Raw genomic sequence first — 72,089 nt, 5'->3', positions numbered from 1 at the left:
TCACTTGGACCTTCATGACACAAGCACATGGTTAGGGACAGCTTGATTTAGCCGCTTAGGCCAGAATTTTATTCCTTTGGGCCCTCTATCCATTAATGCTCAAAGCCTTGGATCCTTTTTACCCTTGCTTTTTAGTTTAAAGGGTTACTAGCTTTTTTCTCTTGCTTTTTGGTTTAAAGAGCTATTGGCTTTTTCTGCTTGCTTTTTCTTTTTCTTTTTTTTCTTTATTTTTTTTTTGCCCCCTTTTTTCGCAAGCTTTATATTTTTCACTGCTTTTTCTTGCTTCAAGAATCAATTTTATGATTTTTTAGATTATCAATAACATTTCTCTTTTTTCATTATTCTTTCAAGAGCCAACAATTTTAACATTCATAAACTTCACTATAAAAAATATGCACTGTTCAAGCATTCATTCAGAAAACAAAAAGTATTGCACCACATCAAAATAATTAAACTAATTTCAAGATAGAATTCGAAATTCATGTACTTCTTGTTCTTTTGCAATTAGAAACATTTTTCATTTAAAAAAGGTGAAGGATTCATGGGACATTCATAGCTTCAAGGCATAGACACTAGACACTAATGATCATGTAATAAAGACACAAACATAGACAAAATATAAAGCATATGAACCGAAAAACAGAAAAATAAGAGCAAGGAAATTAAAGAATGGGTCCACCTTAGTGATGGCGGCTAGTTCTTCCTCTTGAAGATCCTATGGAGTGCTTGAGCTCCTCAATTTCTCTTCCTTGCCTTTGTTGCTCTTCCCTCATGGCTCTTTGGTCTTCTCTAATTTCATGGAGGATAATGGAGTGCTCTTGGTGCTCCATCCTTAGTTGCTCCATGTTGGAACTCAAATGTCCCAAAGAGGTGTTTGATGACATGTCATCATATACCCATTTTTCAAGCTAATTTCACTTGTTTTGTTAGTTTTTATACACTTTCTTGCATCCTAAGTAAGTGATTTGGAATGAAAATGCATAAGTTCTTTAAATCAAGCAACCACCATGAAATTAATGTTAATCCATGAGGTTTAAGCTAATTTTAATTGAATTTTAATTGATTTATAAGCCTCTTGAATTTAGTGATACTTTGAGTGGTTGTTTTGGTTTATTGTAGGTGAAGAAAAGAAAAAAAAAAGAAAAAAAAACGTGGCCTAAAGAAAGCGTGACCCAAGGAGAAGGAAGCGTGGTTAAAGGGATGAGAAGTGTGCCGCATGGAAGGGAGGAAGCAAACATTGCCCTCCACAAGGGCACACTGCCCTCTAGGAGGGCAACATAAGGAAACAAGCTTGAGAAGCAATTCTGCCCTGCCCTCCTCAAGGGCAATGTCGGGCTCACAAGGACAGAATCATGATGAAGCAAAGTGAGGATGAAGCAAATTTTGGCTAAGTTAAAATCTGGGCGCTCACAGCATGACCATGCCTACTTCAAAGGGTTATAACTTGAGCTACAGACGTCCGATTGATGTGCTTTCAGTTGCATTGGAAAGCTGACATTCAGAGCTTTCCAACGATATATAGAAATCCATATTTGGCGTCCAATTGAGGCAGGAACGAAAGGCATCTTTAAGGGCCAAAAATAAGCAAAAATAAACCAAGGAAATTATAGTAGCGTGTTTGCCTCCTCCATGATTCGAACACGGGACAAGCATTTTGGAAACATTGCCCTGCCCTTGGCACGGGCAGGGCAGCATTTGGATGGCACACAAATGTGGCGCACCAAGAAGCATCGCGCGCACCAAGCTTCGTCCCTGGCAGCACCAACCGCGCGCACCAACATAAATCTGGCGCATCATACTTTTCTGCCCTGCCCTTGGCGCGGGCAGGGCAGCGTTTCACGCATCAGGCTGCACCATGGCCGCACCAAGCTCGCACATTGCCGCACCAAATCCACGCACCATGCATCAATTTTCTGCCCTGCCCTCCACAAGGGCAGGGCAACCTCCTGGAAGCAATTTTCCTTCATGGGCTGAAATTGAATTAAAAACCCAATTTAATTCATTTCTTCACCAAATCAAAAGCCCATCCAAATCCCAAAATCCAAGAATAGAAAGTGTATAAATAGGAGCTAGTTTTATGTAATTGGGGGGCTGGAAACTTTATTTTTGAATTTTCCTTTCTACTTGCATTGTAATTTTGAACTTTGGAATTTCTTAGAGAATTAGGAAGGAGAATTGATCTCTCTTCTTCCTGGTTCCTTCTTGAACACTCTTTACTTTTCTTGCTTTGGATCTTGGGTGAAGAATTGAAGAACTTCTGTTTCAATCTCACCTTGAGATCTCTTCTTTAATTTTCTGCATAATTGAATTTTACTTTCGGTTCATTTCTTCTTCTGTGTTTTCTGCAATTTGCTTTCCTTTACTTCTTCTGCAATTGTTCTTGTTGGATCAAGGAAGGATTTGAGATCTAGACTTGTTATCTAGTCTCCTCCAATCCTGAGATCTTCAATCACTTTTAATTTGCTGCAACTTAAGCACTGCTTTTCTGTTTAGAATTCTTCAAGCAATTTCCATTTTTTGTTTAGATCTGTTGCATGATTTTGCACCTTTTACTTCTCTGTTTGATTGCTATTTACACTTTCCTGTTGAATTTTAATTTCCAGCACCCAACCCCCTTTACTTTTCATGCAATTTACATTTCTTGCAATTTAAGTTTCAGTTATTTTACTTTCTTGTTATTTAAGTTACTTGCAATTTTACTTTCTGCAACTTTAAATTCCCTGTCATTTACAATTCTGTTGGCTACGATTTCACTCAATTTCACTTCAATGTTAGCTTGACTAAACTAATCACCCACTAAAGTTGCTTGATCCATCAATCCCTGTGGGATCGACCTCACTCTTGTGAGTTATTACTACTTGATGCGACCCGGTACACTTGCCGGTTGGATTTGTGTGTTGGAAATTCATTTTTCCACAAAAACACCATCAAGTTTTTGGCGCCGTTGCCGGGGATTGATTAGATCAACAATGATTAAGTGGGTGAGAAGTCTAGATTAGGCATTTTTTTTATTTTTGTTCTCTGCTTTAAAGTGTAACCAAGGTGTTTGAGTTATTGCCTCACTAAGAAATTCTTTCTCTGTGACATGAATTTCAAATTTCATTGATGTTTACAAAATACAAATGGAGTTCAACTCATCTTATGGTCAAACAAAATTTTATGGGATATCATCCACCATCACCAATATCTAATGATGGCTGGGAATATCACCAAGAGAATACACATTCTGAGCACTCCAACTCATGGAGATTTGCTTCAGAAACACAAGATGAGCAAGAGAACCATATGGGATATTTCCTTCTACCACAAAATAATGCAAGTCATGATTCTAATGGTGGCTGGGAAGGGAATTCTAATGCTCCATATGATATTCATCCAAAGATATCATCACTTGACCATGCTTCAACAGAAAGCCTCTTTCAAAACTCACCACCCACACAAACTTCCATGAACCAAAGCCTCTCAATGCTTGAGACCATGTTTGAAAAATATGAGAGGGAGGCACAGATATCATGGAACGAGCAAGAAAATTCATTCAAAAACATGGAAATAATGTTAGCTCAAGTGGTGAGTGCAACAAGGAAAGAGGAAGGGCCAGATGAGGAAGCCTCTGTGTCAAGTAAAATTTCAATGAAAAAAGAGGTGGTGGAAATATTTGAACCTGAAACTCTACTTGAGATGACAAGAGAACCTGAACACTCACAGCCTTCACAAACTTCCCTGGACCAAAATACCTCAACACTTGAATCCATGATTGAAAGGTATGAAGAGGAGATGAAGAAAGCTTGGGAAGATCAACAAACCTCCTCCATGAAAGAGCTACTAAAGCAAATGTTGAGTGTAAAAGAGGAAGGGGAAGAACAAGTTAGTGAGGAGGATAATCAAGAACGTCCAAACTCAAGGGAAACAGAGAGGCACATGAAGGACAAGCTCATTGAACCACCAATTCAAAAGGCTCTGGATGAAGATCAAACTCCAAAAATCACACAGCAACCAATTCATGAATCCAAAGAAGTGAAGGCAACTAACAAGAGCACCAATCATGTCCCTGATCCAGCAAGCAAGATCAATCAAGCCATTTGCAAAAGGAAGCTTGCTGAGGAAAGGCCAAGACAAGGGACAGTAGCTGAATCTTCTCCCCCCTTGAAGTCATTCCTCTTAACCAATTGGAAGAAGAGGAAGAAAGTGAAGAACAATATGTCAAGCTAATGACACTAAAAGAGCGCTTGTTGGGAGGCAACCCAACCTTAGGTAACATTTCTTCTCTGCTTTGTTTTCTTTCTGTGGTTTGTTCAAATTTAATAATTTGGCATATGGTTACATTCTAAGTTTGGTGTTGCCTAGCAACAAACTGTTTTCCATCTTCATGGATGATTGCATCAATTTTACATGGAAGTGTCACACTAAGATTCTAAGTTTGGTGTGCCACTTAATTTTCTATGCAATAAATCCAGCAACATCACTTGTCTGCATAATCATATTGCCTTTTACAGTGTTATTTTCTTCTTAGTTGGATAATTTTTGTTTTCTCTTTGTTTCATTTATTTACTTATTTTTAATGTTTTCTTTCATTAACTGTTTTTGTGAATACATCACCCAAACATCCTTACTCATGACAGATTCTTCACTTGGTGATTGTATTTAACAAATAACAGTTTCACTTGCTTAGTTTTAATTCAAATAAATTGACATATGATTGCATTCTAAGTTTGGTGTTGCTATGCAACAAAATTTGGTTCAAATATTTACAAGATACTTACATCAATTCTAAGAGAAAGTGTCACACTAAGTTTTGTGTGCCATTTATATTTTTATGCAATGTATCATGCACACCAACTTATATTTGCAATCACTATGTCTCTGTCTCTTGTGCCTTGATTTTTATCTTAAATCTTGCTTGCTCAAAACACATGTACTGCTAACATTTCATTGTGTAAGACATTCATGATCCATCTTAGCCCCATAGCCATTGTTCTAATTGTTGCTTGAGGATGAGCAAGCATTCTGAGTTGGTATGGGAAGGAGAAGAATGGGAGGAAAATGACAACAATAGAGAAGATGGACTACAAGGTTGTAAAGTTCCTTTTCCTCTCATTTATTTCTAGCACTTTAAATTGCATGATTGTCTTTATATTCTCTGTATACATGTGTGGTATGACTAAGCATAGCTTGAATTTGATTTGAAATATGTTGTTGTGACATTATGACTACCAACTTGAGTTTTGTGAATTCAAAAGCAAAAAGCATCATGATCATAAACAAACAAGGAATTAAAGAAGAATTTAGCATGTGCATACAAGTATTGGAAAGCTAGTGTGATTGATTGTTGCTCAATTGCATTGGATTTTATTTAATTGAAGTTTTTCATCTAGTACATTTTGTGAAATCTTTTGAAATCATGAAAACCTTGAAGAAGCAAATACAATTAAAGCAAGAAAAGAAAAAGGGAAAGAATGAGAAAGCTAAAGGCTCTGAGTACCAATGGCAATTTATTTGCTAAGTGCTTGTGGTGTTTATGTATCAAGCCAAATGCTTGAAAACAAAACACTTAGAAGTCAAGGCTAGGCTCAAGTGCAAAAGCACTCCCTCAAAGCTCAAGGTTCTGAGCATCAATGATTAGAGAGTCAAAGAAAAGAAAAAAATGTGCTTAATGAAGTCCTCTAATTAAATGCTTGTGGTGCTTATGTATCAAGTGGTAATACTTGAAAACAAAGCATTTAGAAGTCGTAGCTTTGTTATTAACTCATGGGGCAAAGCACCCAAAAGGAGAAAAAAAAATCAAAAATCAAAAGCTTGTTTCAAGGAAGAATTATAAGAAAAAGATTTCATAAAATAAGCTAGATAGAAGCATCAATCATTTACATCTCTTTTGTAATTGTAGCATGCATAGAAAACTAGCTTGCCATGAACATTGAGTTGCTATTCTTCTTACCTTGGATTGTCAATCTTTATTGCATGATTCTTTTCTTGCTTGGGGACAAGCAAGATTTAAGTTTGGTGTTGTGATGACATGTCATCATATACCCATTTTTCAAGCTAATTTCACTTGTTTTGTTAGTTTTTATACACTTTCTTGCATCCTAAGTAAGTGATTTGGAATGAAAATGCATAAGTTCTTTAAATCAAGCAACCACCATGAAATTAATGTTAATCCATGAGGTTTAAGCTAATTTTAATTGAATTTTAATTGATTTATAAGCCTCTTGAATTTAGTGATACTTTGAGTGGTTGTTTTGGTTTATTGTAGGTGAAGAAAAGAAAAAAAAAAGAAAAAAAAACGTGGCCTAAAGAAAGCGTGACCCAAGGAGAAGGAAGCGTGGTTAAAGGGATGAGAAGTGTGCCGCATGGAAGGGAGGAAGCAAACATTGCCCTCCACAAGGGCACACTGCCCTCTAGGAGGGCAACATAAGGAAACAAGCTTGAGAAGCAATTCTGCCCTGCCCTCCTCAAGGGCAATGTCGGGCTCACAAGGGCAGAATCATGATGAAGCAAAGTGAGGATGAAGCAAATTTTGGCTAAGTTAAAATCTGGGCACTCACAGCATGACCATGCCTACTTCAAAGGGCTATAACTTGAGCTACAGACGTCCGATTGATGTGCTTCCAGTTGCATTGGAAAGCTGACATTCAGAGCTTTCCAACGATATATAGAAATCCATATTTGGCGTCCAATTGAGGCAGGAACGAAAGGCATCTTTAAGGGCCAAAAATAAGCAAAAATAAACCAAGGAAATTATAGTAGCGTGTTTGCCTCCTCCATGATTCGAACACGGGACAAGCATTTTGGAAACATTGCCCTGCCCTTGGCGCGGGCAGGGCAGCATTTGGATGGCACACAAATGTGGCGCACCAAGAAGCATCGCGCGCACCAAGCTTCGTCCCTGGCAGCACCAACCGCGCGCACCAACATAAATCTGGCGCATCATACTTTTCTGCCCTGCCCTTGGCGCGGGCAGGGCAGCGTTTCACGCATCAGGCTGCACCATGGCCGCACCAAGCTCGCACATTGCCGCACCAAATCCACGCACCATGCATCAATTTTCTGCCCTGCCCTCCACAAGGGCAGGGCAGCCTCCTGGAAGCAATTTTCCTTCATGGGCTGAAATTGAATTAAAAACCCAATTTAATTCATTTCTTCACCAAATCAAAAGCCCATCCAAATCCCAAAATCCAAGAATAGAAAGTGTATAAATAGGAGCTAGTTTTATGTAATTGGGGGGCTGGAAACTTTATTTTTGAATTTTCCTTTCTACTTGCATTGTAATTTTGAACTTTGGAATTTCTTAGAGAATTAGGAAGGAGAATTGATCTCTCTTCTTCCTGGTTCCTTCTTGAACACTCTTTACTTTTCTTGCTTTGGATCTTGGGTGAAGAATTGAAGAACTTCTGTTTCAATCTCACCTTGAGATCTCTTCTTTAATTTTCTGCATAATTGAATTTTACTTTCGGTTCATTTCTTCTTCTGTGTTTTCTGCAATTTGCTTTCCTTTACTTCTTCTGCAATTGTTCTTGTTGGATCAAGGAAGGATTTGAGATCTAGACTTGTTATCTAGTCTCCTCCAATCCTGAGATCTTCAATCACTTTTAATTTGCTGCAACTTAAGCACTGCTTTTCTGTTTAGAATTCTTCAAGCAATTTCCATTTTCTGTTTAGATCTGTTGCATGATTTTGCACCTTTTACTTCTCTGTTTGATTGCTATTTACACTTTCCTGTTGAATTTTAATTTCCAGCACCCAACCCCCTTTACTTTTCATGCAATTTACATTTCTTGCAATTTAAGTTTCAGTTATTTTACTTTCTTGTTATTTAAGTTACTTGCAATTTTACTTTCTGCAACTTTAAATTCCCTGTCATTTACAATTCTGTTGGCTACGATTTCACTCAATTTCACTTCAATGTTAGCTTGACTAAACTAATCACCCACTAAAGTTGCTTGATCCATCAATCCCTGTGGGATCGACCTCACTCTTGTGAGTTATTACTACTTGATGCGACCCGGTACACTTGCCGGTTGGATTTGTGTGTTGGAAATTCATTTTTCCACAAAAACACCATCAGTGTTGAGTTGCATCCCTTGAGGTATCTCAGGGATTTCTTGATGAAGGACTTCCTCATGCACTTGTTGAGGTCCATGAGTGGGCTCTCTTGTTTGCTCCATCCTCTTTTTAGTGATGGGCTTGTCCTCTTCAATAAGGATGTGTTCCTCTATGACAATTCCTGATAAATTGCATAGGTGACAGATGAGATGAGGAAAGGCTAACTGATGAGCGGATAATTTATACGCTTTTTGGCATTATTTTTAGGTAGTTTTTAGTATGATCTAGTTACTTTTAGGGATGTTTTCAATAGTTTTTATGCTAAATTCACATTTCTAGACTTTACTATGAGTTTGTGTGTTTTTCTGTGATTTCAAATATTTTCTTAATTAGACGACGTAAACGGGCGCTCAATGCCAGTTCCATGCTGCATTCTGGAGTCAAACGCCAGAAACACGTCACGAACCAGAGTTGAACGCCCAAAACACGTTACAACTTGGCGTTCAACTCCAAGAGAAGTCTCAGCTCGTGGATAGATCAAGCTCAGCCCAAGCACACACCGAGTGGGCCCCGGAAGTGGATTTATGCATCAATTACTTACTTTTGTAAACCCTAGTAGCTAGTCCAGTATAAATAGGATAGTTTACTATTGTATTAGACATCTTTGGTCTCTGTTTTATTTTATTATCCATCCTAGGAGACTATTGATCACGTTTTAGGGGCTGTCCATTCGGCCATACCTGAACCTTCATCACTTATGTATTTTCAACGGTGGAGTTTTTACACACCATAGATTAAGGGTGTGGAGCTCTGCTGTACCTCAAGTTTCAATGCAATTACTACTATTTTCTATTTAATTCCGCTTGTTCTTATTCTAAGATGTTTGTTGCACTTCAACATGACGAATGTGATGATCCGTGACACTCATCATCATTCTCACCTATGAACGCGTGACTGACAACCACTTCCGTTCTACTTTAGGCCGGGCGCATATCTCTTGGATTCCTTAATCAGAATCTTCGTGGTATAAGCTATAATTGATGGCGGCATTCATGGGAATCCGGAAAGTCTAACCTTTTCTGTGGTATTCCGAGTAGGATTCCGGGATTGAATGACTGTGACGAGCTTCAAACTTGCGATTGTTGGGCGTGATGACAAACGCAAAAGAATCAAGGGATTCTATTCCAACATGATCGAGAACAGACAGATGGTTAGCCATGCTGTGACAGAGCATTTGGACCATTTTCACTGAGAGGATAGGATGTAGCCATTAACAATGGTGATGCCCTACATACAGCTTGCCATGGAAAGGAGTAAGAAGGATTGAAGGAATGCAGTAGGAAAGGGCACGGAGTACGGTAGAATTCCCCGGTACGGTCATTCGGGAAGTCCCTCCGAGGACGACTCCCAAACAATTCTTGGAGTAAGCTTTTGAAGTTGACTTGTTTGTTGGCTTTAGAGCTAATGAATGCGGAGTTACAGTGAGTAGCAAGCAAGCGAACGGAGCGCGATAAGCTAGTCAGCAGGAATAGCAGCCTTTCTGCTGCTAGGTCTAGTCGGCAATTCAGCAGCTAGGCTGAGGGACTCATCCGCTTTTGAAACTAGATTTTTCGCAAAAATTCCCCGCTTAGGGAAATCCACTAAAGAAAGCTAGTAATCAGACTTCGTTCCTGTCTTTCCGCGGGGAAATCCTTATAAGATAAGAAAATAAAATCCTTTACCTTTCTGGATCTATCGAATAGGTTGGGTATATTACCCGATAAAGCAGCTTTGTGTGATGCAGCGGAGCCATGGCAATTAGGATTTCAAGACGCAGCAAGCCCTATGATGCAAGGAATAATCGATTTACATCACGATATCTTTTTCTTCGTCATTCTGATTTTGGTTTTCGTATCACGGATCTTGGTTCGCGCTTTATGGCATTTCCACTATTCTTTCGCGTTAAGCGAACATCAGAAAAACAAACGTCCATCCTGCCTTGTAATGACTTTGAGCTGACTTAGCTACAGGCCGCTTCGCTGGGACTTTTTACTCGTGAGACCAAGATAATCAACCTAAGAAAGATTAACAAATAATTCTCCCTAAGTCTTTGAGATTCAGAAAGGGACAAGCATCTCCATACACTTATCTGAAATTCCCACCATTGAATTACATGAGTAACTCTATCCTATTTTATTTATTTTCGTTTACTATAATTTCTTAATACAGTTGAATCCGCCTGACTGGGATTTACAAGATGACCATAGCTTGCTTCATACCAACAATCTCAGTGGGATCGACCCTTACTCACGTAAGGTATTACTTGGACGACCCGGTACACTTGCTGGTTAGTTGTGCGGAGTTGTGACTAAGTGTGATTCACGTTTGAGAGCGCTACTAAGTTCATTGGCGCCATTGTTGATGATCACAATTTCGTCCACCAAGTTTTTGGCGCCGTTTCCGGGGATTGTTCGAGTATGGACAACTGACGGTTCATCTTGTTGCTCAGATTAGGTAATTTTCTTTTTTTTCTTTTCAAAAATTTGTCTTTATTTTCGTTTTTCTAAAGAATATTTTCGAAAAAAAATAATAAAAATACAAAAAAATCATAAAATCATAAGAACCAAAAAATATTTTGTGATTCTTGTTTGAGTCTTGTGTCAATTTTTAAGTTGGGTGTCAATTGCATGTTTTAAAAAAAATCTCTTGCATTTTTTGAAAATTCATGCATTCATTGTGCTCTTCATGATCTCCAAGTTGTTCTTGGTAAGTCTTCTTGTTTGATCTTGATGTTTTCTTGTTTTGTGTCTTTTATTGTTTTTCATATGCATTTTTGCATTCATAGTGTCCATGCATTAAAGATTTCTAAGTTTGGTGTCTTGCATGTTTTCTTTGCATCAAAAATTTTTTTAAAAAATATGTTCTTGATGTTCATCATGATCTTCAAAGTGTTCTTGGTGTTCATCTTGACATTCATAGTGTTCTTGGATGCATCATGTGTTTTGATTCATAATTTTCATGTTGTGAGTCATTTTTATGTTTTTCTCTCTCATAATTAAAAATTCAAAAATAAAAAATATCTTTTCCTTAATTTTCTCATAATTTTTGAAAATTTGAGTTGACTTAGTCAAAAAATTTTAAAATTAGTTGTTTCTTACAAGTCAAGTCAAATTTTCAATTTTAAAAATCCTATCTTTTCAAAACTTTTTCAAAAATCAAATCTTTTTCATTTTTATCTTATGATTTTCGAAAATTTGAAAATATTTTTCAAAAATCTTTTTCTTAATTTTATCTTTATTTTCGAAAATTATGCTAACAATTAATGTGATTGATTCAAAAATTTGAAGTTTGTTACTTTCTTGTTAAGAAAGGTTCAATCTTTAAATTCTAGAATCATATCTTTTAGTTTCTTGTGAGTCAAGTAATTAAATTTAAAAATCAAATCTATCTTATCTTATCTTTTATATCATATCTTTTTCAAAAGTTTATCTTTTTCAAAAATTTGATTTTAAAATATCTTTTCTAACTTCTTATCTTATTATCTTTTCAAATTTGATTTTCAAATCTTTTTCAACTAACTATTTGACTTTTTGTTTGTTTCTTATCTTTTTCAAAACCACCTAACAACTTTTCTCTCTCTAATTTTCGAAAATATCTCATCCTTTTTTCAAAATTCTTTTTAAATTAACTAATTGTTTTAAATTTTAATTTTAATTCTATCTCATCTTTAATTTTCGAAAATCATTAACTCCTTTTCAAAATTAATTTTCGGATTCTCTCTCTCATCTTCTTCTACTTATTTATTCATTTACTAACACTTCTCTTCACCTTTCTTCATCTCCAATCACTGCCTCTATCCTTACCCTTGTGTTTGGATTCTCCTTTCTTTATTCTTTTCTTCTTCTACTAATAATAAGGATCCTCTTTACTGTGACATAGAGGATTCCTCTTCTTTTCTTGTTCTCTTCTCCTTCATATGGGCAGGAACAAGGAAAAAAGCACTCTTGTTGAAGCTGATCCTGAACCTGAAAGGACTCTGAAGAGGAAACTAAGAGAAGCTAAATTACAACAATCCAGAGGCAACCTTTCTGAAATTTTCGAACAAGAGAAGGAGATGGAAGCTGAACCCAACAACAATAATGCAAGGAGGATGCTTGGCGATTTTACTAAACCCACGTCCAAGTTTGATGGATTTGTTTTACAGTATTTATTTATTTTAATTGTCATTTAAATTAATTGCCATATTTATTCCTCATTCTCAAAACCCCAATTTTATCTTTCTCATAGCCAATAATAAGAACATACCTCCCTGCAATTCCTTGAGAAGACGACCCGAGGTTTGAATACTCGGTTATCAATTTCAAAGGGGTTTGTTACTTGTGACAACCAAAACGTTTGTACGAAGGGATTTCTGTCGGTTTAGAGACTATATCTACAATGCGACTGTTCTTATGAACTTCTTTACTGGCAAAAATCCCGACGTCAAAATGGCGCCGTTGCCGGGGAATTGCAAACGTGTGCCTTATTATTGGTTATTGTAAATATAAAAAAAAATTTCTCTTGCTTGTTTATTTATTTTTGTTTTTAATTTTTATTAATTACTATGAATTCTCACCCCTATGGTTTCAAGTTTGATTCCAATATTGTTGTTAGGAATGGAAACTTTAATGAGAACAGGCATCAAGGTTGGAAGAATCAAAGATGGGAGGAGCCACAAGGATTTACTCAACCCTCATGGCAACAACCACCTCCAATGGACTACCAACAACCATCCTGTGATGCATATCAAGGCAATGGGTATGGTGAGCACTCTTTTGATTATCAACAACCACCACCATACGCCTATGAACACCCTCCTCAACATAACTTTGGACCACCAAACTCACAAGCCCCTTGCCATCATTCATCTTCATATGACCCTAACCCTCAACCACCATACCAACCACCTTATGAGCCATATGAACCATATATAGAACCACCCCAATTCCAACCCAATTACTCACAAAAACCACCACCTCCATATTTACCATCTCCATATCCATCAATCCAAGAGCACTATGATTGTATTTATGAAAGCCGAGTGCGTCAAGAGACAAAGGATCGTCTCAAGGAAACAGTGGATCGATGTCAGGCAACCATGCATCAATTGGGGCAAGCAATAATGAGTCAATTAGCTTCCCGGTGCTCAAATATACAAGGATCAGCCACAGCTCCATGTGCACAGTCTAGTGAAGAGCATAGCATGAAGGAGATACTAGAAACCCCAGTGAACAAGACAGAGAATGAATTCGTACTAGAACAAGTAGAAGAAGCTGTCATTGTTCAAGAAGAAGAAGAAGTGGTTGAAGACTTAGGAGATGCAGAACCTTCTTGGGAAAGTCCAGTCATAGAACCTCCTTCCAAGACGTTTGAAATTGATGGCTGAGGAGGGTGTACAACCTCCAAGGCATATCACAGTTAAAGACTTGGAAGAGGTTGATCAAGAGATGGAGATTCAAGAAGAAGAAGCACAACCTCCCATGCCCTTGGTGAGCAATGAAGAAAAGATTGAATTGGAAGAAAGCTACCAAGAGAAAGAGGTTGAAATCGAAGAAGCTTGCAAAGAGGTGGTAATTATCAGAGAAGAGCACAAGGGAGTGGAGCTTGTAATTTCATTAAAAACACCTCCCCCTAAGTTGCCATCATCCTTCACAACATTCAAGTGGGTAAAATTCATATCCCTTAGCTTTCTAATTCCACTTGAATATGGGCTACTGGAGACGGATGGTCAACTTAGAGCTCTTTGTGGCATTAAGAGTGAGAGGAAGATGGTCAGTGGTAAGAATTGTCCTGCAAGGTTCATTATGGTTGGAAGCTCAAGGTTTAAATGCAAAGGTTGGTGCAAAGCTCAACTGAATGGGTCTAGGAAGTTGTTTGGCCACTTTAGTGAGAATTCAGATTGCCCGCCACTCGGTTGGAACACTAATAATCAACAAGAAGATGGGTGTAAAGGCAAGATTTGGGATCCTGGAATCTGCTCTGACATTTGTCACCCCGGGAGCCTAAGAATCTGTTTGAAGCTTCTTAAGGGCTTTACATGCCTAGTTTGGGATCCCGGAGGACATTGGAATCACAAACATTGGTGGAGATTCCTGGATGAGTTCAAGCACAAGCCACCATAACAAGAAGCTCACCAAATGTCCAACTTAAGGACTTTAACTAAAAGTGCTAGGTGGGAGACAACCCACCATGGTATGATCGTTCCTTTTCCAATTTTTTATTTTTAGTTTTGTCTGTTTTTGAGTTTTATTTTATTTTATTGAACCTGGAATCATGCATAGCATTCACATTAAGCATTGTATTCTGCATACTGTATTTTGCATTTTGCATAAAAAAAAGGGGAAAACACGCAAGCGACGCGGCAGCATCGCTGACGCGTCCGCGTCACCTGTGTATTGCAAAGAGAAAGAATTGAACAGAGAGTCACGCGAGAGCGCTCGCGTGACTGGAGGCGCGCCATTAGCATAATTTGATCCCACGCGACCGCGTCACCCACGCGGCCGCGTGCCATGTAAATCGACGTCAAAAAGGTGCATGGCCGAAAGTTGTGCTGGAATTGGGCTGGACTCGTGCTAGAAGCCCAAGCCCTCCCACGCGAACGCGTACCTCACGCGGCTGCGTCGTCTTTCAAAAATGGCCATCCACACGATCGCGTCACCCACGCGATCGCGTCACCCACGCGACCGCATCACTCAATATTTGGCAAAATAAGATTTTGAACAGAGAGTTGTGCGAGCGCGAGGCTGCCCTCGCGCCAGTAGCATAAATTGAGTCACGCGACCGCGTGACCGACGCGATCGCATCGATTAACTTACACCACAAGTCGCGCGACCGCGTGCCCTACGCGTCCGCGTCGCTTGCGCCGCACAGCTTATCCTAATTTGCCAAATATCTTATCTTTTCTTCCCCAATCCTAATTTTTCCTCCCTCATTTCTTCTTCCCTTCTTTCCCTTCTCATTCTTCTTATTTTTCTTTTTATTTTATTTTAATTTATTTGCATATCTCATTCATTGCATTTTAAATTTGTGCATATTTTTATTTTCTTTTCTGAATTTTTTTTATTTTTTCCATTGGTGTTAAAAAAAATCTTTTCTTATTCAGCTGTTGCATCTTTTCTTGAATTTATTTTGGTAACTTGTTTTACACTGTTGAGCAATATTATTTAAGTCAATGTTAATCTTTTATGTTCTTTGTATTAATTTTGCATTGACATGAATTTATATTGTCTTACACTCTCTTCCCCATTGTTGTACATTTTGTACTACTGGCATGCCATGGCTTCTATTGTTTTCTCACGTACATGTTGAAGCTTCCATGTAAATGAGACCCTTATTATATGGCATTAACACCCATCTTTTAATTTCTATCTTTATTTTTGGGTTACTTTTCTTCCCTTTTTCTTTCAGGATGGCCACCAGGAAGAGAACCGGAAGACGATCACATGGGAGAGACAAACAAGTTCCTACGCACATTCCTTGATGAGAAAAGCGTCAGTTGAAGCAGCCCGTCCACCTGCACATCTCAGCATGCACCGAGGACGGTGCAATCTTTAAGTGTGGGGAGGTCGATACTGACTTCCAGGGGTTAGTTACCTTCTTTTCAACACCAATACTCTATTTTCTTAATTTGTTAGTTGTTGCATTTACATGTTTGATTGCATATTTGTTTGATTTTTTGCATATTTTACCACTTGGTTAAAGTAATATTTTCTTTTTCAAGAAACCTTTTAAAAGTATTTCACTAATTTGAATAAAATTTTTGCTTACACTTGTTTGAAGAAATATTATATTGAAACATGGTTTAGAGCTCGAACACACATAACCTGTGAGATTTTTAAGCCTATTTTATTTTTGGTGTGTGTTGTTCTCTCTAAAATTGTGATCTCTGTCTTGCTTAATTCTATATTTCCATTATTTGATGTATGCATGCACTTACATGATTGAGGCCTTTGTTTCACTGAGCTTACATACCCTTATGGCCTTACTTTTCATTATCCCTTGCAAACCAATGTTGAGCCTATTTTACCCCTTTATTCTTTACTTTAGCACATCATTAACTCTAAGCGGAAAACAATAATGTCCTTGATTTGAATCCTTGGTTAGCTTAGACTAGTGAGAGTGCTCACGAATTAAGTGTGGGGAAAAGTGGGTTTGAAAATGTTTGGTTTGAGAATTGAGTATGTTATGTATCTTTATGAAAATGTGAAAGAAATGTTTAGGACATGTTCATGCATTCAATAAATTAATTATATGCATTGAAAAAAAAAGAAAGAAAAAGAAAAAGAAAAAACAGAGCAAATAATAAAAAGGGGACAAAATGCCCCAAAGTAAATGGTGAAATGCATATGAGTTGGACTTGAAATTAGAATGCATGAACATGTGGAAAACATGGTTAATGGATGGTTAAATGTTGTATTGTGATTATATGGATTCTCTTAAGTTAGGTGAAAATTTTAAGTTAATTAAGGATTCAGATTTTAGTCCACTTAGCCAAATACAATCCTACCTTGACCCTAACCCCATTACAACCCTTAAAAGACCTCTTGATATGTGTATTTATGCATTAAATTTATGTTGATTGTTAGATGAAGAGCAAGCTTTAGAAAGCAAGGTTAGTAGAGAATTGAGAGAATCGAACCTAAAACACTTGAGTGATTAGAGTGATATACACTACTAAGTGAGGGTTCGATGCTCGATTCTTTGTTCCCGGATTTCATGAGCTATTTTCTTCTACAAGTCTATTTGTACTTCATTTTTATGATTTGAATTAGTGAAATCCAGTTCATATTTATTCTTGGGGATTTATTTGCTTTTAACAAAGTAAGTAGAAACATTTTTCATTTAGTTGCATTCATAGGTTGCATCTCACACTTTCTATCATTCCTCTTCATCTTTATAGTTTCTCTTGACCTTAGCATGAGGACATGCTAATGTTTAAGTGTGGGGAGGTTGATAAACCACTATTTCATGGTTTATCTTGTGCTCAATTGAGTGGTTTTTATCTACTCTTTACCCACTTATTCATACTATTTGCATGTTTTACATTTTCCTTCCTAATTATGTGCTTTGATTGAAAACATGTTTCTTTGGACTTAAACTTGCTAATATTAATCCTCTCTTATTACCATTAGATGCCTTGATATGTGTGTTAAGTGTTTTCAGAGATTATAGGGCAGGAATGACTTAGAGGATGGAAAGGAAGCATGCAAAAGTAGCAGGAATACAATAAGTTGGAGAAACTGCTAAGCTGTCCAGCCTGACCTCTTCGCACTCAAACGGCTATAACCTTAGCTACAGAGGTCCAAACGACGAGGTTCCAGTTGCGTTGGAAAGCTAACGTCCGGGGCTTCGATTTGATATATAATTTGCCATAGCTGCCCCAATGCCAGGTAACGCGAACGCTTGAGTCACGTGGACGCGTGACCTGGCAGGAACGCAACCCGCGCGGCCGCGTGAGCCCTACGGCCGCGTCACTTTTCCGCAACTTGTACGGACCAGAAAACGCTGGAAGTGATTTCTGGGCTGTTTCTGACCCAGTTTTCGGGCCAGAGGACACAGATTAGAGGCTATAAAGTGGGGGAATGCATCCATTCATAATGATGCTTTCATAATTCACTTTTCATGTTTTAGATGTAGTTTTAGAGAGAGAGGTTCTCTCCTCTCTCTCTCTTAGGATTAGGATTTAGGACTTCTCTTAGTTTTTGAGAGTGACTCTCAATCCCATGTTTAATATTCCTTTTACTTTATATTTCTCCTCCATTTGTAATACTCTAATGCTTTTACTTGTATTTGATTTATGTTGCCCATTTGGCTTGTGAACCTTTCATGTTATGATTTTCTTTGAATTAATATTATTTGAGGTATTTCAGTTATTATTGCTTTCTTTTATTTACATGATTATTGCTTCCCATCTGAAGATATTATTATTCTAGTAGACTTAATTTCCTTCCTTTTGGTCTTGGTTAAGAAATCAGTAACTCAGGAGTTATCTTAGCTCAACATAATTGATAACTGTTATCTTTGCTAATTGAACTGATCTTTAATAATCCCAACCTTTTCTTAGGAAAAAAATACGATTCGAAGGTCAATTAATTAGTCCCTTGACTTTCCTTTGCTTTAGTAAAAGTTGACTAAGTGGAATTAAGATTCAACTTTCATTATTATTGATAAGAATAACTAAGTCTGGATTTCCAATTTCTCGTACCTTGCCAAAGGATTTGTTTTACAGTATTTATTTATTTTAATTGTCATTTAAATTAATTGCCATATTTAATCCTCATTTTCAAAACCCCAATTTTATCTTTTTCATAGCCAATAATAAGAACATACCTCCCTGCAATTCCTTGAGAAGACGACCCGAGGTTTGAATACTCGGTTATTAATTTCAAAGGGGTTTGTTACTTGTGACAACCAAAACATTTGTACGAAGGGATTTCTGTCGGTTTAGAGACTATATCTACAACGCGAATGTTTTTATGAACTTCTTTACTGGCAAAAATCCCGACGTCAGAGTGCAAGGCCATTGACATAGTTAATATGGCCGAATGCAAGGAGGAGGGGGAGGACGTGAATCCCAATGAGGAAGACCTCATGGGACGTCTCTCAAGTAAGAAGGAGTTCCTTATTGAGGACCTAAAGGAATCTGAGACTCATATAGAGACCATAAAGATTCCATTAAATCTCCTTCTGCCATTCATGAGCTCTGAAGACTATTTGTCCTCTGAAGAGGATGAAGATGTAACTGGAGAGCAAGTTGCTCAATATCTAGGAGCTATCATGAAGCTGAATGCCAAGTTGTTTGGTAATGAGATTTGGGAAGGTGAACCTCCCTTGCTCATTAGTGAACTAGATACATGGGTTCAACAAACTTTACCTCAAAAGAAACAAGATCCTGGGAAATTCTTAATACCCTATACCATAGGCACCATGACCTTTGAGAAAGCTCTGTGTGACCTAGGGTCAGGCATAAATCTTATGCCACTCACTGTAATGGAGAAGCTGGGGATCATTGAGGTACAGCCTGCCTTATTCTCATTACAATTGGCAGACAAGTCAGTAAGACAAGCTTATGGATTAGTAGAGGATGTGTTAGTAAAGGTTAAAGGCCTTTACATCCCTGCTGATTTCATAATCTTAGACACTAGAAAGGAGGAGGATGAATGCATCATCCTTGGAAGACCTTTCCTAGCCACAGCAGAAGCTGTGATAGATGTTAACAGAGGAGAATTAGTCCTTCAATTGAATGGGGACTACCTTGTGTTTAAGGCACATGACCATCCTTCTGTAACAAGGGAGAGTAAGTATGCAGAGCTTCTCTCAGTACAGAGTCAAACAGAGCCCCCACAGTCAAACTCTAAGTTTGGTGTTGGGAGGCCACAACCAAACTCTATGTTTGGTGTTGAATCCCCACAACCAAACTCTAAGTTTGGTGTTGGGACTATACAACATTGACTTGATCACCTGTGAGACTCCATGAGAGCCCACTGTCAAGCTATTGACATTAAATAAGCGCTTATTGGGAGGCAACCTAATTTTTATTTATCTAATTTTATTTTTATTTTATTGTTCTTTTATGTTTTATTAGGTTCATGATCATGTGGAGTCACGAAAAAATATTAAAATTAAAAACAGAATCAAAAACAGCAGAAGAAAAGTCACACCCTGAAGGAAGGACTTACTGGCATTTAAACGCCAGTAAGGAGCATCTGGCTGGCGTTCAACGCCAGAACAGAGCATGGATCTGGCGCTAAACGCCAGAAACAAGCAACATCCCGGCGTTCAAACGCCAAGAATGCACCCTGAGGAGAGCTGGCACTGAACACCAGAAACAAGCATGGAACTGGCGTTCAACGCCAGAAACATGCTGCACATGGGCGTTGAACGCCCAGAACATGCATCACTTCGGCGTTTAGACGCCAGAATTGCATGGAAAGGCATTTTACATGCCTCATTGGTGCAGGAATGTAAATTCTTGACACCTCAGGATCTGTGGACCCCACAGGATCCCCACCTACCATATTCTCCCCTCTTCTCAACATTCATCCTCTCTTTCCAATAAACACTCTTCCTCAAAACCCTTAACCAATCACCTCAATCTCTCTTCCCAATTACCCCCTCACCACTCACATCCATCCACTCTTCCCCATAAACCCCACCTACCTTCAAAATTCAAATTTCTTTCCCACCCAAACCCACCCTAAATGGCCGAACCTACCCCCTCTCCTCTCCCTATATAAACCCCTCCATTCTCCTTAATTTTCACACAACACAACCCCCTCTTCTACACCATGGCCGAATACACCTCCCCCTCACTCTCCTCCATATTTTCTCTTCTTCTTCTTTTTTTCTTTCTTCTCTTGCTCGAGCGCGAGCAATATTTTAAATTTGGTGTGGTAAAAGCATAAGCTTTTTGTTTTTCCATTACCATTGATGGCACCTAAGGCCGGAGAAACCTCTAGAAAAGGGAAAGGGAAGACAAAAACTTCCACCTCCGAGTCATGGGAGATGGAAAGATTCATCTCCAAAGCCCATCGAGACCACTTCTATGATGTTGTGGCCAAGAAGAAGGTGATCCCCGGGGTCCCTTTCAAGCTCAAGAAAAATGAGTATCCGGAGATCTGACATGAGATCCAAAGAAGAGGTTGGGAAGTTCTAACCAACCCCATCTAACAAGTTAGAATCTTAATGATTCAAGAGTTCTATGCCAATGCATGGATCACTAGGAACCATGATCAAAGTAAAAACCCAAACCCAAAGAATTATCTTACAATGGTTCGGGGGAAATACTTAGATTTTAGTCCGAAAAATGTGAGGTTGGCGTTCAACTTGCCCATGATGCAAGGAGATGCACGCCCCTACACTAGAAGGGTCAACTTTAATCAAAGGTTGGACCAAGTCCTTATGGACATATGTGTGGAAGGAGCTCAATGGAAAAGAGACTCCAAAGGCAAGCCGGTTCAACTAAGAAGACTGGACCTTAAGCCTGTGGCTAGAGGATGGTTGGAATTCATCCAACGCTCCATCATCCCTACTAGCTACCGATCCAAAGTTACTGTGGATCGGGCCATCATGATCCATATCATCATGATTGGAGAGGAAGTAGAAGTTCATGAAGTCATCTCCCATGAATTCTACAAAATAGCCGATAAGCCCTCTACTTTGGCAAGGCTAGCTTTTCCTCATCTTATTTGCCATCTATGTTACTCAGCTGGAGTTATCATAGAAGGAGACATCCTCATTGAGGAGGACAAGCTCATCACTAAGAAAAAGAAGGAGCAAATAAGAGAGCCCACTCATGGAACCCAAGAGACGCATGAGAAAGCTCATCACCAAGAAATCCCGGAGATGCCTCAAGGGATGCACTTTCCTCCCAACAACTATTGGGAACAACTCAACACTTCCTTAGAAGATTTGAGTTACAATGTGGATCAATTAAGGGTGGAACATCAAGAGCACTCCATCATTCTCCATGAAATTAGAGAAGATCAAAGAGCAATGAGGGAGGAGCAACAAAGGCAAGGAAGGGACATAGAAGAGCTTAAGGACATCATTGGTCCTTCAAGAAGAAGACGCCACTAAGGTGGATTCATTCCTTGTTATTATTTTTTCTATTTTTCGTTTTTATCTATGTTTTGTGTCTCTACTTGATGATCATTAGTATTTAGTAACTATGTCTTAAGGCTATAAATAATTTCATAAATCCTTCACCTCTCTTAAATGAAAAATGTTTTTAATTCAAAAGAACAAGAAGTACATAAATTTCAAAAATTGTCCTTGAATTTAGTTTAATTATATTGATGTGGTGACAATACTTTTTGTTTTCTGAATGAATGCTTGAACAGTGCATATTTTTTATCTTGTTGTTTATGAATGTTAAAGTTGTTGGCTCTTGAAAGAATGATGAACATAGAGAAATGTTATTGATGATCTGAAAAATCATGAAATTGATTCTTGAAGCAAGAAAAAGCAGTGAAAAACAAAAGCTTGCAAAAAAAAATATTGGCAAAAAAAAATTTAGAAAAAAAAAGAAAAACCAAGCAGAAAAAGCCAATAGCCCTTAAAACCAAAAGGCAAGGGTAAAAAGGATCGAAAGCTTTGAGCATCAATGGATAGGAGGGCCCAAGGAAATAAAATCCAGGCCTAAGCGGCTAAATCAAGTTGTCCCTAACCATGTGCTTGTAGCATGCAGGTCCAAGTGAAAAGCTTGAGACTGAGTGGTTAAAGTCGTGATCCAAAGCAAAAAGAGTGTGCTTAAGAGCTCTGGACACCTCTAACTGGGGACTCTAGCAAAGCTGAGTCACAATCTGAAAAGGTTCACCCAGTCATGTGTCTGTGGCATTTATGTATCCGGTGGTAATACTGGAAAACAAAGTGCTTAGGGCCACGGCCAAGACTCATAAAAGTAGCTGTGTTCAAGAATTAACATACTTAACTAGGAGAATCAATAACACTATCCGAAATTCTAAGTTCCTAGAGAAGCCAATCATTCGAAACTTCAAAGAAAAAAGTGAGATGCCAAAACTGTTCAGAAGCAAAAAGCTAAAAGTCCTGCTCATCTAATTAGAATTAATATTCATTGATATTTTGGGATTTATAGTATATTCTCTTCTTTTTATCCTAATTGATCTTAAATTGCTTGGGGACAAGCAACAATTTAAGTTTGGTGTTGTGATGAGCGGATAATTTATACGCTTTTTGGCATTGTTTTTAGGTAGTTTTTAGTATGATCTAGTTACTTTTAGGGATGTTTTCATTAGTTTTTATGCTAAATTCACATTTCTGGACTTTACTATGACTTTGTGTGTTTTTCTGTGATTTCAGATATTTTCTGGCTGAAATTGAGGGACCTGAGCAAAACTCTGATAGGAGGCTGACAAAGGACTGCTGATGCTGTTGGAATCTGACCTCCCTGCACTCAAAATAGATTTTCTGGAGCTACAGAACTTCAAATGGCGCGCTCTCAACAGCGTTGGAAAGTAGACATCCAGAGCTTTCCAGCAATGTATAATAGTCCATACTTTATTCGTAATTAGAGGACGTAAACTGGCGCTCAATGCCCGTTCCATGCTGCATTCTGGAGTCAAACGCCAAAAACACGTCACGAACCAGAGTTGAACGCCCAAAACATGTTACAACTTGGCGTTCAACTCCAAGAGAAGCCTCAGCTCGTGGATAGATCAAGCTCAGCCCAAGCACACACCAAATGGGCCCCGAAAGTGGATTTATGCATCAATTACTTACTTCTATAAACCCTAGTAGCTAGTCTAGTATAAATAGGATAGTTTACTATTGTATTAGACATCTTTGGTCTCAGTTTTATTTTATTATCCATCCTAGGACACTATTGATCACGTTTTGGGGGCTGGCCATTCAGCTATGCCTGAACCTTCATCACTTATGTATTTTCAATGGTGGAGTTTCTACACACCATAGATTAAGGGTGTGGAGCTCTGCTATATTTCAAGTTTCAATGCAATTACTACTATTTTCTATTCAATTCCGCTTGTTCTTATTCTAAGATGTTCGTTGCACTTCAACATGACGAATGTGATGATCCGTGACACTCATCATCATTCTCACCTATGAACGCGTGACTGACAACCACTTCCATTCTACTTTAGGCCGGGCGCATATCTCTTGGATTCCTTAATCAGAATCTTCGTGGTATAAGCTAGAATTGATGGTGGCATTCATGGTAATCCAAAAAGTGTAACCTTGTCTGTGGTATTCCGAGTAGGATTCCGGGATTGAATGACTGTGACGAGCTTCAAACTCGCGATTGTTGGGCGTGATGACAAACGCAAAAGAATCAATGGATTCTATTCCAACATGATCGAGAACCGACAGATGATTAGCCGTGCTGTGACAGAGCATTTGGACCATTTTCACTGAGAGGATGGGATGTAGCCATTGACAACGGTGATGCCCTACATACAGCTTGCCATGGAAAGGAGTAAGAAGGATTGAAGGAAGGCAGTAGGAAAGCAGAGATTCAGAAAGGGACAAGCATCTCCATACACTTATCTGAAATTCCCACCATTGAATTACATGAGTAACTCTATCCTATTTTATTTATTTTTGTTTACTATAATTTCTTAATACAGTTGAATCTGCCTGACTGGGATTTACAAGATGACCATAGCTTGCTTCATACCAACAATCTCTGTGGGATCGACCCTTACTCATGTAAGGTATTACTTGGACGACCCAGTACACTTGCTGGTTAGTTGTGCAGAGTTGTGACTAAGTGTGATTCACGTTTGAGAGCGCTACTAAGTTCATTGGCGCCATTGTTGATGATCACAATTTCGTCCACCACTAACCTTGCCAAAGTGGAGGGCTTGTCAGCCACCTTGTATAGTTCTAGAGGTATGATCTCATGAACTTCCACTTCCTCTCCAATCATGATGCTATGGATCATGATAGCCCGATCCACAGTTACTTCGGATCGGTTGCTAGTAGGAATGATAGAGTGTTGGATGAACTCTAACCATCCTCTAGCCATGGGTTTGAGGTCAAGCCTTCTCAGTTGAGCCGGCTTGCCTTTGGAGTCTCTCTTTCATTGGGCTCCTTCTACACAGATGTCTATGAGGACTTGGTCTAACTTTTGATCAAAGTTGACCCTTCTTGTGAAAGAATGAAGATCTCCTTGCATCATTGGCAAGTTGAATGCCAACCTCACATTTTTCGGACTGAAATCTAAGTATTTTTCTCGAACCATTGTGAGCCAATTCTTTGGGTTCGGGTTCATACTTTGATCGTGGTTCTTAGTGATCCAAGCATTAGCATAGAACTCTTGAACCATTAAGATTCTGAGTTGTTGGATAGGGTTGGTGAGGGCTTCCCAACCTCTTCTCCGAATCTCTTGTCGGATCTCTGGATATTCGCCCTTTTTGAGCTTGAAGGGGACCTCGAGGATTACCTTCTTCTTGGCCACAACTTCATAGAAATTGTCTTGATGGACCATTGAGATGAACCTCTCCATCTTCCATGACTCGGACGTGGAAGCTACTGCCTTCCCTTTCCTCTTCCTAGAGGTTTCTCCGGCCTTAGATGCTATTAATGGTTATGGAAAAATAAAAAGCACAGCTTTTACCCACACCAAACATAAGAGGTTTTCTCCTCCTCGAGCAAAAGAAGAAAGAAAGGAGGAGAAGAAGAAGGAATAGAGGAGATAGAGGGCGTGAGTGGTTTGGCCAAAGGGGGTTTTAGGTGGTTATGATGTGTGAAAATGAAGGAGTAAGGAGGGGTATATATAGGGTAAGGGAGAGAGGGAATCCGTGTGATAGGGGTTGGGTTTGGGAGGGAAGTGGTTTGAATTTGAGTGGGTGGGGATAGGTGGGTTGCATGATGGGAAATAGTGGGTGGATGTGAGTGGTGAAGAGGTTATGAGGAAGCGGGTAGGATTTGATAGGTGAATGGTGTTTGGGGAAGGGTGTTATGGAAAGGTGTGAAGATGAGTGAGAATGAGTTGAGGTAGGTAGGGATCCTGTGGAGTCCACAGATCCTGAGGTGTCAAGAATTTCTCATCCCTGCACCTTTCTAGCATTTAAATGCCGTCTGTGTGGCATTTCTGGCATTAAACGCTAGGCTGATGCCCATTTCTAGCGTTAAATGCTAGTCTGGCTGCTAGTTTTGGCATTTAACGCCCAGAATGCTGCCTGATGAGCGGATAATTTATACGCTTTTTGGCATTGTTTTTAGTATGTTTTTAGTAGTTTTAGTTGAGTTCTTAGTATATTTTTATTAGTTTTTAGTTAAAATTCACTTTTCTGGACTTTACTATGAGTTTGTGTGTTTTTCTGTGATTTCAGGTATTTTCTGGCTGAAATTGAGGGATCTGAGCAAAAATCTGATCCAGAGACTCAAAAGGACTGCAGATGCTGTTGGATTCTAACCTCCCTGCACTCGAAGTGGATTTTCTGGAGCTACAGAAGCCCAATTGGCGCGCTCTCAACGGCGTTGGAAAGTAGACATTCTGGGCTTTCCAGAAATATATGATAGTCCATACTTTGCCCAAGATTTGATGGCCCAAACCGGCGTTCAAAGTCACCCTCAGGAATTCCAGCGTTAAACGCCGGAACTGGCACCTAAATGGGAGTTAAACGCCCAAACTGGCATAAAAGCTGGCGTTTAACTCCAAGGAGAGTCTCTACACGAAAATGCTTCACTGCTCAGCCCCAGCACACACCAAGTGGGCCCGGAAGTGGATTTTTATGTCATTTACTCATCTCTGTACACCTTAGGCTACTAGTTTTCTTTAAGTAGGACCTTTTACTATTGTATTGGAACATAATCGGGGTAGCTATCTTTGTATTTTATGCTATCTTAGATCATTGGGAGGCTGGCCATTCGGCCATGCCTAGACCTTGTTCTTATGTATTTTCAACGGTGGAGTTTCTACACACCATAGATTAAGGTGTGGAGCTCTGCTGTACCTCGAGTATTAATGCAATTACTATTGTTCTTCTATTCAATTCCGCTTGTTCTTTGTCCAAGATATCACTTGTTCTTCAACTTGATGAATGTGATGATCCGTGACACTCATCATCATTCTCACCCATGAACAAGGTGACTGACAACCACTCTTGTTCTACAAGCAATCAAAGCTCTAGTGAATATCTCTTGGATTCCTGATAACACGATGCATGGTTGATCGCCTGACAACCGAGTGCTCGCCTGACAAACGAGCCAACCATTCCGTGAGATCAGAGTCTTCGTGGTATAGGCGAGAACTGATGGCGGCATTCAAGAGAATCCGGAAGGTCTAACCTTGTCTGTGGTATTCTGAGTAGGATTCAATGATTGAATGACTGTGACGTGCTTCAAACTCCTGAGGGCGGGGCGTTAGTGACAGACGCAAAAGAATCACTGGATTCTATTCCGGCCTGATTGAGAACCGACAGATGGATAGCCGTGCCGTGACAGGGTGCGTTGAACATTTCCAATGAGAGGATGGGAGGTAGCCACTGACAACGGTGAAACCCTTGCATAAGCTTGCCATGGAAAGGAGTAAGAAGGATTGGATGAAGACTGTAGGAAAGCAGAGAGACGGAAGGGAAGGCATCTTCATTCGCTTGTCTGAAGCTCTCACCAATGATATACATAAGTATCTCTATCTTTATCTTTTATGTTATTTTCGTTCATCACCATTATACACCTGAGTCTGCCTGACTGAGATTTACAAGGTGACCATAGCTTGCTTCATACCAACAATCTCCGTGGGATCGACCCTTACTCGCGTAAGGTATTACTTGGACGACCCAGTGCACTTGCTGGTTAGTTGTGTGAAGTTGTAGTGATCACAATTTCGTGCACCAAGTTTTTGGCGCCGTTGCCGGGGATTGTTCGAGTTTGGACAACTGAAGGTTCATCTTGTTGCTTAGATTAGGTATTTTTTTTCGAAATTCTTGAAGATGAATTCTAGAGTTTCATGATGATTTGTTGAAGTCTGGCTGGCTGAGAAGCCATGTCTAATCTCATTGGACCGAGGTTTCAACTTATCATCACAAGAGCTTATTGATTTTTATCAATCTTGCTTTTGGAGCAGTGATCTGCTAAGGCTTGGCTGGCCATTGGCCATGTCTAGTGTTTTGGACCGAAGCTTTCTTTGAAAGCTTGGCTGGCTGTGAAGCCATGTCTAATTCCTGGACCGGAGTCTTAGACTAGCATTGCACTGATTCCTGGAATTCTCATTAAGAATTTTGATAGCTTTTTTCACTTAATTTTCGAAAAACACAAAAAAATCAAAAAAAAATCATAAAATCCAAAAAAAAAATTTTTTGTTTGAATCTAGTGTCTCATCTTAAGTTTGGTGTCAATTGCATACATTCATGTGTCTTAAGGATCTTCAAATAATTTTTGATGATTTCTTACTCTGATCTTTGAATTCTTTTGACTTGAGTGTTTATGTGTCTCATATAGTGTCAGTAGTATACAAACTGCTAAGTTTGGTGTCTTGCATGCATTGTTATTTGATTCTTGTTGCATTTTGATTATTAAAAAAATCCAAAAATATTTTTAAGTTGTGTCTTTTCAAGTCAATAATACAAAGAATTGAAGATTCAGAACATGCTGCAGAGGAATTATACAGAAAAAGCTGGGCGTTCAAAACGCCCAGTAAAGAAGGACAGACTGGCGTTTAAACGCCAGCCAGGGTACCTGGTTGGGCGTTTAACGCCCAAAAAGGGTGCATTTTGGGCATTAAACGCCAGAATGGATACCATTCTGGGCGTTTAACGCCAGGATGGCAAAGGGGGAAGATTTTGTTTTTCAAATCAATTTTTTTCGAGTTTTCAAAGTTTTTCAAAATCAAATCTTTTTCAAATCATATCTTTTCAATCAAATGTTTTCAAAATCAATTTCTTTCCTTTTTCAAAGATACTTGCTATCAATTAATGATTTGATTCAACATTTAAATTATGTTGCCTTTTCTATTGAGAAAGGTTTAATGTTTTGAATCATATCTTTTCTTGATAGCCAAGTTACTAATTTTTTTAAAATCAAATCTTTTTAAAATTGTTTTCAAATCATATCTTATCAATCATATCTTTTTAAAACCATAACTTTTCAATCAAATCTTTTTAATCACATCTTTTTCAAAATAGTTTTCAATCAAATCTTTTTTATTTCTAATTTCAAAATCTTTTTCAAAAATCACTTGATTTCTTTTCCACTCTTATTTTCGAAAATCAATTAAGTGTTTTTCAAAATGTTTTCAAAATCTTTTACTTAATTTTCGAAAATTACTTCCCTTCTTCTCACATCCTTCTATTTATGGACTAACACTATTCCTTAATGCAAAATTCGAACTCCATCTTCTTTGATAAGTTCGAATTTTCTACCTCTGTCTTCCATTTTTCTTTTCCTCTGACACCTCAAGGAATCTCTATACTGTGACATAGAGGATTCCATATTTTCTTGTTCTCTTCTCTTTCATATGAGCAGGAGCAGAGACAAAGGCATTCTTGTTGAAGCTGACCCTGAACCTGAAAGGACCTTGAAGCGAAAGCTAAGAGAAGCTAAGGCACAATTCTCTGTTGAGGACCTGACCGAATTCTTCAAAGAGGAAGAACCCATGGCAGCCGAAAACAACAACAATGCCAACAATGCAAGGAAGGTGCTGGGTGACTTTACTGCACCTACTCCCAACTTCTATGGGAGAAGCATCTCTATCCCTGCCATTGGAGCAAACAACTTTGAGCTTAAGCCTCAATTAGTTTCTCTAATGCAGCAGAATTGCAAGTTCCATGGACTTCCATTGGAAGATCCTCATCAGTTCTTAGCTGAGTTCTTGCAAATCTGTGACACAGTCAAGACTAATGGGGTTGACCCTGAGGTCTACAGACTGATGCTATTCCCTTTTGCTGTAAGAGACAGAGCTAGAATATGGTTGGACTCACAACCTAAAGAAAGCCTGGACTCTTGGGAAAAGCTAGTCAATGCCTTCTTGGCAAAGTTCTTTCCACCTCAAAAATTGAGTAAGCTTAGAGTGGAAGTCCAAACCTTCAGACAGAAGGATGGTGAATCCCTCCATGAAGCTTGGGAAAGATACAAACAATTAATCAGAAAATGTCCATCTGACATGCTTTCTGAATGGAGCATCATAGGTATTTTCTATGATGGTCTCTCTGAACTGTCCAAGATGTCTTTGGATAGCTCTGCTGGAGGATCTCTTCATCTGAAGAAGACGCCTACAGAAGCTCAAGAGCTCATTGAAATGGTTGCAAATAACCAATTCATGTACACTTCTGAAAGGAATCCTGTGAACAATGGGACAAGTCAGAAGAAAGGAGTTCTTGAGATTGATGCTCTGAATGCCATACTGGCTCAGAACAAAATATTGACTCAACAAGTCAATTTGATTTCTCAAAGTCTGTCTGGAATGCAAAATGCACCAAGCAGTACTAAGGATGCTTCATCTGAGAAAGAAGCTTATGATCCTGAGAACCCTTCAATGGAAGAGGTGAATTACCTAGGAGAACCCTATGGAAACACCTATAATTCTTCATGGAGAAATCACCCAAATTTCTCATGGAAGAATCAACAGAGACCTCAACAAGGTTTCAACAATAATAATGGTGGAAGAAACAGGTTTAGCAATGGCAAGCCTTTTCCATCATCTTCTCAGCAACAGACAGAGAATTCTAAGCAGAATACCTCTGACTTAGCAACCATGGTCTCTGATCTAATCAAAACCACTCAAAGTTTCATGACTGAAACAAGGTCCTCCATTAGGAATTTGGAGGCACAAGTGGGACAGCTGAGCAAGAAAGTTACTGAACTCCCTCCTAGTACTCTCCCAAGTAATACAGAAGAAAATCCAAAAGGAGAGTGCAAAGCCATAACCATGGCCGAATATGGAGAGGAAAGAGAGGAGGTGGACGCCACTGAGGAAGACCTCAATGGGCGTGCACCAACCTCCTCTGTGTTCCCCAATGAGGAACCATGGGAATCTGAGGCTCAAAATGAGACCATAGAGATTCCATTGGACTTACTTCTGCCTTTCATGAGCTCTGATGAGTATTCTTCCTCTGAAGAGGATGAGTATGTCACTGAAGAGCAAGTTGCTAAATACCTTGGAGCAATCATGAAGCTAAATGACAAGTTATTTGGAAATGAGACTTGGGAAGATGAACCTCCCTTGCTCACCAAAGAACTGGATGACTTGTCTAGGCAGAAATTACCTCAAAAGAGACAAGATCCTGGGAAGTTTTCCATACCTTGTACCATAGGCACCATGACCTTCAAGAAGGCCCTGTGTGACTTAGGGTCAAGTGTGGACCTCATGCCTCTCTCTGTAATGGAGAAGCTAGGGATCTTTGAGGTACAAGCTGCAAGAATCTCACTAGAGATGGCAGACAACTCAAGAAAACAAGCTCATGGACTTGTAGAGAATGTTTTGGTAAAAGTTGAAAACCATTACATCCCTACTGATTTCATAGTCCTAGAGACTGGGAAGTGCATGGATGAATCCATCATCCTTGGCAGACCCTTCCTAGCCACAGCAAAGGTTGTGATTAATGTTGATGGAGGTGAACTGATCATTCAAGTGAATGAAAAATCCTATGTGTTTAAGGCTCAAGGATATCCCTCTGTCATCATGGAGAGGAAGCATGAAGAGCTTCTCTCAAATCAGAGACAAACAGAGCCCCCACAGTCAAACTCTAAGTTTGGTGTTGGGAGGCCACAACCAAACTCTAAGTTTGATGTTGAACCCCCACATTCAAACTCTAAGTTTGGTGTTGGGAGGTTCCAACATGGCTCTGAGTATCTGTGAGGCTCCATGAGAGCCCTCTGTCAAGCTACTGACATTAAAGAAGCGCTTGTTGGGAGGCAACCCAATGAATATATTTTATATATTTTCTTTTGTTATTTTATGTTTTTTGTAGGTTGATGATCATAAAAAGTCACAAAATCAATTGAAAAAGCAAAAACAGAATGAAAAACAGGAAGAAAAATAGCACACCCTGGAGGAAGAACCCACTGGCGTTTAAACGCCAGTGAGGCTAGCAGTTGGGCGTTTAACGCCCAGTCTGGCACCATTCTGGGCGTTTAACGCCAGAAAGGGGCACCAGACTGGCGTTAAACGCCAGAAAAGGGCAAGAACCTGGCGTTAAACGCCAGGAATGGGCACCAGCCCGGCGTTTAACGCCAGAAATGGCTCAAAACGTGATTTTGAGCAACATTTGGTGCAGGGATGACTTTTCCTTGACACCTAAGGATCTGTGGACCACACAGGATCCCCACCTACCTCACCACCCCCCTCTTTACTTCTTCACCCATTCACCAATCACCTCTACCACTCTCCCTCTCCTCCATTTCTTCTTCTTCTACTCTCTTCTTTCTTCTTTTGCTCGAGGATGAGCAAACCTTTTAAGTTTGGTGTGGTAAAAGCATTGCTTTTTGTTTTTCCATAACCATTTATGGCATCCAAAGCCGGTTCAACTGAGAAGGCATGACCTCAAGCCCATCACTAAGAAGAAGATGGAGCAAACAAGAGACCCCTCTCATCATGAGATCCCTGAGATACCTCAAGGGATGCACTTTCCTCCACAAGACTATTGGGAGCAACTGAACACCTCCCTAGGAGAATTAAGTTCCAACATGGGACAACTAAGGGTGGAGCACCAAGAACATGCCATCCTCCTCCATGAAATTAGAGAAGATCAAAGAATCATGAGAGAGGAGCAACAAAGACAAGGAAGAGACATTGAGGAACCCAAGAACTCCATAAGACCTTCAAGAGGAAGAACAAGCCGCCATCACTAAGGTGGACCCGTTCTTTAATCTCCTTGTTCTTTATTTTTCTGTTTTTCGAAAATTATGCTTTATGTTTATCCATGTTTGTGTCTTATGATCATTAGTGTCTTAGTGTCTATGCCTTAAAGTTATGAATGTCCTATGAAATCCATCACCTTTCTTAAATGAAAACTGTTTTTAATCACAAAAGAACAAGAAGTACAGGATTTCAAATTCATCTTTAAAACTAGCTTAATTAGTTTGATGTGGTGACAATACTTTTTGTTTTCTGAATGTATGCTTGAACAGTGCATATGTATCTTGAATTTGTGGTTCATGGATGTTGGCTCTTGAAAGAATGATGAAAAAGGAGACATGTTACTGAGGATCTGAAAAATCATTAAAAATGGTTCTTGAAGCAAGAAAAAGCAGTGAATACAAAAAAAAAAAAGAGAAAGCAAGCGAAAAAAAAAACGAAAAAAAGGGGAGGAAAGAAAAAGGAAGAAAAAGAAAGAATAAAGTTGTGATCCAAGGCAATAAGAGTGTGCTTAAGAACCCTGGACACCTCTAATTGGGGACTTTAGCAAAGCTGAGTCACAATCTGAAAAGGTTCACCCAATTATGTGTCTGTGGCATGTATGTATCCGGTGGTAATACTGGAAGACAGAGTGCTTTGGGCCACGGCCAAGACTCAATAAGTAGCTGTGTTCAAGAATCATCATACTTAACTAGGAGAATCAATAACACTATCTGGATTCTGAGTTCCTAAAGAAGCCAATCATTCTGAGTTGCAAAGGATAGAGAGAGATGCCAAAACTGTTCAGAGGCAAAAAGCTAAAAGCCCCGCTCATCTAATTAATACTGATCTTCATAGATGTTTTTGGAATTCATTGCATATTCTTTTTTTTTTATCTTATTTGATTTTCAGTTGCTTGGGGACAAGCAACAATTTAAGTTTGGTGTTGTGATGAGCGGATAATTTATACGCTTTTTGGCATTGTTTTTAGTATGTTTTTAGTAGTTTTAGTTGAGTTCTTAGTATATTTTTATTAGTTTTTAGTTAAAATTCACTTTTCTGGACTTTACTATGAGTTTGTGTGTTTTTCTGTTATTTCAGGTATTTTCTGGCTGAAATTGAGGGATCTGAGCAAAAATCTGATCCAGAGACTCAAAAGGACTGCAGATGCTGTTGGATTCTGACCTCCCTGCACTCGAAGTGGATTTTCTGGATCTACAGAAGCCCAATTGGCGCGCTCTCAACGGCGTTGGAAAGTAGACATCCTGGGCTTTCCAGCAATATATGATAGTCCATACTTTGCCCAAGATTTGATGGCCCAAACCGGCGTTCAAAGTCACCCTCAGGAATTCCAGCGTTAAACGCCGGAACTGGCACCTAAATGGGAGTTAAACGCCCAAACTGGCATAAAAGCTGGCGTTTAACTCCAAGGAGAGTCTCTACACGAAAATGCTTCACTGCTCAGCCCCAGCACACACCAAGTGGGCCCGACAGTGGATTTTTATGTCATTTACTCATCTCTGTACACCTTAGGCTACTAGTTTTCTATAAGTAGGACCTTTTACTATTGTATTGGAACATAATCGGGGTAGCTATCTTTGTCTTTTATGCTATCTTAGATCATTGGGAGGCTGGCCATTCGGCCATGCCTAGACCTTGTTCTTATGTATTTTCAACGGTGGAGTTTCTACACACCATAGATTAAGGTGTGGAGCTCTGCTGTACCTCGAGTATTAATGCAATTACTATTGTTCTTCTATTCAATTCCGCTTGTTCTTTGTCCAAGATATCACTTGTTCTTCAACTTGATGAATGTGATGATCCGTGACACTCATCATCATTCTCACCCATGAACAAGGTGACTGACAACCACTCTTGTTCTACAAGCAATCAAAGCTCTAGTGAATATCTCTTGGATTCCTGATAACACGATGCATGGTTGATCGCCTGACAACCGAGTGCTCGCCTGACAAACGAGCCAACCATTCCGTGAGATCAGAGTCTTCGTGGTATAGGCGAGAACTGATGGCGGCATTCAAGAGAATCCGGAAGGTCTAACCTTGTCTGTGGTATTCTGAGTAGGATTCAATGATTGAATGACTGTGACGTGCTTCAAACTCCTGAGGGCGGGGCGTTAGTGACAGACGCAAAAGAATCACTGGATTCTATTCCGGCCTGATTGAGAACCGACAGATGGATAGCCGTGCCGTGACAGGGTGCGTTGAACATTTCCAATGAGAGGATGGGAGGTAGCCACTGACAACGGTGAAACCCTTGCATAAGCTTGCCATGGAAAGGAGTAAGAAGGATTGGATGAAGACTGTAGGAAAGCAGAGAGACGGAAGGGAAGGCATCTTCATTCGCTTGTCTGAAGCTCTCACCAATGATATACATAAGTATCTCTATCTTTATCTTTTATGTTATTTTCGTTCATCACCATTATACACCTGAGTCTGCCTGACTGAGATTTACAAGGTGACCATAGCTTGCTTCATACCAACAATCTCCGTGGGATCGACCCTTACTCGCGTAAGGTATTACTTGGACGACCCAGTGCACTTGCTGGTTAGTTGTGTGAAGTTGTAGTGATCACAATTTTGCGCACCACTGCCAGACTGAGCGTTAAACACCCATTCTGCTATTCTTACTAGCGTTTAACGCCAGCCAGATGCCAGACACCCTTTTCTGGCATTAAACGCCAGTCTGTGTGCCATTTCTGGCGTTTAACACCCAAATGGTGCCAGACTGGGCGTTAAACGCCCACTTTGCTAGCCTTACTGGCATTTAAACGCTAGTAAGCTCGCTGATAAACCACTATTTTATGGTTTATATTGTATTTAATTGAGTGGTTTTATCAAGCTTTCCACCCACTTATTCATATGATTTGCATGATTTTACAATTCCTTCCTAGTTTAGTTCTATGATTGAAAACATGCTTCTTTGGTCTTAATTTAGCTAATCTTAATCCTCTCATATTACCATTCGATGCCTTGATCTGTGTGTTAAGTGTTTCAGGCTTCATAGGGCAGGAATGGCTTAGAGAATAAAGAGGAAGCATGCAAAAATGGAAGGAACACAAGGAATTGAGGAGATGACCAGCGAGAAGTCACGCGGTCGCATGGCTCACGCGACTGCGTGAAATGGAAGAAATCAGAGTGACGCGATCGCGTGCCTAACGCGACTGCGCGGATTGGAAGCTGCACGAACGACGCGGAGGCATGGACGACGCGCCCGCATGGAAAAGAAAAACACTGAGTGACGCGATCGCGTAGATGACGCGGACACGTGACGTGCGCGATCTGCAGAATTACAAAAGTCGCTGGCAGAGATTCTGGGCCGCATTTCAACCCAGTTTTCGGCCCAGGAACACAGATTAAAGTCAGGGAACATACAGAGACTCAACAGGCACTCATAATTCATAAATTTAGTTTTAGATGTAGTTTTTAGAGAGAGGGGTTCTCTCCTCTCTCTTAGGATTAGGATTAGGATTTTTAGAACTTAGGAATATTTTTGTCTCATCTTTTTATCAGGTTCAATATCTTTTTATTTCGACTTCTCTTAATTGTTGATTATTGATGTTGCTTGTTTGGCTTATGACTCTTCATATTTGGATTGATTTTATTTTATTAATGCAATTGAAATATTTCAGACTTATATGTTACTCATGCTTGGGCTCTATCCAAATTATTTTCATTCAAGTAGATTTTATTCCCTTTTGGCTTTGGTTGATTAATTGGTAACTCTTGAGTTATCAAACTCATTGTTGACTGAAAATTGGAATTCTTCAAGAATTAATTCGAGATCCAATAACTCTAACTTTTCCCAAGGAAAGACTGGGACTTGAGGATTCGAATTAATTCATTCACTTAACTTACCTTCATAGTTAGAGGTTAACAAAGTGAGAGAAAAATCCAATTCTCATCACAATTGATAAGGATAACTAGGATAGGACTTCCAGTTCTCATATCTTGCCAAGAGTTTATTTTATAGTTATTTATTTATTTTAATTGTCATTTGAATTACTTGTCATACTTCTTCCTTATTTCCAAAACCCCCAATTTTACCTTTTTCATAGCCAATAATAAGAACATACCTCCTTGCAATTCCTTGAGAAGACGACCCGAGGTTTAAATACTTCGGTTATCAATTTATTTAGGGGTTTGTTACTTGTGACAACCAAAACGTTTGTGCGAATGGATTTCTGTTGGTTCAGAATCTATACTTACAACGCGACTTTATAAAATTCTTTACTAGCAAAAATCCTAACGTCACTCGCTCTCCAGGGTGTGCTATTTTTTTGCTATTTTTTATTCCTGCTTTAATTCTGTAGCTGTTTTTGTGACTCTACATGATCATCAACCTAAAGAAGACATATAATAACAACGAAAAATAAAATAAAAGAGTAATTAATATAGATAAATAAAATTCGGTTGCCTCCCAATAAGTGCTTCTTTAATGTCAATAGCTTGACAGGAAGCTCTTACAGAGCTTCACATGTGCTCAAAGCATGGTTGTGGCCTCCCAACACCAAACTTAGAAGTTGAGTGTGGGGGCTTTGTCTGACTCTGTATTGAGAGAAGCTTTTCATGCTTCTTCTCCATATTTACAGAAGAAGATCCTTGAGTCTTGAACACAAGGTAGCCCTCATTCAATTGAAGGACCAACTCTCCTCTATCCACATCAATCACAGCCCTTGCTGTGGCTAGGAAGGGTCTTCCAAGGATGATAGATTCATCCTCATCCTTCCCAGTGTCTAGGATTATAAAGTCAGCAGGGACGTAAAGGCCTTCAACCTTCACTAAGACATCCTCTACAAGTCCTTAAGCATGTTTTATTGATTTGTCTGCCATCTCTAGTGAGATTCTTGCAGCTTGTAACTCAAAGATCCCTAGTTTCTCTATTACAGAGAGTGGCATGAGGTTGATACCTGACCCCAGGTCACACAGAGCCTTTTCAAAGGTCATGGTGCCTATGGTGCAAGGTATTAAGAACTTTCCGGGATCCGGTTTCTTCTGAGGTAATGTCTGCTGAATCCGGGTATTCAGTTCATTGATGAGCAATGGAGGTTCATCCTCCCAAGTCTCATTACTAAATAACTTGGCATTCAGCTTCATGATTGCTCTTAGATACTGAGCAATTTGCTCTTCAGTAATATCTTCATCCTCTTCAAAGGAAGAATACTCATCAGAGCTCATGAATGACAATACTAAGTTCAGTGGAATTTCTATTGTCTCTGTATGAGCCTCAGATTCCTTTGGTTCCTCATTAGGGAACTCCTTATTGGTCAGTGATGCATGGAAACTTGTCTCTCAACAAATTTCCCTCAGCAAGTATACTGAATTGTCGTCAATTAAAAACTCACAATAGAGTGAGGTCAAATCCCACATGGATTGATTGGTTGAGCAATTTTGATTAGAGGAGTGTTCTAGTCAAGCTAAGCCAAATTGAGTTGAGAATTACAGAAACTTAAATGCGGGAAAGATAAATGACATGGAATGTAAAGTTGCATAATCTTAAATGGGGAGTTGGGGAGATGAGCATGAAAGTAAATAACAGAAAGTAAAGAGAATAGGTAAGATCAGAGATGGGGAATTCATTGGGCTTAGGAGATGTTGCATTCTCCGGATCAAGTTCATCTTCATCTCTTCCTCAATCAATGCATTCATTGATCTCCTTGGCAATCTTAGGTGATTGGATCCCAATTCCTTGGCAACCCAATCTCTCTAAGCTTGAACAATTGCCCAATTCCTTGATTTAATTGCTCATGGGAAGAGATGAAGTATGGTCACTGATTATACTACATGTATTTCCAAATCAAAGTTTTGGTAGGATTATATGTCACTATATCCATCTAAACCCCAATTCGGTCCAACATGAGAAAGTATTTCTAACATTATATCCTCATTCCTCTTCCAAGACTCAGAGGAGATCCAATTATGGAGAGTCTCTTTTCCAAGATAACTAACCAATTGGTTGAAGACCGAAAGCTTTCTAGTAAAATCAAGAGAAAAGAAAGAGGAATAAGAATGAAAACTATAATTGATCCATCGAATTACAACAGATCTCCCTAACCCAATGAAAGGGAGTTTAGTTGTTCATAGCTCTGGGAATGGAAAACAAGAAAGAAAAGTGTATTCTAAAATAAACTAGAAAGTGCAGAAAAGTGTATTCTAAAATAAACTAGAAAGTGCAGGTAAAGTAAAATATACAGAGTGCAGCTTCCAATAATGCCAATCTCCTTTCTAGTTCAAAACTACCCCTATATATACTACTCTTCTTATCTTCTAGTTAGCTCTTCAAGTCTTGGATATGGGCCTTTGATCTTTAGTTGGAGCAGTTACAGTCTTCAGTGGGCTCAGCTTTGCTTGCAGAAAAAGAGTGAGTCAGGCATGGTATGCAGTTAGTCAGGACGTTAGTGGTGTTAACGTTAAGTGTAAATTCTGGTTCGAAGATGTTAGTGACATTAACTTTGTCACTAATGTCCCAACCCAATTGAGCCACGTTAACCCCAACGTTAGTGGCACTAACGTGACCACTAACGTAGCCTTTCTATCCTTCACTAGCGTTATTGGCACTAACTTTGCCAATAACGCTACATTCTTGCCCTTTTTTCCACGTTAGTGGTCCACGTTAGTGTAACTAACGTGACCATTAACGTAGGCATGCCATGACACAAAGGCGTTAGTGACACTAACTTTGTCACTAACGCTACAAAATTCCTTCTCTTCCACGTTAGTGCTCACGTTAACGGCGTTAACGTGGCTACTAATGTGGGTGTATTTTGCCATCTCCAATGTTAGTGACAAAGTTAGTGTCACTAACGTTGGCATCTCATTCCTTGCTCCACGTTACCCTTCACGTTAGTGGCATTAACATGGCCACTAACGCAGGTAATCTTGGCCTGGTCCAACGTTAGTGACAAAGTTAGTGTCACTAACGTTGGTGATTTCCTCTTTGCTCCACGTTAGAGTTCACGTTAGTAGTACTAACGGGGCCCTTAACGTGGTTATGTGTGGCCTTTGCAACATTAGTGGTGTTAAGTTTACCACTAACCTTGGAGCTTCCTTTTCCTTCCACGTTAGTTCCTACATTGGTGTAGCTAACGTGTCAACTAACGTGGGTTGTGATGGCTTTTGAAGGCGTTTGTGGTGATAACTTCACCACTAATGTTGCAAGCTTACTCCCTTTCCACGTTAGTGGTCACGTTAGTGATACTAACGTGGCTACTAACGTGGTTCTTCTATGCTTCCTTTGTCCTGAAATTAAACAAACAGGGTGCATCAAAGCTTTGTTTCAGTCATGAGATCTTGCATTATATAAATTGGCATTCAACTCATGCATTATTCTCATGAAATCATGTAAAGTTCACAATGTTTGCTTGAATCAAGGCGTAAGTGTACATTCACCCAAAACCTGCTTATTTCCTAAGAAAATGCATGAAACTACCTAAAAACAGTAAAGAAAAGGCTAGTGAAACTGGCCAAGATGCCCTGGCATCACAACACCAAACTTAAAGCTTGCTTGTCCCTAAGCAAGTACTGAAACATAAGAATGATGGATGAGAGAATAAGAGAAACAAGTCTTTATTATAGAAGTTAAGTCCTTGGTTCATGGGGTTTCATGCATAGCAACTTAGGTTCATACCTTTGCTGGTTTCCAGGTCCTTATCATGTCCTTGAACACTCACTTGATTGCATCCTATGAGACCCTTATTCATTGATCCTCCCCTTTTTTTTTTCAGGGTTTATTGCTTTCTTAGGCTAAGTGCTTTGTGAGGGGGCGACTCTTTAAGATAAGCTTTCAGCCAACACTTCCGAACCAGTTGGTTCAAGGTACTAGGTGTTGAAACACCCCTAAAGACCTACTCCCTCAAGTCCTTCCCCAACACATACACACCACAGGCATATGGTTTGTTATTTTCTTTCTTGAGGCCTTGGTGTCTAGCACCTCTTTGGGTTACTAAGTGCTTTGTAGCAAGGTTGCTCTTGATAGTGGATTTTCAGTTGATAATCCCAGGTTAGTTAACCCAAGTTACCAAGGGATAAAGCACTCCTGAGAACTTATTCATCCAAGTAGATCATTTGCACAAGAGCACCACAGAAACATGCCTCAAGTTTCAAACCCTTGGTGCCTAACCTTATTTCTTATTCTTTTTCTTTCCATTTCACATTCTAACTTTTCTTTTACTTTTTCCTTATTAGGATCCTGTTATTCAGCTAGTCTCATATGATGTGCTTCAAGCATATGATTCAAAACACATAATTAGCTTTATACCTTGTTGGTGAACCAACTTAGCTAATTAATTACCACACCACAAATATTGGGGCTTTTCTTCACTATATGAACTCCACTCTTGTTCTTCATACATTCTCTTTTCATTTAGCTCAAAAGACAAGCACACAATTAAGCAAGATGAAAATGCAATAGAAAACTTAGCTAGTCAAACATAATTTTAAGAACTGAAAATTAAAAGGCCTAAGCTATTATGGAACCATGTTCTATTTCATACATGATTTTCTTTATTTTAAACTTGAAAGATAGAGAAAGAAACTCCACCACCTTTTACTCATGGGTGTGCTCCTGGCCATCCCCTTTCTTGTCCCCTTCCCTTAGGGTTCTCTCATTTAGAATTCAGTTCTTCTTGGTGATCCATCAGTTGCAGTTGGAGGTTCCTCTGTGCCTCTTGGTTTTCTAGGTATTGTCTTGAAAGGCTATCAATGGCTTCTTGAATTTGGCGCATGTCCAGAGAGGTTGGAGCTTGATCTTCCGAGGCTTGTCCTTCTTGCGGCACTGCTCTCTTTCTTGCCCTTCGTGGAGGTTGAGGTGGTGCAACATATTGCATTGGAGTGTGATTGACCTCCCAGGGTTTAGCCATATTGGATTGTTATCTTCAAAGACCACCTTGGCTTTCATACATAGTCTAAGGATGGTACTGGGGTTTGGCATGAAATGGGCACAAGGATCACCACTTTTATGATGTGGTTGGTTCGGTCTCCAAGGTATTCTCCCTTCAATGTTGCATGGCAACACTTCCCAAGGCACCTTATGCAAAAACATGTGGCTAACCCCCCTTTTTGAAGTGGCCAAACCCCTCTCCTTGGGTTGTCCCATCAATTCTATCCAATCTTCCCTTCATTTCCCATGCAAAACAAAAGGATTAAAATAAAAAAAAAATTAGTTTGAATGGTGGCGGAGAAAGTAGAAAAGAGAGGCTAACCACTTTTAAATTTTTCAATTTAAACAACTAAATGCTGTTCATGAATGCAAACCAACCGACTTATCTGGTGTTCATGTCTGCAACATTGGTGACACCAAACTTAGTTTGTGACCATGGAGTGTAAAAAGAGTTGATTAAGACTCTAAGATTGGCATGATATGATTCGTGTACATGCCCTCTTAGTGTGCCTTGAACACCAAACTTGTTGTTCACAATATGTTGCATACAAGGATTCACCTAAGTGTCTGTCAAAGTGGATTTAAAATTCATGAACCTTGCTTTATTAACTACTATTAAAGATTTAAAGGAAAAGATATAAAACATGGGTTGCCTCCCAAGAAGCGCTTCTTTAGCATCATTAGCTTGATGGTTGGCCTTCGTCAGGGTGGTTGATAGTGCCTCAAGTCTTCCTCTCTTGCAGTAAATCTATCTCCATTGGCTTCATTAAGAATCTCCACATGTTCTAAGGAGAGAACTCTGCTGATGGTATATGCTTTGGGTAGCTGAGATGGAATGGTGGGGAGATGAGGTGGGATTAGTGGGAAATGTGCAGAGATCACTTTATCTCCTGGAGAGAAGTCCTCTATAGGGATCTTTTTGTTCCTCCATCCCCTTGGCACCTTTTTCTTTTCTTCCCTTGGTGCTGCCTTGCTCCTTGTGGCCTCCTTTTCTAGGGAAGCCTTGTTGCTAATGTCGTATAACTTTTGTGGGTTCAGCTCCTCCTGGGTTTCCCTTGGCTGTTGTGCCTCCTGAGTGCATTGCTTGTCAACCAAAGGGATTCCCAGGTGTCCTGTTCGTGCTTCCTTGTTTGTTTCCTCCATGGGTGTCCTATCGTGGTTCTCCCTGAATTCCTTGTTTTCTTGATCTGTTTCTTGTGAGGTCTTGAAGACATTGAAGGTAAGTTGTTCATCATGTATCCTCAATATTAGTTCTCCTTGCTCCATATCTATAAGTGCTCTGGCCGTGGCTAGGAAAGGTCTTCCCAGGATAATTGGATGGATGTGACTCTCTTCCATCTCCAGGACAACAAAATCTGTGGGAAGGAAGTAGTTCTCGACCTTCACCAACACGTTTTCAACCACTCCTATTGCTTGTTTTTTAGTTTTGTCTGCCAATTGGATGATTACATCTGTGGGTGTTAGCTCATTGATTTGAAGTTTCTTCATGAGGGATAACGGCATTAAGTTGATGCTTGCTCCCAGGTCAAAAAGTCCCCTATCAATCCTTGTTTCTCCTATAGCACAGGGGATGTAAAAACTCCTTGGGTCCTTCCTTTTTGTAGGCAACTCTGTCTGAATGAGAGCACTACACTCCTTATTCATCACTATTGTTTGCCCACCCTTCAATAATTTCTTCTTAGTCAGCAGCTCCTTCATACACTTAATGTATGAAGGCATTTGTTGGAGAGCCTTGATGAATGGTATGTTTACATGGAGGGATGCAAACATGTCGAAAAATCTTGAGTATACTTTCCCTTCTACACCCCCTTGAGTCTTTGGGGAAATGGTGCTTTAGGTGGATAGGGGTTCAATACCTCCTTCTCCTCTGGCTCTTTTCTTTGTGTAAGTTCACTTCCTTGGTCTTTCTCATCTGAATGCGCTTTTGAACCACCTTGGGGGTGCTCTAATGGTTTGTTCAGTTCTTCCAAATTCTCCGCATCACTTATAGTGACCATCTTGCATTCTTCCCATCTCACTTTCTTTTCTTCTCCTCTCGGATTTTTCTCCATGTCACTTGGGAAGCTATCGGTAGGCTTAGGGATCTGCTGAGAGAGATATCCTACTTGAGATTTAAGCCTCTTGATGGTGTCCCCCTGATTCTTTATATTAGCTCGTACTTCATCCTTGAACACTCTATTGTCTTGAACTTCCTTGCATATGCCTTCGAGCAAGGTCTCAATTCTGGAGAGTCTATCTTCGGATGGTGATGGTGGGTTGAGGTTAGAGGGTTGAGACTGGCCATTTTGGGTTTGATATGGCTACTGAGAAGTGTTATTTGGTGGGTGTTGATATGATCTCTGTGTGGAATGTTGGTATGCTGCATTATTATTGGGGTTGTGACGTTTCTGATCTTGGCTTTGGTCTTGTTGATTTCCCCACCCAAAGTTTGGATGGTTTTTCCAACCAAAATTGTAGGTCTTGGAGTATGGATCATGTGATTGCCTCGGTGAGTTCCCAACATAGTTGGCTTATTCCCAATCACCTCCTTCCTCTGTATTCACTCCTTCTTGAGCTGGTGGTGGGGTGCTGACTACTGCAACTTGGTTTCTCTCCATCCGCTTGGTAAGGTCAGCCAACTGCTTGGTGATCATCTTATTTTGAGCTAGCAGTGCATCCATATGGTTCAACTCCATTACTCCTCGAGTGTTGCTCCTCTCAGAAGTATAAAAGTAGTCATTCTCAGCTACAGTCTCAATGACATCTATGGCTTCTTCAATGGTCATCTTCTTGTTTAAAGATCCCCCGAAAGAGTGGTCTACTGCCTTCTTTGATTCGTAAGACAAGCCTTCATAGAAAATGTGTAGTTGCACCCATTCATTGAACATGTTTGGCAGGCACCTTGTTAAGTCCTTAAACCTCTCCCATGCCTCATAGAGAGTTTCACCATCTTGTTGCCTGAAGGTTTGTACCTCAGCTCTCAACCTGTTGATCCTTTAAGGAGGATAAAATCTCGCCAAGAACTTGTTCACCACATCTTCCCATGTTTTTAAACTCTCTTTCAGGAAGGATTCCAGCCATTTAGATGCTTTGTCCCTGAGTAAAAAGGGGAACAAAAGCAATCTATAGGTGTCAGGATGAACACCATTAGACTTCACAGTATCACATATTCTTAGGAAGGTGGTTAAATGTTGATTGGGGTCTTCTTAGGCGCTTCTTCCAAATGAACAGTTGTTCTGGACAAGGGTGATGACCTGGGGGCTTCAGTTCAAAGTTATTGGCATGTATAGTTGGTTTTTGGATGCTACTTCCACAGTTTCCTGGATTTGGATTAATATAAGAGCCTAGAACTCTTCTCTTCTGCTCAGCATGATCTGCTGGACCTTCTCTGGCATGGTTGTGTGTCTCCTCCTCATGGTGGTTTTCCATGTTCTCCTCTATGTCTGTCTCAAAATCCTCCTCTTCTTCCTCAGTACCAACGACCCTCTTCCCTCTTGCTTCCCTCCTTAATCTAAGGAAGGTCCGATCAGGTATAGATTCAAAGGAGGTTGAAGCTCCTCTTCTTCTACCTGTCATACAATCAACAGATTACACAAGCAAGAGAAAAGTGAAGAAATCACTCTTGTTAAGGTTACTGTTAGTGTGAGTGAAGCAATTTATCAAACAGTTAGTGGATTAGTTGACAGAGTTGTGAATTAAATGAGAAAATAAAACAAAAGGAAATAATAAATGAAAATGGCTGAGACTGAAAGTAAATGATAGAAAAAAAATAAATGAAACAAAAAAAATTGCTCAATCTAGTTATCCTCTAATTTAATCATTGTCGATACAAAATCAATCCCCAGCAACGGCGCCATAAACTTGAAGCACAGAAACTTGTCTCTCAACAAATTTCCCTCGGCAAGTATACCGAATTGTCGTCAAGTAAAAACTCATAATAGAGTGAGGTCGAATCCCGCAGGGATTGATTGGTCGAGCAATTTTAATTAGAGGAGTGTTCTAGTCAAGCTAAGCCAAATTGAGTTGAGAATTACAGAAACTTAAATGCGAGAAAGATAAATGACATGGAATGTAAAGTTGCAGAATTTTAAATGGGGAGTTGGGGAGATGAGCATGAAAGTAAATAACAGAAAGTAAAGAGAATGGGTAAGATCAGAGATGGAGAATTCATTGGGCTTAGGAGATGTTGCATTCTCCGGATCAAGTTCATCTTCATCTCTTCCTCAATCAATGCATTCATTGATCTCCTTGGCAATCTTAGGTGATTGGATCCCAATTTCTTGGCAACCCAATCCCTCTAAGCTTGAACAATTGCCCAATTCCTTGATTTAATTGCTCATGGGAAGAGATGAAGTATGGTCACTGATTATACCACATGTATTTCCAAATCAAAGTGTTGGTAAGATTATATGTCACTATAACCATCCAAACCCCAATTTGGTCCAACATGAGAAAATATTTCTAGCATGATCTCCTCAGTCCTCTTCCAAGACTCAGAGGAGATCCAATTATGGAGAGTCTCTTTTCCAAGATAACTAACCAATTGGTTGAAGACCGAAAGCTTTCTAGTAAAATCAAGAGAAAAGAAAGAGGAATAAGAATGAAAACTATAATTGATCTATCAAATTACAACAGAGCACCCTAACTTAATGAAAAGGGGTTTAGTTGTTCATAGCTCTGGGAATGGAAAACAAGAAAGAAAAGTGCATTCTAAAATAAACTAGAAAGTGCAGGTAAAGTAAAATATACAGAGTGTATCTTCCAATAATTCCAATCTCTTTTCTAGTTCAAAACTACCCCTATATATACTACTCTTCTGATCTTCTAGTTAGCTCTTCAAGTCTTGGATATGGGCCTTTGATCTTTAGTTGAAGCAGTTATAGTCTTCAGTGGTGATAACTTCACCACTAACATTGCAAGCTTGCTCCTTTTCCACGTTAGTGGTCACGTTAGTGATACTAATGTGGCTACTAATGTGGTTCTTCTATGCTTCCTTTGTCCCGAAATCAAACAAACAGGGTGCATCAAAGCTTTGTTTCAGGTTATGAGATCTTGCATTATATAAATTGGCATTCAACTCATGCATTATTCTCATGAAATCATGTAAAGTTTACAGTGTTTGCTTGAATCAAGGTGTAAGTGTACATTCACCCAAAACCTGCTTATTTCCTAAGAAAATGCATGAAACTACCTAAAAACAGTAAAGAAAAGGCTAGTGAAACTGGCCAAGATGCCCTGGCATCAGTCAGTGGACGTCCAGCAAAGTCTTCCACACTGGAAATCACTGCCTTTTCACTCTCTCCAGGTTCGGCCACTTTGGATATGGTTATGGCCTTGCACTCTCTTTTGGGATTCTCTTCTATATTCCTTAGCAGAGTACTAAGAGGAGTTTCAGTAACTTTTTTACTCAGCTGACCCACTTGTGCCTCAAATTTCTGATGAAGGACCTTATTTCATTCATGAAACTGAGAGTGGTCTTAGATAGATCAGAGACTATATTTGCTAAGCCAGAGAGGCTCTGCTTAGAATTCACTGTCTGTTGCTGAGAAGATGATGGAAAAGGTTTGATATTGCCAAACTTGTTTCTCCCACCGTTATTGTTGTTGAAGCCTTGTTGAGGCTTCTGTTGATCCTTCCATGAGAAATTTAGATGATTCCTACATGAAGGATTATAGGTGTTTCCATAGGGTTCTCCCATGTAATTCACCTCTTCTATTGCAGGATTCTCAGGGTCATAAGCTTCTCCATCAGAGGAGGCTTCTTTAGCACTGCCGGATGCAGCTTGCAATCCAGTCAGATTTTGAGAAATTATATTGACTTACTGAGTTAATATTTTGTTCTGAGCCAATATGGCATTCAGAGTATCAATCTCAAGAACTCCTTTCTTCTGAATCATCCCATTATTCACAGGATTTCTTTTAGAAGTGTACATGAACTGGTTATTTACAACCATCTCAATGAGTTCCTGGGCTTCTACAGGGGTTTTCAGATGAAGAGATCCACCAGCAGAATGGTCCAATGACATCTTGGACAATTCAAACAGACCATCATAGAATATACATATGATGCTCTATTCTGGAAGCATGTCAGAAGGACACCTTTTGGTTAATTGCTTGTATCTTTTCCAAGCTTCATAGAGGGATTCACCTTCCTTCTGTTTGAAGGTTTGAACTTCCACTCTAAGCTTGCTCATCTTTTGAGGTGGAAAGAATTTGGTCAAGAAAGAATTGACCAACTTGTCCCAAGAGTTAAGGCTTTCTCTAGGTTGTGAGTCCAACCATGTTCTATCTCTGTCTCTTACAGCAAAGGGGAAAAGCATAAGTCTGTAGACCTCGGGATCAACCCCATTGGTCCTGACAGTATCATATATCTGCAAGAATTCAGCTAAGAACTAATGAGGATCTTCTAATGGAAGTACATGAAACTTGCAATTCTGCTGCATTAGAGAAACTAATTAAGGCTTAAGCTCAAAGTTGTTTGCTCCAATGGCAGGAATTGAGATGCTTCTTCCATAGAAGTTGGAAGTTGGTGCAGTATAGTCACCAAGCATCTTCCTTGCATCTCTAGCATTATTGTTGGGTTCGGCTGCCATGTCTGCTTCTTTTTCAAAATTCTCTGTAAGGTCCTCTCCGGAGTGTTGTGCTTTAGCTTCTCTTAGCTTCTTCTTCAGAGTCCTTTCAGGTTTAGGATCAGCTTCAACAAGAATATTTTTATCCCTATTTCTGCTCATATGAAAAAGAAGAGAACAAAAGGGAGTAGTGGAATCTTCTATGTCACAGTATAGAGACTCATTGATGTGTCAGAGAAAAAGGAGTAGAAGAATGAGAAGAGAGAGGAGGTGAGTTTGAAAATTTTTTAGATGAGTAGAGGAGGAATTTCAGCAATTAAATAAAATAGAAAGAGAGGAGAGAGAGAGAGAGTTTTCGAAAATTTGAAAAAGGAATAAAATAAAATTAGAATTTAAAACAATTAGTTAATTAAAAAGATTTTTAAAAAAATGGTTAGTGATTTTCGAAAATTGGAAGTGAAAAGGTGGTTAGGTGGTTTTGAAAAAGATAAGAAATAGTAATTAGTTGAAAAAGATTTGAAAATAATTTTGAAAAGATAAGGAGTTAGAAAAAGATTTTGAAATCAAAATTTTAAAAAGATATGATTGAAAAAGATTTGAATGAAAAAGATTTGATTTTAAAAAGATATGATCGAAAAGATATTATTGAAAAAGATTTGATTTTTAAAATTGATGACTTGACTAACAAGAAATTAAAAGATATGATTCTAAAATTCAAAGATTGAACCTTTCTTAACAAGAAAGTAACAAACTTGAAATTTTTGAATCAACACATTAATTGTTAGCAAGGATTTTTGAAAATGTGGAAAGATAAGATTTTAAAATTATGAATACATGAAAATTTAAAAAAAAATGAACTTTAAACGAAATTACCTCCCCTATGTCATCCTGGCGTTAAACGCCCAGGATGCTATCCATTATGGCGTTTAACGCCCAGAATGCTACCTCTTTGGGCATTTAACGCCCATCCAGATACCCTGGCTGGCGTTTAACGCCAGAATTCCTTCCTTACTGGGCGTTTTTCTAAACACCCAACTTTTTCTCTGTGATTCCTCTGCTGTATGTTTTGAATCTTCATTTCTCTGTATCATTTACTTAAAAAGAGATATTTTTATTTTTGAATTTTTAATGAAGAGAAAGAAAAACAACAAAATGAAATAAAAGATAAAAATGCAAGATCAAAACAAGTAATGCATGCAAGAACACTTTGAATGTCAAGATGAACACCAAGAATAATTTGAAGATCATGATGAACATCAAGGACATATTTTTTAAAATTTTTAAGAAAAGAAAGATATGCAAGACACCAAACTTAGAAATTTTTAATGTTTAGACACTATGGATTTGAAAATGCATATGAAAAACAGAAAAAGACACATAACAGGAGAATTTAAATATCAGAACAAGGAAAATCATCAAGAACAACTTGAAGATCAATGAAGAACACAATGTATGAATTTTTTTTCGAAAACTTGAGAAAACTTGAAAACATGCAATTGACACCAAACTTAGAATTTGACACAAGACTCAAACAAGAAACACAAAAAAAATTTATGGTTTTTATGATTTTTTTTTAATTTTTTGTATTTTTCGAAAATAAAAATAAAAAGCTTAAACATAAAATAAAATTACCCAATCTAAGCAACAAGATGAACCGTCAGTTGTCCAAACTCGAACAATCCCCGGCAACTGCGCCAAAAACTTGGTGCACGAAATTGTGATCACACTTTTCACAACTCCGCACAACTAACTAGCAAGTGCACCGGGTCGTCCAAGTAATACCTTACGTGAGTAAGGGTCGATCCCACGGAGATTGACGGCTTGAAGCAAGCTATGGTCATCTTGTAAATCTCAGTCAGGTGGATTCAAATGGTTATGAGGTATTGATAATTAAAAGATAGATAAGACAGAAAATAACATAGAGATACTTATGTAATTCATTGGTGGGAATTTCAGATAAGCGTTTGGAGATACTTTGTTGCTTCTGAACCTCTGCTTTCCTGTTGTCTTCATCCAGTCATGCGTCCTCCCTTCCATGGCAAGCTGTATGATCCTCTCAGTGAAAATGGTCTGGCTACGGTCTTTGTACGGCTAATCAACTGTCGAATTTCTTGTCTCGGATGAAAAATACCAGGCACAGCTACCGCAGGGCTAATCATCTGTTGGTTCTCACTTGTGTCTGTATAAGATCCATTGATCCTTTTGCACACTGTCACTGCGCCCAACATTCGTGAGTTTAAAGCTCCTCACAGTCATCCCTTCCCAGATCCTACTCAGAATACCACAGACAAGGTTTAGACTTTCTGGATCTCAGGAATGTTGTATATTGATTTTAGCCAATACCACGAAGATCCTAATCACGGGGTCGGATGCTCTGTTGTCAGGAGAGACAATGCGAATCCGTGGATTAGAGACCCAAGAGAGTATACTCCGGCTGGCGTCCAATGACTACATTGAACATCATGTAGACCGCTTTGTGGTTGTCAGACACGCGGATCTTGGCTAAGCGAGTATTGAAGATAGTGGGTGATTGTCACGGGTCACTCCTTCAGTCTGACTTAACTGAATTAAGTATAAGAGTATATCTTGGAGAAGAAGTATGCGTGAGGTGAAAGAAAAACAATAGTACTTGCATTAATTCATGAGGAATAGCAGAGCTCCTCACCTTAATCTATGAGGTGTAGAAACTCCACCGTTGAAAATACATAAGAACAAAAAGGTCTAGGCATGGCCAAATGGCCAGCCTCCCAAATGGCATGAGAATTTGAAAACAGGGGAAGAAGACCTGATCAAAGGATCGAAAAGTGGTCCAAAGATACGAATACAATATTAAAAATTGCTATTTATACTAAACTAGTAAACTAGGTTTACAGAAAATGAGTAACTAAGTGCAGAAATTCACTTCTGGGGCCCACTAGGTGTGTGCTTGGGCTGAGCATTGAAGCTTTCACGTGCATAGGCTCTTCTTGGAGTTAAACTCCATCTTTGGTGCCAGTTCTGGCATTTTACGCCAGAAAATGATCTCTGGTGGGTGTTTGGACGCCAGTTTGGGCTATCAAATCTCGAGCAAAGTCTGGACTATTATACATTGCTGGAAAGCCCAAGATGTCTACTTTCCAACAATTGAGAGCGCGCCAATTGGGCCTCTGTAGCTCTAGAAAATTCGCTTCGAGTGCAGGAAGGTTAGAATCCAACAGCATCTGCAGTCCTTTCTCAGCCTCTGAATCAGATTTTTGCTCAGGTCTCTCAATTTCAGCCAGAAAATACCTAAAATCACAGAAAAACACACAAACTCATAGTAAAGTCCAGAAATGTGATTTTTGCATAAAAACTAATAAAAATGTATTAAAAAGTTACTAAAACATACTAAAAACTACCTAAAAACAATGCCAAAAAGCATATAAATTATCCGCTCATCAGGCCACCACAACATGAAGAGGCCTTTGTCCAACCACCATATCTGCCACTTCTACCACCAGTGCAACAATTTTCTAAAGGTTTCAACTGGGAGAAAATGCAACGAGATATTCACCAAATGCAAGGAGACATAAACCACTTGAGAGAAGATGTGAGCCAACTAAGAGAGCAGTAAAAGCAATGGGACAAAATGCAAGAAAGCATTCAGCGACTCCAAAGGAGCAACAAGGCCAATTCCACTGGGGAGAAATGCAAGGCAACCTCAACAAAATCATAGAGCATAATCAATGGCAGTAGAGGAACCTTACTGAATTTAGGCATCTTTATAATGCTAGAACCACTTCAAGAGGGCAGTATGATATCAACACACAAGCGAAGCTGGATCATTGTGCAATGCTGTGGCCACCTTAAACCCCGGATATCTAACATTCATGCAAGGTATGGAGGAGCTGAATGCCAAGAAGAGATATTGGCCAAGCACAAGGAGGATGAGAAGACTTACATGAGGAGGCTAGGTTTTTGGAAGCCCAAGGACACCAAAGCACAAGAAGGATCTGATGAATCCATATTTGACGATATATTTTGTGTTCTCTCCCTAATTTGAGTCTAATTGTGAAAACATGCTATTTTATTCTTAATTTAATCACTTTTATCCCATTCGATGCATTGATGGTTTTGTTGAGTGATTTCAGGTGTAATGGGTTGGAATGGCTTGATAAGAGTGGAAGAAAAGAATGGAATTGGGAGAAAACATGAAGAAATCAAAGGAAAAGCACATATTGGCATGTGCGTACACACAACCTACAATGAGTACGCACAAGAACCACCCAGCCATGTGAGCATACGCACAAGAGGAAAATTAGCATGTGTGCGTACGCACACACCTGTGCGTACGCACAAGTCCCAGTGCGTGACTCATTTAATGCAAATCCCTGGGGGCGATTTTTGGGCCTCCAAAGCCCAGTTTTGGACTTTCTGAAGCTGATTGAGTACTATATCAAAGAGGGCATCCTTCCATGTGAAGGGGGGAGCAATTAGGGTTAGATTTTAGTCATGTAGTTCATTTCTAGAGAGAGAAGCTCCCCCTTCTCTCTAGAACTAGGGTTTCTTAGTTTAATTTCTTTGTAATTCATACTTTTAATTCTTGTTTCATTTACTTTTCTTTGTCATTTATTGTTATTGTATCTTTGTTCTTCTTCATTTCCTTTGTTATTTCCCTTATCTTGCCATTTTTAAGTTATGAACACTCTTTGTTAATTTTACTTTCAATTAATGCAATTTATGTTTTATATTCATTTATTCCTTTCTTTAGTTGTTATTATGATTTTCTTGCATTTGGTAGTTAGAATTTATTTTTAATGCAATATAATATTATTTTATTTTCATGCACACCAAGTGTTTGATAAAATGCTTGGCTTAGTTTTTATCTAGTTCTCTTTCACTCTTGGCTTGGAATTGATGACTTTGGTGACCCTTGAGTCATTGATGTCCATTCTTGTTTGATACATTAGAGTAGTTAGTTGGTTTGGTTTTCCTTGACTCTAAGTGACCCAATAATGTTGACTAGGACTTAGGGATTGGAATCAACTATACCTATTTGACTTATCCCTGATGTAGGGTTGACTATGTAGGATTAACTCTTCATAATCATAATGTGTTTGGGGTCAATGGCTAGGATAGGTAACCTTAGCTCCCATTTGCTTGCCAAGAGGTTTCTTGCATTTGAATCTTCCTTTCCTTGCATTTATTGCTTTGAATTTAATTGCTTTTATTTTTAATCTCTTGCATGTTTATTTAAATTCTTGCTATTTACAATTCTTGCTTCTCTTGTCATCCAACCCCCATTTCCCCTCCATAGCCAATAATTGATCACCTAATTGTAACTCCTAGGAAAGATGACCCGGGAGTTTAATACTCTCGGTTATTGTGTTTTGATTGTGACATCCTTTGGATTGGCATTTGATTATGAGAATTCATTGTTGGTTTGGACTATGCTATTAATGAATTGATTCTTGTTTTGATTGATTCTAAACCGGCAAAAAATTTCTCATTGTCAAATTTGGCGCCGTTGCCGGGGAGTTGCAATGGTGTATGTTGTTGGCTATTGTATATATATTAATATGTAAATAGCTTGCTTTTTGTTGTCTTTTGTTTTTGTTAATGGTTAGGATTGGGATCCCGGAGGACATTGCGAATTCAAGCATTGGTGGGAAATTCAAGCACAAGCCACCATAGCAAGGGCTCTCCCAATTGTCTAACTTAAAGACAATAAATAAAAGTGCTTGGTATCATTTTTCTAACTCTCATTCTCCTTTAGCACTTGTTTGTTGAATTTTGCTTCTTTTAGTTAGCTTAGTTTGGTAAAATTTTTGTGTTGATCTTGAATTTTTAGGATAAAATAAATTTTGGGGTTGAAAAAGCTATTTTGGATGTCAAGTTTAGTGCCTTAATAAGGCATTAAAATTTTTGACAAAAACAGAGTATGTGCATGTGTACACACCTGTGCGTACGCACACAGCCTCAATTCTTGCGTTCCGTGTACGCGTACCCCCCTGTGCGTGCGCACACCAGCTTATATCCCTTCTGTTAGGAGCGTTCGCACTCCTTGTGCATCTGCATCCCCCTCTTTTTGCGTTGTGTGCGCACGCACGGACCTGTGTGCGTACGTACACACGTCGAGATAGCTGACAATTTTGACGCTTCAATTTCAAAAAAGAAAGTGTTCTGTGCGCGCACACACTTCTTAATCCCCTTTCTATTTATAGCACCCGCACACCTTGTGCGAACGCACACCATCCATATTTCACCTAGTGTGCGTATGTACACGACCCTGTGCATACGCACACCCCTGTTTTCTCACCCCAGCCAAAGGGCGTGGCACGCCAGTTGACAATTCTAGAAGGCAAAGTGATAAGAATTCTAATGGGCGTGCCACTTGACATCGAAGGTGTGGCACGCCAGTATCATTTTCCAGAGAAGAAGTCCATGGAGCTCACTATGGGCGTGGCACGCCAATGCCAGGCGTGGCACGCCAAGGCTAGGCGTGGCACGCCAAGGCTAGGCGTGGCACGCCAGTTTTAAACTCTAGAGAAGGGACAATAAGCTTTTTTATGGGCGTTGCATGCCAGGGTCAAGCGTGGCACGCCAGTTATACTTTTCAGAGAGCACTTTTGAAGACCGAAGGGAGGTGTGGCATACTAGGCTGGGCGTGGCATGCCAGCTCCATTATACACACTGGGCGTGCCACTTAAGATCGAAGTTGTGGCACGCCAGTTCATTGCCCCAGAGAAGGGAGTTGAAGGCCCAACACTGGGCGTGCCACTTGAGTTCTAGGCATGGCACGCCAGATTGGCTCGTGACTGGGGCGTGCCACTTGGGTTCGAAGGCGTGGCACGCCAACTTGGCTCGTAACTGGGGCGTGCCACTTGAGTTCTAGGCGTGGCACGCCCAGCTTGGAGAAGCTCAACATTAAAATGGGCGTGCCACTTGAGCTTGGAGGTGTGGCACGCCAGTTCAAATGGGCAGAGAGGAATAGAAGGCTAAGCAACACTGGGCGTGCCACTTGATGTCGAAGGCGTGGCACGCCAATCTTTATTGTGACTTGGGCGTGCCACTTGATATCGAAGGCATGGCACGCCAACTTTAGCACCAAAAGAGGAAGAGCAAAGGGCGTGCCACTTGGGACTTAAGGTGTGGCACGCCAAGACAAGGCAACCATAGGCATGGCACGCCAGCTACTAGACCAAAGGGAGTCATGCATGCATCATAAAGGGTGTGGCATGCCAGTGTTATTTTCCAGAGAGGAAGGATGAGGTGCTTATTATGGACGTGGCACGCTAGACCTCGGCGTGCCACGTTAGTTCAAGATTCCAGGGAAGAAGAGCAAAAGGAAGAGCCTGGGCGTGCCACTTGATGTCGAAGGCGTCGCACGCCAGGTTAACTGTGCAAAGGAGAGGCCCTGGGCGTGCCACTTGGGCTCGAAGGCATGGCACGCCAGGTTAGTTGATGAAGAAGGTGTGCCACTTGGGGAGCCAGGCGTGGCGCGCCAAGCCAAGCTGAGAAGCTAGGCGTGGTACGCCACTCAAACGCCAATCACACGCCAGGCATATGGTTCATTTTATGAGTTTTCCTTTTCCTTTCAGTTGTAATTTTCTCTTTTTCTTTTGTATTTTCTTAATTCTAGTGATAGGAGTAGTATAAATAATTCCTAGAAGTACTGAAAAGGGGGTTGATTTGGCAATTGGGATTGAATACTCAACTTTAGTTTTACTTTTACACTTCATCTTCTCCATCTCTTATACTTTTCTCTAAGCTATGAGTAGCTAAACTCCCTCTCATTGGGAGAGGGAGCTCTGTTGTACTTGATGGATTAATGATAGTGAATTTCTTCTTCTCTTCATCTTCTCTTTGATTTGCTAGAAGGAATTTCATTCTTCATGCTAGTGTTCAATCATCTTGGGAAAGAGGTTGAATGTAAAATGGGTTTCATGGGAACCTTGAAAAAGAAAACATGAAACCATGCTTGAAGTCCCTTCTTACACTTGAGAAGATCTGGGTTTTGGGATTGGATATGGTGACATATAATCCACCCACTATTTGGATCTATGAGGATGTATGGTATAATCAGGGACCAAGCATATCTCTCTTCATGAGCAATTAGACCAAGGAATTGGCTGATTATCAAGATTTGAGAGATTGAATCACCAAGGGATTGGGAATCAATCAATCATGATTGCCAAGAGGTCAATGAGTTGCATGATTGAAGATCATATGATCTAGATCTAATCCAAAGAGAGCAACATCTCCTAATCCCAATGAATTTCTCCTATTCTTATCATCGCAATACTTTATAGCTTTCTTTAATTTCTGCTATTTCCCCATTCCCATACAATTTAGTCATTTATGTTCCAGCACTTTACATTCTTGCCATTTACTTTTCTGCACTCTAGTGCTTTTCTTTACTTTTAAGTCATTTACATTTATGCTCATTTAGAATTTTGCACTCAACAATCTCTATTGTTTAGCTTGACTAATTCACTCATTGATTAAAATTGCTCAAATCTACCAATCTATGTGAGATTCAACCCCATTCCTAGTGGGTTATTACTTGACGATATTTGGTGCACTTGCCAAAGAACAGAATCATTTTATATGGGGAGTGAATTCCGGTCATCAGTCACCGTAACATAACTTTATTGGCACACTTTAAAAGTGTGCATGTTGCTCTTTATGGCTACGCTTTAAAATCGCAGGAAAAAAATATCGCCAAATCTCTAATCAATCATTATTCTCATAAAAGCATGACCATTGACCCTTTTTGGCCACGCTTTTAAAGCATGACAAGAAAAAACTACGACAACATGCTATTTTTCTTGTAGTGAGTGATAAACGAAATTTATCATGCCGATATAGAATTCAATAATGGATATAATTGTGAGTATAGTCTAATCGACATTCAAACTTCGCATCAAACAATTCTACAATCTATAACCGAGAGTACTAGTCTCCCGAGTCGTCCTCCCTTGGAATTGCTAGAGAATGCATCTTATTGATTAGGAAGCCTTGTTATGATTCTTTGAGGGTTTAGCAAAATAGGTGACAAACAATCAATTTTAGAAGACTTGGCCTAGGGTCGGCATTAGAAATTCTATCATTATAGTTTCTTCAATGATGATAACAATTAGGCCTTGCTTCATTTAGTTAACCCCTAGGTATAGAAGAAAGTCAAATGAGAGTAACTAACTTGAGCCACAAGTCCTAGTTTTACCCTAGGGAAATCTAGCTTTAGTGCACTCCAAGTCAATTAGCAATTTCTAATTCCAAATCAACAATTGACATAAACCATTCAACTCTTTCTAATGGTCCAACCCTATGCCAAGTAGGAAACTTTTACTCCATAACTAGTGTTGGCATTTTATCAAACAATTGATGAGCAAGGATGAAAGGCATAGTAAGAATGAGAAACAATTAGAATTAAAAGTGCTTCAACACAAGAAATTAACAACAATCAACAAAGAACAACAATAGAAATGAACTTCTCAAGAAATTGATAAAATCCAAAACTATAAAATTGAATCCAGGATCTATGAGAATTGAGCAATTACAAGCACTAATTGAGATTAGAGAAGAAGATCTATAACATGAACAAAGTAAATTGAGAATTGCAATAGATCTCACCAAAGAGTGATTGAGAATTCAGAAATGGATGAAGATGAACCCTAATGAGAGCTTTGAATCTCTCTCTCTCTACCCAAGAGTGTAACTAACTATTAGCAAAAATATCTAGAACCATCTAAAAATGAACCAAAAGTCCCTTAACCCTTCAACCCCTGGTCTTCTTAAGCTCTTCCCGCTAAGGCACTTCCCCAAAATGGGATCTCCAACTGTCTCCACGCCCAGGTCACGTGACTCTTTAAAAAATCATATTCGAGCATCGGCGCGCACGCGCAAAGCACGCATGCGCGCCACTAGGGCATCTTGTAATGCAAGCGGAAGCGTAACGTACGCGTGCGCGCCCCTGGGGATCATGGCTTAGCCGCTACATGTGCCGGCTCGTAGTTTGGCTTCTGACTTTGGCTTCTAGCTGCGCAATCCACGCGGGCGCCCCAAGTACGCACACGCGCCAAGTACGCACACGGTTCATCCCTGCCCTATATTCTGAAACCACTTAACACACAGGTCACGGCATCGAATGGCACCAAGAGAATATTAGAAATGTATCTAGTTTAGTATAAAATAGGCATGTTTTCACCCATGAGGCAAAAATTAGGAAAGGAACACAAAGTCTTGTATTTTCATATGAAAAGCGTGTGGAATCATTGATAAAACCCCTGAAATCAATACAAGATAAACCCTCAAAATGGGGTTTATCAACCTCCCCACACTTAGATTCTAGCATGTCCTCATGCTTAGAGAAATGCAAAAGACCGAAGGATCATAAAGGTATAAGACTCATGAGGTGCAACCTACTTACATGAATGCAACTATGACTAGTGCTACTATTTACTTGGTTAGGAACAAATCAACCTTTCTAAGATACATGCAAGCATATAGGGTAAGATAGTGGCCAATACATGGGACTTTACCAATTTTCAGTCATCAAGTGCAATATACGCAACTTTTGCAAGAAGAACACTCGTGAGAGCCGGGAATCATGGAATTGAGCATCGAACTCTCACCGGAAGTGTTTGCACTCTATTCGCTCAAGTGTCTAGGGTTGATTCTCTCAATTTTCTCCTAATCATGCTTTCCAAGATTTGTTCTCCATCTAACAATCAACATTTATTCCATGCATGCGTACAAATATCATGAGGTCTTGTCTTTAGGTTGTAATGGGGCTAGGGTCAAGGTAGGATGCATATTTGGCTAAGTGAGCTTGAAATTTTTGAATCCTTGATAAGCTTGAGCTCCCCATCTAGCCTATGACGTCCTATACAATTTCAAAGCTAACCTAACTACCCATTCTTCACTTTTCACATACTCATGTATCCCTTTTCCAATTCACAACACTCATGCAATGATTTTATTAAGCTACACTTTGCTTTGGGGCATTTTGTCCCCTTTTTTTTCTTTCTTTTTTTTCTTCTCTTTTTTTTCTTTTCTATATATAAAAAAAATTTTCTTTTCTTTTTGTTTTTCTCATTTTTTTTTTCTTTTCTTTTCTATATACAAGAACGTCAATGCATAAGGTTTATACATTTGATCAATACATGAGCATGTACCCAATTACCAATATTCTCAACAAAATATGAAACTACCCTTCTATTTACCCAATGTCCCAAGATTCTCACACTTGAATGATACTCATACACACTCGCATAAGCCAATCAAGGATCCAAAGAGGGATATTTATGGTTTTCCGCTTTAGGCTTGTAATGTGCTAATTTAAAGAACAAGTGGGTTAAGCGTAGGCTCAAATTTGGCTAACAAGGGGAGATAAAGGGTAAGGCTATTTGGTAAGTGAGCTAATGAAGTGATGGCCTCAATCATATAAATGCATGAATACAAGGAATAATGGACATATAGACTCAAACAAAGCAAGGATCACACTTATAGAGAGAAAACAATTGCACACAAGAAGGAGAATAAGTGACTATAAGATGTAGCCACAAAACAAGGCCCAAAGCTCACTAGCTTGTGTTCTTAACTCAAAATTCATGTTCCAAAATACAATTCTTCAAGCAAGTTTATCATCAAAATATTCAAAATTGGCAATGTCAAGGTTGCCCCAAAGTATTAGTTTCCTAAGAGAGAGTTCATTGTTCCAACCAAGTAAACTTATCATGCAAATGGTGTCAAAGAAAACCTAATCATGCAACCTATCCTAACTACAAAGGGGTTCAAAGAGAAAAATTATTCGGGTGTTACCTACGGAGATCGGTCAGCCGACCTCCCCACACTTAAAACTTAGCACGGTCCTCCGTGCTATAGGTGATGCGCAATGGGTGGCTGAGTCCCGAGTGTCCTTCATCTCCGTTGTCATCGCTATCTCCGCTTGAAGTTGCGGAGGATGTGGAGATATCTGGTTCCTCCATAGGTGGGGTGACAATGCTTAGAAGCTTCTTCACGTGAGCATATCGGCGCTGGTTACGCCTCTCATAACGGTCCAACTTCTTGTGAAGGTCTTCAAGACGTTGGGTGGCTGATTTTTGTGGTGCGGATGAGGTAGTGGTGTTGCAAGTTGGGGTGGTCAGTCCAAGGTCCTTGGTGACTTCCGGAGGCTTGAGGCACCTCTTGGTTGGAATAACATCGCCCTCGACTGGGATCGAGGTCCTCCTATCCTTAGCCTCTCGGTGGACACCGGCTGCCGCTACTAATTCGGTCACCATAGCGGGGAAGGGTAAGTTTCCCTCAACGTGAATACGCCCCATGGATTGGCGGATGGCATGCGAAATGTCGACTGGTTTCTCGGTTAGGATGCACCATACCAATAAGGCAAGCTCGGCGGTAATGGATGACCCATGGGTGCTCGGAAGCACGTAGTGAGCTAGGATTTGGGCCCATGCTGCGGCTTCTTGAGTGAGAAAACGTGCATCTAAACCCTTTGGTCTTTGCTTTATGGTTCCCCGAATCCAAAATGCTTCGGGTAAAGCTATTACGCAAAGGATCGCGCTCCAATCGAACTCACGTTCGTCGCATGCTGACAAAACTTCTTGATAGGCGTCATATCCATCCGCTAATGGCCCAATCTTAAGTACTCCTTGGATGGCTTCCACTGTGACTGACACTTGCTTTCGGTGCACAAAGACTGATGTGAGAAGGGGTGAGTGGTAGTTGGAGTAGAACTCCACCACCCATGATAAATTGACCTCTTTTGGTTGCCTCAAGAGGAACCTCCATTGCCTCCGGTCAATGTGTGGCATCACTATCAGAGTGAGGTGGGCCGGTAGGACTAGAAGGGGCTCCGGGTGATAATTCCGCTCAATCATCCTTGAGTAAACAAGTTCGCAGTAGCGGTTGGGGAACTTGTTTGAGTCCTTTATAGGGTTGTCCTTCTCTAAAGCATCAACGGGGCCCGTAGCCTTCTTGAGGAGGGGCTTGACTGTTGGTTCTTGGCGCGCTCTGTTGGTGGTTGGCTTCTTCGGGGCTTTCCCTTTGTTCTTTTTGATGACCATCCTGCGATAGTAAAGAAAGGAGATAACATCAAACCCAAAGAAGCGTAATTGAATGTGATCATGCAAGTGAGAAATTATGCCGTAAGAATATGGGTATCCTTATTACATGACAGCTGCAACATGTAACTAAGATAACATTTGATAAGCAAGGCAAATCACTGGCATGTGGTATAGGGGTAATGTAAGCATGCAAGTAAAAGGCATGAGAAGCATACACCCTCAAATACCAAAAGTGGAAAGCAATTCATGAGAGGTGAGTGGGTGGAATGTAGAATGTGAGGGTGCACCCAAAAGTGACTAAGGTATTGGGAGAGAGCACATAGTTAAGAAGCAATGCATTACAATGAGCTCAAAAAATCATGTATGCTTTTCCTCAAATACTTGGCATGCATCCTTGTTGTATGATGCAAATAGATAGGGGGCAATGTAACATTTCACAAACCAATATTAATCACTACAATGCACAATGGTTGTAAGAAAATCATGCAACACATCTCATCCACCAATGCAAAAGAAGTTAAGACCCAAGTGCCCATGAAAACATAATTGAAAAAGAAGCAAAAACACCCCAAAGAAGTGAGGGGCTCAAAAGAAAAAGGAAAAAAGAAAAAAAAAGACTACCTAAAAGAGAATGAAATCAACTGACTAAGGAGCAGAAGAGAGAAGTAGAGCAAGAGGGAATCATAGAATAGTACCTTGGAAAAGGGGTATGGGAGAGAAAGTTGTAGAGTGGGATGAAGAATGGAGGGGGCAATGTAGGGACCACCGGAGGTGGGTGGTCGCCGGAGGTGATGGTGTGAGGTGGGTGTTTGGAAGGAAAGATGGTGGTGGATAGTAGAGGAGGCAAAAAGAAAAAGGGAAGAGAAGAATGAAGGGAGTAAGTGTGCTCCCTTGTTATACTCACGTCGGACAACCACGCATGCGCGCACGGTGCGCGTCTGCGCAGGAAAGCGGGATGGGGCAATGGCGCGTGCACGCACAATGCGCGTTGGCGCCCATGTGCTTGTGCTGGGAGCACAAGGATGGCTCAGAGGCGGCACAACTTTCTGGAAGAGGTACCAGAAGTTGGCTGCAGAGACGTTGGCGCGCGTGCGGCAGGTGCGCGCACGCGGCAATGAGGTTATGCCTCAGGCACGAAATAGGCCTGGGATTGGCTCAACTCTCTGGAGAGTGGCCCAGAGGTTGCTGCAGGTCGAGGGACACGTGCGCGGCATGGGCGCGTGCGCGTCCTTTGTGTCGCGAGCGTATTGGCGCGTTGGCGCCTAGTGTGCGCACGCGGCAGAGGTGGTGAGCTGGGGGCTCAGTGCAGGCGGGAGAGTGGCCCAACTCTCTGGAAAAATGTACCAGGAGTGCACAGGGGCGATCCGCGCGCGCGCGCAAGGTGCGCTAGCACGTCGATCCGCGGACTGTCAAAAGGGTGCGTACACGCCATGTGCGCGCACGCGTGATTGGCCTGTGCCTCAGGCATGGTGCTGGCGTAGTGTGGGCGCAACTATCTGGAAAATGTATGGAGGGGTAATTTTTTGCAATCCACGCGTCTGCGCACGTCGCGCGCCCGCATGGATGGTCGAAAATGCTGTATGGGCGCGTACGCGCCAGGTGCGCGCACGCGCGGAATGGTGCTTTTCCAAAGTTTTCATGTTCTTGCACCACTTCAAGCATTCCAACCCTCCAAACAGCCACTTAAGCACTATAGAAGGATGATTTAACATGATAAAGTACCAAACGAACTCAACAGGTGAAGCAAAACTTGAAATCAAACCTAGCTACAACTTCATCAAATACCTAGCTACCAAACATGAAGTCAAGTATTGAGCAAGTACCAATCAAATAAGAATTCAATAGCTATGTACAAATGGTAGATCTTACCATGGTGGGGTGTCTCCCACCTAGCACTTTTGTTTACCGTCCTTAAGTTGGACTTCCACTAGCTCAAAGTTCTTGTTCAAGAGATGCATCCCTCAAGAGGAACACTTCAAATTCCTTGGAGTTCCTTCTTTGCTCACCATGGTACAATTTGAGACGGTGCCCATTTACCTTGAAAATGTCCGGACTTGATGGGTGGCGCAAGTGGTAGACCCCGTAAGGTTCTACTTTCTCTACTTGGTAAGGTCCATCCCATCTTGATCTAAGCTTTCCGGGTAGTAATCTCAACCTTGAGTTGTAAAGAAGGACTAGCTCACCGGGTCTAAATTCCCTTCTCCTAATGTTCTTGTCATGAATGGCTTTCATCTTTTCCTTGTAGAGTCTAGAATTGTCATAGGCTTCTAATCTCAAGCATTCCAATTCTACCAATTGAAGCTTTCTCTCTACTCCAGCTCCACCTAAACTCAGATTGCATTCCTTTATGGCCCAATAATCTTTGTGTTCGATTTCTACCGGTAAATGGCATGCCTTACCACATACAAGCCTAAAAGGGCTCATGCCAATTGGGTGTTTTGTAAGCCGTTCGATATGCCCAAAGTGCATCGGAGAGCTTAGCACTCCAATCCTTCCTATTCGGCTTCACAATCCTTTCCAACACATGTTTAATTTCCCGGTTAGAAACCTCAGCTTGGCCGTTTGTCTGAGGGTGGTAGGCCGTGGCAACTTTGTGTGTGATGCCATACTTCCTCATGAGGCCATCCATTTTTTGTTGCAAAAATGGGATCCTTGGTCACTTATGATTGCTCTTGGGGAGCCAAAACGACAAATGATATTGTTCCTCACAAAAGAATAAACAACATGAGCATCATCCGTCCGGGTGGGGATTGCCTCCACCCATTTTGACACATAATCGACGGCTAACAAAATATAGAGAAAGCCATTAGAATTTGGAAATGGTCCCATGAAGTCGATTCCCTATACATCAAAGATTTCACAAAAAAGCATATTTTGTTGGGGGATTTCGTCCTTCTTAGAAATATTTCCAAACCGAATGCATTGGGGACAAGATTTGCAAAAGAGGGAAGAATCTTTAAGAAGGGTTGGCCACCAAAATCCGCAATCAAGGACCTTTCTTGCCGTTCTTTGGGGGCCGTAGTGGCCACCTCCTTCGAAAGAATGGCAAGCGTCCAAGATTGCTTGGAATTCGGTTTGGGGTATGCACCGTCGCACTATTTGGTCCGCTCCACACCTCCACAAATAGGGATCGTCCCAAACATAGTATTTGGATTCGCTTTTCAGCTTATCCTTTTGATGCTTGTTGAGGTTGGGAGGGAAGGTGCATGAAACCAAGTAGTTTGCTATTGGGGCATACCAAGGAACTACTTCCGAGATTGCGTGCAAGCCATCTAGAGGAAAGGAGTCATTGATAGGAGTGGTGTCGCCTTTTGTGTGTTCGAGGCGACTTAGATGGTCCGCCATTAAGTTTTGGGAACCACTCCTATCCTTGATCTCCAAGTCGAATTCTTGTAACAAAAGCACCAATCGAATTAATCTCGATTTTGATTCCTTTTTGGCCAACAAATACTTTAATGCTGCGTGATCCGAGTACACTACTACCTTGGAACCAAGAAGATAGGCTCGGAACTTGTCCAAAGCAAAAACTATAGCTAGGAGTTCCTTTACGGTAGTAGTGTAGTTGGATTGGGCTCCGTCTAGTGTTTTGGAAGCATAAGCTATGACATAGGGAATCTTACCCTCGCGTTGTGCTAACGCGGCTCCTATCGCATAATTCGAGGCATCGCACATGATTTCAAACGGTTGAGTCCAATTTGGTCCCCGCACAATAGGAGCTTGTGTCAATGCCACTTTAAGCTTGTCGTACGCTTCCATGCATCCTTTGCTCAGCTCAAATTCAGTGTCCTTTTGTAGTAGTCTAGAGAGAGGTAAATTCACCTTGCTAAAGTCTTTGATGAATCTCCGGTAGAATCCTGCATGTCCAAGAAAAGAGCGGACTTCCCTCTCGGAGGAGGGGTAAGGTAAACTAGATATGACATTTATTTTTGCCGGATCTACGGAGATGCCTTCTTTTGAAACAATGTGTCCCAAAACAATGCCTTGTTTGACCATGAAATGACATTTTTCAAAATTTAATACAAGGTTTGTTTTGGTGCATCTATCTAAGACTTTTTCAACGTTGCCTAAGCAATGATCAAATGAATCACCGTACACACTAAAGTCGTCCATGAAAACTTCCATACATTGCTCTAGAAAGTCCGCAAATAAGCTCATCATGCATCTTTGAAACGTTGCCGGTGCGTTGCATAGGCCAAATGGCATACGCTTGTAAGCATACGTTCCAAAGGGGCAAGTAAATGTGGTTTTTTCTTGGTCCTCTAGAGCAATGTGTATTTGGAAGTATCTGGAGTAACCATCAAGAAAGCAATAATATGATTTACCGGCTAGTCGATCAAGCATTTGATCAATGAACAGTAGTGGGAAGTGATCTTTTCTTGTGGCCGCATTCAATCTTCGGTAGTCTATGCATACCCTCCAAGAATTTTACACTCTTGTTGCTATAAGTTCACCGCTTACATTTTTTATTGTGGTCACCCCGGATTTCTTTGGCACCACTTGGACCGGGCTTACCCACTCGCTATCTGAGATGGGATAGATGATGTCCGCTTCAAGTAGCCGAGTGACCTCCTTTTTCACAACCTCAAGAATGGTTGGATTAAGTCTCCTTTGAGGTTGTCGGACCGGTCTTGCTCCTTCTTCAAGAAATATGCGGTGCTCGCATACTTGGGGGCTTATTCCCACTAGATCCGCCAAACTCCACCCGATTGCCCTTTTATTTTTCCTCAAGACATCTAGCAACTTTACTTCTTGTTGAGGGGTTAGCTCTTTTGCAATTATCACGGGGAGCTTGTGGGCTTCATCAAGATATGAGTACTTTAGGTGGGGAGGTAGTGGCTTTAATTCCATTTTTTGTCATGATTTGAAGTTTGAATCTCCGGATGGTTTGTATGGTGTGTGGTGTTTAATTTGCTTGGATCTTCATTTGCTTCTTCAATCATGTACTTCTCATTCAACTTTGCAAGGTGCACTTCGGCAACAATGTTGTCAATTGGATCACACCGGAATAGAGAGTGATTCTCCGGTGGGTGCTTCATTGCTTCTTCTAGGCTAAAACTTACGACTCTCCCATCTATCTCAAATGAGTATGTTCCCGAGTAGGCATCTAGCTTGAATCTAGAAGTCCTCAAAAATGGTCTTCCAAGTAGGATGGATGATGCTCTCTCGGGTTCACTTGATGGCATTTCAAGGACATAGAAGTCGATCGGAAATACCAACCCTTTGATATTCATCAATACATCTTCCGCAACACCCGTCACGGTTATTATGCTTTTATCCGCTAGGACAAATCTTGCCGTCGACCTTTTTAGTGGTGGTAACTTCAATACCCAGTAGACGGAGAGAGGCATGATGCTAATACATGCTCCGAGGTCACACATACAATCTATGAATTGAACTCCATTGACGGTGCAAGTGACCATACAAGGGCCCGGATCATCACACTTCTCGAGCAATGCTCCCATTAAAGCGAAAATAAAACTCCCCAATGGGATGGTTTCCAATTCAAGAATTCTATCATTGTTCATGCATAGATCTTTAAGGAATTTTGCATATCTAGGAACTTGATGGATAGCATCAAAGAGGGGGATGGTTACCTCGACTTTCTTGAACATTTCTATCATTTTGGGGTCGAGTTCTACGCGCTTCCTAGCTTTCTTTGCAAGTGTTGGAAATGGGAGCGGTTGAGCAAGTTCTTCTTCCAAGGTTCTCTTAGTCTTGGTGGTCTCTTTTGTGGGTTGAGCTTCTTCATCCTCAACTATGACTTGTGGTATCTCCTCTTCCACTACCTCTTCTATATCTATTCTCTCCTCTTCTTGAGCGGTTGTGATGGGATTCGAATCCTTTGCTCCCTTCTCTTTTAATTGTGTTCCGGATCTTAGGGTGATGGCATTGATGCCTCTCTTAGGATTGGGTTGAGGTTGAGAAGGAATGACGCTTTGGATTGGGGGTTGAGGAGTGGGATTTGATGGTGGGTCCATGCGTGTAAGAAGAGCTTGTAGTGTAGAGGTGAGGCCGGTGAGACCGGAAGCAAGTGTGTTTTGTAGTTCTTTTTGGCCTTGGATGATAGTCCGGAGTGTATCATCTTGGTTAGAGGGGGCGGATGGATATGTGAGTTGAGGGGCTTGTGATTGGTTGGGTGGTGGTCTTTGATGTGGTGGTTGGTATGTTTGGTAGTTTCTTTGTTGGTTTTGTTGGTTGTATGGTGGATTTTGTTGGTTGTATGGTGGCCGGTTTTGTGAGTTGTTGTTCCATCTTTGAACTCCTCCATTGTTGTTGTTGTCCCTATTTCCTTGTTGATGATTGTCTCTCCAATTTTGATTATGATTTCCACTCCCTTGATTGTAGCTTCCTCCTTGATAACCTTGGTTAGGATTACCGCCTTGGTAGTACCCTTGATTTGGGCGGTCATAGAAATTGTGAGTAACCGCCAAAGTGTTGTCTTCTTGAAGGCTTGGGCACTCATCCGTGTAGTGGGAATAGCAAGAACAAATGCCACACACTTTCTGAGGGACCAATTGTTGATTGTATTGTTGAGGGGGTGGAGAGTGTTGTTGATATGGTTGAGGTTGTTGTGGTTGTTGTTGGCTCAATTGGAGTTGCCTCAAGATGGATGTCATTTCACTCAAGGATTTGGTTAGAGCGGTGATTTCGCTACTAGTTGATACCTCATTCACGGTTTTTGGGCGGTTGACTCTTCGTCTCATATGTTGATTGGATTCGGCTAAGTCAATGATAAGTTGCCATGCCTCCTCCGCTGTTTTATATTTAGACAAAGAACCATTGCTAGAGGTGTCCAAGAGAGTTCTATCTTGTTCTCGCATCCCTTGACATATGTATCCAAGCAACACTTGAGTGTCAAGCATGTGATTAGGGCATACGTCTAGTAGCTTACGAAACCGTTCCCAATACTCGTATAGTGGTTCCGTTTCACCTTGTACAATACAAGACATTTCCTTCCTTAGCCTATCCATCTTCTCTGAGGGCAAGAATTTATCCAAGAATCCTCTTCTAAGCAAGTCCCAATCGGAGGTGACTTCACTAGATAGAGTGTAGAACCATTCTTTAGCCTTGTCCTCAAGAGAAAAAGGGAAAGCAAACAACCATATAGCAACTTCATCGGATCCTTCCCGTCTAGTTGTTGAGCATATACGATGAAAGTCTTTGAGATGTCAAATAGGCTCTTGTGCGGGAAGCCCATGGAATTTAGGTAGGAGGTTGATCAAAGCGGTCTTGAGTTCAAAGTTTGCATTCAAGTTGGGGTGAGTTACATGAAGGGGTTGAAGGACATAATCCGGTGCACCCACTTCCTTGATAGTAACTCTCCTCGAAGCATCCATGGCGTTAGTACCTAAAACAAAAGAAGAGTTGTTAGTGATATTGATGGGAGAATGGTTATTGCCTTCTTTGAGTGACAGTTCAATGTTCACTTTTAGTAAGGTGGTTGAGGTGGTGAAAACCTTCCCACCTTCCCCAAAACTTAACCGCTTCCGAGCTTGTCTAATATGAAGCAAAGTTCGTTCTATTTCCAGATCAAAGGGGACTAAGCTCGGATTCGGTTGTGAACGCGTCATGCAATGAAGGAGAAGTAAAACTCATGGTAACGATGAGGGGTTAGTCACTTGAACAAAGAATCACAATGAAATGCAACTATGTACATATACACATATTTACTCTAAACAATAACATGGCACACTAAGCAACTCCCCGGCAACAGCGCCATTTTGATAAATGAAATTTATCATGCCGATATAGAATTCAATAATGGATATAATCGTGAGTATAGTCTAATCGACATTCAAACTTCGCATCAAACAATTCTACAATCTATAACCGAGAGTACTAGTCTCCCGAGTCGTCCTCCCTTGGAATTGCTAGAGAATGCATCTTATTGATTAGGAAGCCTTGTTATGATTCTTTGAGGGTTTAGCAAAATAGGTGAGAAACAATCAATTTTAGAAGACTTGGCCTAGGGTCGGCATTAGAAATTCTATCATTATGGTTTCTTCAATGATGATAACAATTAGGCCTTGCTTCATTTAGTTAACCCCTAGGTATAGAGGAAAGTCAAATGAGAGTAACTAACTTGAGCCACAAGTCCTAATTTTACCCTAGGGAAATCTAGCTTTAGTGCACTCCAAGTTAATTAGCAATTTCTAATTCCAAATCAACAATTGACATAAACCATTCAACTCTTTCTAATGGTCCAACCCTATGCCAAGTAGGAAACTTTTACTCCATAACTAGTGTTGGCATTTTATCAAACAATTGATGAGCAAGGATGAAAGGCATAGTAAGAATGAGAAGAAATTAGAATTAAAAGTGCTTCAACACAAGAAATTAACAACAATCAACAAAGAACAACAATAGAAATGAACTTCTCAAGAAATTGATAAAATCCAAAACTATAAAATTGAATCTAGGATATATGAGAATTGAGCAATTACAAGCACTAATTGAGATTAGAGAAGAAGATCTATAACATGAACAAAGTAAATTGAGAATTGCAATAGATCTCACCAAAGAGTGATTGAGAATTCAGAAATGGATGAAGATGAACCCTAATGAGAGCTTTGAATCTCTCTCTCTACCCAAGAGTGTAACTAACTATTAGCAAAAATATCTAGAACCATCTAAAAATGAACCAAAAGTCCCTTAACCCTTCAATCCCTGGTCTTCTTAAGCTCTTCCTGCCAAGGCACTTCCCCAAGATGGGATCTCCAACTGTCTCCACGCCCAGGTCACGTGACTCTTTAAAAAATCATATTCGAGCATCGGCGCGCACGCACAAAGCACACGTGCGCGCCACTGGGGCATCTTGTAATGCAAGCGGAAGCGTAATGACGATTGGATTTTTGACGGTTTAGAATTTCACAAATGAATTCTCGTTGCAAGTATAGTCTCTAAACCAATCGCTAATCCTTTCATACAAAAAGTTGTTTGTCACTAAAACAAACCCCTAAATTTATAAACCGAAGTATTCAAACCTCGGGTCGTTCTCCCTAGGAATTACAATAAAGTGTCTTGTTATTGGTTGTAAGTTATTTTTGGGGTTTTGATAAGAGGCATGAAAGATAAATGGCAAGAAAGTAAACTAACAACTATAAAAGGCTCTTGGCAAGGTATGAAAATTAGAAGTCCTATCCTAGTTATCCTCCTCAATTGTGATGAGAATTGTTCATTGCTACCACTTAGTTAACCCTTAATAAATAAAGGAAAGTCAAGTGGATGAATTGATTTGAGCCACAAGTCCTAGCCAACTCCCAAGGAAAGACTAGCTTTAGTGCACTCCAAACCAATTAGCAATCTCTCCAATTATCAATCAACAAAGGAATTAGATAACTCAAGAGTCACTAATTACTCTACCTAGGCCAGGAGGAACAAAACCTACACTAAAATCCAACCAAGCATTTCATCAAACACTTGGAAGGCATGAAAGGAAAGCATAGTAAATTGATAACAAGAATAGAATCTAACAACAATTATTGCAAAGAATTAATAACAACAATCAAAAGAAACACATCTATTATGAATTACCTTGAATTGAATTGGAAGAAAGTAGAAGAAGCAAAAGTAGATCTACAACAAAAACACAAGAACAACATAAAGGAAATTACAACAAAAGAATAGAGGAAGATGAATGTAACAACAAAGAAATTGAAAGGTAGAAGTAGAAGAAAGCAAAGACTAAAACCTAGATCTAAGAACTAATCCTAATCCTAATCCTAATTCTAGAGAGAAGTGAGAGCTTCTCTCTATAGAAACTAACTCTAAACTAATCCTAATGAGTGTGTATGAACTAATGAGTTTGAATCCCCTTTTCTCTTCAATCCTTGGCTTTAAATAGCATCTTTGGCGCCAAAGTTGGTTGGGATTGGGCCCCACAACCCTTCAGAATTCGTTGGCCACGTTTTCATTAAAAAATCATAAACCAACACCGACGCGTACGCGCACAGCACGCGTACGCGTCCATGGAGTGATTCGCAGGTGCGCGCAAGCGCCAGGTGCGCGCGCGCGTCCATGGGCGATTTCAACTTCTTTGACTTTTCATGATTTCTCCACTTTGCATGCTTTCCTTTTCACTCCTTTGATCCATTCCTAGCCTTTTCAATCTGAAATCACTAGCAAACATATCAAGGCATCTAGTGGAATCAAAGGGAGATTAAAATCATCAAATTAAAGGCCTAAAAAGCATGTTTTCACATCTAAGCACAAATAAGGAGATAATCACAAAACCATGCTATTTCATTGAATAAATGTGGGTAAAAGGTGATAAAATCTCTTAAAATCAATACAAGATAAACCGTCAAAACGGGGTTTGTCAACCTCCCCACACTTAAACCAAGCATGTCCTCATGCTTAAACCAAGAATGAAGTAAGGGTATGGCATTTATTCAATGGAAACTAACTAAATGCAATCTACCTATATGCAACTATCTAGATGAATGCAATTGCTTGGTCAAAATAAATTAATTCCCAAGAAGCATATATGAACAAGGGCTAAGGACTAACAAGTCTAATCCACAATTGATTTGAGTTATTAAATATTTTTACAAACTTGCATGAAGAGATGATCATAGGTGAAAACATGTAATTGAGCATCGAACCCTCACCGGAAGTGTTTGCACTCTATTCGCTCAAGTGTTTAGGGTCGATTCTCTCAATTCTCCCCTAATCATGCTTTCCAAGATTTGTTTTTCATCTCACAATCAACCAATATTTCATGCATGCATACATATATCATGAGGTCTTTTCATAGGTTGTAATGGGGTTAGGGTCAAGGTAGGATGCATATTTGGTTAAGTGAGTTTGAAATTTGAATCTTTGATAAGCTTAAACTTCCCACCTAACCTATGACATCTTATACAATTAAATTCCAACCTAACTACCCATTTTTCACTCTTTCACATACTCATGTATTCCTTTTTAATTTCACAACACCTATGCATTGATTTTATTGGACTATACTTTGATTTGGGGCATTTTGTCCCCTTTTTATTCCTTTCTTTTTTTTTTCTTCTTTTTCTTTCTTTTTCTATATATTTTTTTTTCTTTTCCAAATTATTTTTTTTCTTTTTCTTTTGTTTTTCTCATTTTTTTTCTATATACAAGAATCTCAATGCATAAGGTTTTACATTTGATCAATACATGAGTATGTACCCAATTCCCAATATTTTCAATAACAATACAAAATTACTCTTTTATTCACCCAACGTCCCAAGGTTCCCACACTTGAATGATACTCACACACACTAGCCTAAGCTAATCAAAGATCCAAATAAGGACATTTATTGTTTTTCGCTTTAAG

At 40.0% G+C, this 72,089-nt stretch overlaps 1 protein-coding gene and 2 non-coding genes across 3 annotated transcripts; 1 reads left to right on the top strand and 2 right to left on the bottom strand.

Moving 5' to 3' along the window:
- Positions 1 to 29,536: 29,536 nt before the first annotated feature.
- On the bottom strand, positions 29,537 to 29,640 carry LOC130983586 (small nucleolar RNA R71). Its single transcript, XR_009087569.1, has one exon. It is a non-coding gene; the product is annotated as a small nucleolar RNA R71 (small nucleolar RNA).
- Positions 29,641 to 41,908: 12,268 nt separating this feature from the next.
- LOC130980800 (uncharacterized) lies at positions 41,909 to 42,976 on the bottom strand. The gene has a single exon (XM_057904441.1). It carries the CDS (start codon positions 42,974 to 42,976, stop codon positions 41,909 to 41,911), a length of 1,068 nt encoding a protein of 355 aa, XP_057760424.1.
- A 4,288-nt stretch (positions 42,977 to 47,264) lies between these two features.
- On the top strand, positions 47,265 to 47,372 carry LOC130983458 (small nucleolar RNA R71). Its single transcript, XR_009087447.1, has one exon. It is a non-coding gene; the product is annotated as a small nucleolar RNA R71 (small nucleolar RNA).
- The last annotated feature ends 24,717 nt before the right edge of the window (positions 47,373 to 72,089 follow it).

The sequence above is a fragment of the Arachis stenosperma genome, chromosome 5 (genome assembly GCF_014773155.1).
Source record: "Arachis stenosperma cultivar V10309 chromosome 5, arast.V10309.gnm1.PFL2, whole genome shotgun sequence".
NCBI classification, from domain to species: domain Eukaryota; kingdom Viridiplantae; phylum Streptophyta; class Magnoliopsida; order Fabales; family Fabaceae; genus Arachis; species Arachis stenosperma.
Note: the sequence above shows the minus strand (reverse complement) of the source record. Positions and strands in the feature narration are given on the sequence as shown.

Excerpts from the sequence above, each read along its gene's own strand:
- LOC130980800 (XM_057904441.1), bottom strand. The coding sequence starts at position 42,976 with ATGTTTGCATCCCTCCATGTAAACATACCATTCATCAAGGCTCTCCAA.